This window comes from Rhinolophus ferrumequinum, chromosome 6, assembly GCF_004115265.2.
Source record: "Rhinolophus ferrumequinum isolate MPI-CBG mRhiFer1 chromosome 6, mRhiFer1_v1.p, whole genome shotgun sequence".
In the NCBI taxonomy this organism is placed as follows: Eukaryota; Metazoa; Chordata; class Mammalia; order Chiroptera; family Rhinolophidae; genus Rhinolophus; species Rhinolophus ferrumequinum.
Genome location: NC_046289.1, coordinates 27,392,888 through 27,462,594, shown reverse-complemented (window position 1 = coordinate 27,462,594; position 69,707 = coordinate 27,392,888). Strand labels below are relative to the sequence as shown.

The window sequence follows — 69,707 nt, the reverse complement described above, 5'->3', positions numbered from 1 at the left end:
TTGAGCCTGGTTTGACCACAGGTGTGTTCAGTAGTCCCAACCCTTAGACAAGGTGGGGGTGGCCTAGGGTCAGGGACAGCACATCCTCCTGGCTCTCACTAGATTGCTGTGTGACTGTGGGTCAGTCACTAATCTTCTCTGGTCCTTAATGTCTTGATTTGTAAAATGAGAGGATTAGGCTAGTTCAGCAATTTTCAAACCTTGTTGTGGTTTGTTTTTTTGACTGCACTTTACTGTAGGACATACAAGTACAACTTACACAGTGCTTTCGATGTCTTCTGATAGCCAAGATTCTCTTCTCTTCTCTCTGTTACAGTCCTGTCTTCTCTTCTCTTCTAGTTCATTAAAAATAAAGTGATTTCAAGGGCCACTAATGGGTTGAGAACCACAGTTTGGACTAAATGTTCTCCTGACATTCTGTGAGTCTGTGACCAAGGCTCCTGAGGTTAAATTCCCTAAGCCAGGCCTATGGGAGGGAGGGAGGCTGGTGACCTTGTCAGGACCCATAGCCAACAGGTCTGAAGGCAGATCTCCAGGTGGCTTTTAAACAAGTCCCCAAACACAAATTTTTAGGTGAAATCCACTGATTTTTAATTGCAATAATAACTTTGGTTTTAGACCAAATATGAGAAGTTTATGATTTTGGTTTTTAAATACTGTGCAAACATAAGAAAGAAAGAGGGGAAAAAGCCTGCAGGGCCAGAAGTTTTAGTTCTCTGTAAATGACCAGTCCTTTTGTTTGTTGCACCTTTGCTGGCCTGTCCCATCTCAAACCAATTCAGTGGGATCACATCGCCAGAACAGGTTGCACGCTTGTTTAATTCGCTGTCAGGTGCTTCCTCAGCCCCACGTGTCTTTTGCAAGTACCTCTCACTACATCTCTGGGTTACTCTGCAACTACACACTCAAGGGGTAGGGCTGCGGGTGGGCAAAAGGTGCCTTAGGCGGGAGAAAGTAGAAAATGCTCCCTGAGGAAATCTTCTCCACCATCCCATCACTGAGCACCCTCCGGACACCCACGGCCTGCCTCCAGTGGGTACAGAGGGCAGCTCCTCCCAGACCGCCCAGGTGCTAATAACATTCCGCGGCACCCTAAGCTTGAGCTAGAGGCTGGAGGAAAAGAGCAACCAGGAAGCTGCAAAGAACAGCTACCTCCGCCTCTGCCTCCCGCCTCCCGCTCCCTTACAATAGCTTTTCTAGAGTGAGGACACCATGCCAAAAATCTCCTAACTGGTCGTCTGCTCCAAGCTGGCCATGCACCCACATTGAACTTGAGTATTCATTAATCTCCCCAAGCCTGGGATGTGGTCTCAGAAAACTAAAGATGGACTGTAAGAGCACACTAGAACCTATTTTAAAAAAATGATTAGGGGAAATTTCAAACAGGCATAAAATTAAGAGAAGAGTTCGATAAACCTCCACGTACCTATTTCTGTGTTTCAACATTTATCAATATTCTATCAATGTTGTATAATTTTTTTAAATAAGGGATTGAAATGATTACTGACAGGAAAAGATGGTCTTGGTTTGTAGTAAAAGGCAGTTTATAAAGAATGATTAGCACAGCATGATCCCACTCGTGTTGGAATGCATCGTTAGACATCTGGAACTGCAGGTTAATCGCAAGAAAAATTTGTCCAAATGACTGCTGCTGAGCTCTTAGTATCGGTGGCATGTTCTGGCAGCTCATTTTTAAAAAAGAGTGTGTTCCGTTTAGAGGGACAGGGTCAGGTAGCTGCTGTCCTGGTCAGAGAGACAGCTGTCTATCACATGCTTCAAATGGTTTGGCAACCCGTTATTCACTCACTGGGTGCTATGTTTCTGGTGTTGAAAAACCATCACAAACAGAAAAGGCTGCCAGGCCTCCGTAATCCTGCAAATTGAATTCACAAATGATAAGCAGTTACTTCAAGTCATGGTATGAAAATTTATTTGACCGAGTATGCTGTTTGTGGTATATTCTTGGTAAGTGGGAGGCAACGTTCTAAATACTGCCAACAGGGTGATCATAATTTTGATCTTGACAAAAGAACGTATCCATAGCAAGGAGATCTGGAAAGATGTCAACGTGTTAGTGTTGTTCGGGGGTCTGTTTATGGTGGCATTTTGGATTCTTCTAGCTCATCTCTGTGTCTACTCTTCCCCTATGAGATGCATATAGAAAAATAAGCAATTTATTTAAAAGCAATTAAAACACTCAAAATAAATACATTTTTATTTTGTTAACACCAGTATCATTGCATTTGAAAACAGGAAGTGCCCCTGGACGCTACACTCAGAGAAGGTGGAGCTGGAAAAACCAGTCTGATGAAAACAGGCGCTGAGGGAGGACACTGAAAATGACTCTGTCTCCTCAGGTGCGAAAGAGTGGAGGTGGAGGGTACAGGTGTGGGTGTCGTACACAGGAAACAAAACACCTCACAGAACCTGGGGAGTCTTTTGTCAGGGTGTGTGTGTGTGTGTGTGTGCGTGACACTTTGAGCAAGTAGCCCTGATCTAGTGTAGCAGGCTTGAAATGAGTGGTTGACTCCTGATAAAATTAGGTTCCCTTCCCTAAGGATCCTTTAGGCAATTTGTACCTGAAAAACAAAACAAAGCCCAGAAGTGAAGTCCTGACACAGCAAAGCCAGAATTCTTAAGTAAGGAAAGCAGTGGTCGTGGATGAAAAGAGAACCTCTGGCTATGGGCAGTGTGAGGACACTGGACTCCTGCACCAGGAGCCTCTGTGATGCATCTTTAATGAGCAATCTGGCGAGGACTAAGATTTAAATAAAAACCTGTCCAACTTTTGAGTGGCAGTAGCCCATGCAGCAGAAGGAAAGGAATGGTTTTACGGAAAACCTAGGTGAATTGAACCGATGCTGACACTAATACTCACTAATAAGAGCAGCTGCCGTTGATTGGCCCTTATTATGCACCAGGTACTTTGCATATATTATCTCATTTAACGCTCCTTACGACTATGAACCATAAAACTTGAAGTTTCTAACAGAACCTAAAATAATATTTCTAGGGGACTGTGGCCAAGGTCACAGACCCCTCTCCTTTGAAACCTTATTACTTTCTTACCAGTGACACCCTCTGTGGGGACAGAGCCCCAAAAAGCAGTTTCCAGGCTCTCGGCCTCACATAGAAAGGTGCTGGCTCAGGTAGTAAATGGCCGTTGACTGTGATCAAATGGCCATCAGCTGTAACCAGTGAGCCATTGGCCACTAATATAACTGCCGTGGCTAGGCTAGCAAAAAAAGGGGGATCTAGCAAGAAGATGGTGGCTGAGTCTGCAAGCAGCACAGTGAGGGTTGAGAATTGTGTTGCTCCTGGTTCCTGTGTCTCCAACCCAGCCGCCAGTGAGAGTATAGTGGTGTGACTCCCCTACCTATGGCTCCGTGGGTGTTCCTTTTTGGCCTCACCACGTCCTGCGTTCTTATGTGGGGAGAGGGACCAGAGACCCCGCCTGACACCCCACACGACACATGGCGTAGTTGGCAGGATCCCCTGCACTACACCCTCCTTCCTCTTGCCTCATAAACAAAGATTGCTGAGAAACTCCACTGTCAACTGTCCTTACTTCATGACGACACTCAACCCACAGCTGCTTCCTCCTCCCTTCTTCCTTCCCCAATCATTCAGCAGAAGCCTCAAACCCTGTAAAAATTCCTCCCAACGTCCTTTGGCTGAGATGCCCATGGTTTGTCCTGGTCCAGTGGGCTTTATCTACTGGGTCCAACTCTATAATGAAGTAGGAACATCGTTATCTCCTTATTTATAGATAAAGACCTGAGGTCAAGTAACGCGTCCAAATCACGAAGCTATTGAATGGTAGAACCTGGTTCTGGAGCGAGGCTATCTAAACATAGCAGCCACCATTTACTGAACTGTCTACATACAATGCACATGTTTCAAGCTTCTACGTTTGGGACATGTAGCAGGGCCTAGAGTCAGGAGTGTACCATCCCTTTGTTGAGGTTAGTACACGACGAGAAGCAATACATTTGCTTGGCAGCTGTACCAATCATTGCCTCTGGAGTATGAAAGAATTTGGATAATAGACAGGTAGGTTTCCATAGAGACAGCTGGGGAAGAATTGGCCACTTGCAAATTGGAATTAGATGTGGACTAGTTAGAAAAGTGATCCCAAAGCTTAAGGGTGCCAAGAACCACCTGAAGCAGTTGTTAACCTCACCTACCCCCTTAGTCAAAGCAACTTTTCAGACACAGTGATTATAAACACATGTCAAAGTTTTGTTTCAAATGCTGCAAGGGAGGAGTCTTTCTAAAAAAAAAAAAAGAAAAAAAACTACTTGAAAGACTTCTTTCTTGTCAGACATTTTAAAAGGGAAAAATAAGAGTGTTTAAATGTTTGCTGTCCGATACGGCAGTCACAAAACACACATAGCTACTGAGCACTCGAAACATGTGCTGAAAGTCTAAAATACACACTGGATTTTTAAAACAACATGGTAAAAATGTAAAATCTTTCACTAATAATTTTTACATTGATTACACAATGAAATGATAATATTTTGGACATACTGATTTAAATAAAATATATTGCATTAATTTCACCTGTTTCATTTTACCTTTTAAAAAATGTGGCCACTAGAAAACTTAATGTCATGCAGGGCGTCCGGCGGGGTCTCTGCTCCCGCTCCCCACATAAAAACGCAGGACGTGGTGAGGCCAAACAGGAACACCCACGGAGCCATAGGTAGGGGAGTCACACCACTATACTCTCGCTGGCGGCTGGGTTGGAGAAACAGGAAACAGGAGCCACACAATTCTCAACCCTCACTGCGCCGCTTGCAGGCTCAGCCCCCATCTCCTTGCTAGCTCCCCCTTTTCTGCTAGCCAGCCACGGCAGTTATATTAGTGCCCAATGGCTCACTGGTTACAGCTGACTGCCAACTAGCCACAGCTGATGGCCATTTGATCACAGTCGACGGCCATTTACTACCTGAGCCAGCACCTTTCTATGTGAGGCCGAGAGCCTGGAAACTGCTTTTTGGGGCTCTGTCCCCACACTTAAAATAGTAAATGTGGCTTTCATTTGTGGCTTGCATTATATTTCTATTGAACAGTGCTGGTTTAGATAACCATTGTTAGACCAGAGATAAAAGAAAAAAGAAGAATGTCGGGTTAAAGATTATCAGAAATCTCCTAGGGCTGGTTAAAGGTCCTTGGGCTCCTCCCAAGACCATAGTAGGCTGGGTGAGATTCCCAGAAAAGGCTAAGTCTATCAGAATAGATTTTCTCAAGTGTTTTATCAGAAATACAAAGTTCTGGGAAGGAACAGCTGTTCCTACCAGACCACAGAGTTTCACATCAGCTTGGGTTTGGGACAATTTCTTTCTCAGCCCCCAGAAAATGTGATTCCATTGGTCTATAAGGGCCCACTGAAGTTGCATTGTGAACCAGACCCTCCAATGGGTCTGATTCTGGTGGTTCTGTAAGTTTCAGAGTTGTTGACTTAGAAGGTCAACAACTTGTTGACTTATAGGCTTGGTGATCCCACTAGGAAGGGAAGAGTTGCCAAGAGAGGGTACTGAAATGGGCCTTTGAGAAAAACCATCTGCTTCATAGACTGTCACCTGATAGGAAAGTAGGGGATAGGACTCAGTGTGAGGCCAGGTATCCATTCTCTCTGTGGGGTGGAGTAACTCCCACGACACTCACCTTTTCAAATCTACTGCCTTGTGTTCTGTAGCTCAGGCCTGTGTTCTTCCAATCTGATTGTTCACTTAGTCTTACAAAACAACTAAACTACGTAACTTTTTCCACAGTTTTAAGTTGACATCTAAAACTTTTCACTGATTTACATAGTTACGAATGATATAATTTCTAGTGTATTTTAAATACTGACATTTCAAAATAAAACTATTACATCACTCTTTTATATAAATCCATTGGGACCTGCATACCATTGCAATTTGATACCCATCATGTTCCATTTTAATGCACAGAAACCACCTCTACTAATAACACAGAAATGTATATAATTTTTTTTCTTGAACTCATTTCCATTCCACTCCCCCCTCAGAATTTTATCCCAATATGTTTTTATACTCGTAAGTGTAAAAAAGCACCGTTCATATTTCTATGCATCAAAATTAGGTATTTAATAGAAATTAAAAATGTTTTAATTGCCTGTGATCAAAATGACCTAAATATTTTACAAATTTTGATAGTTGTTCCATTTCAAAAGTAATTTTATTGGAAATACATCTGTTAATGAGGTGGATAGGGTTACTTTTTCCACATAACTGTGGATGAATAACTTTCATTGCAAAAAGACATTTACATACTTAAGTGCTGGGAAATGTTTATATGAACAAGTAGACGGGATTGGATGGAATTTTGTTAAAGCAATATCATTCAATTTGTAAAATTCCTACTGAATTAAACGTCAAAAATATTTTTATGAATTATCAAAACTTAATCAGATATTAGTTGTCAACTTGGTTATGTCCTCCTGTAACTGAGTTAAAGCAAAGGATTGGAAATGATTTGATTTTCAAAAGAATTTGTTATTTTGTCATTAGACACAGTGGCTTTCTCGATACCTAGCCAATGTTTCTGATTATCCCTTTTTTTGGTGCCTCACAGGCGTTCCTCTGCCATCGGACAAAAGAAAGTTAACCTCTCCCCATCCCAAACCTCTGCCTAGAGGGAAAGGGGCTATTAGAAAGAAGATGCCTGGACCAACGGGCATCTTATGAAAGAGTTCATATTGAAGCAAAGCATTGTTATGGACTAAATATTTGTATCCCCTGCCAAGTTCATATGTTGAGGTCCTAACTCCCAGTGAGATGGTATTTGGAGGTGGGGCCTTTGGGAGTTGCTTAGGTAATGGGATCGATGCCCTTGTAAAGGAGACTCCAGTGCGCTCCCTCACCCTCTTGTCATGTGAGGGCCCAGTGAGAAGGCTCAGTCTACCAACCAGGAAGCGGGCTCTCGTCAGACACCAAATCTGCCAGCGCCTTGATCTTGGACTTCCCAGACTCCAGAACTGTGAGAAATAAATTTTTATTTTTCGCAAGCCACCCACATTATGGCATCCAGTTAGAGCAGCCCAAACTGAGTATGACAAGGATCTAGAATGACCGATGGATCCCTTAAAATGGAATTTAATGCCCAAATATCCCTTGGAAAGACTCAGTGTGTCCCCCAGTGATTCACATGCCCCACACATGCACCCCTGGGCAAGCCAGGTGGCGCAGCTGCTGTAGCTTAGAACTTGTGTGAAGATAACCTCGACTGACTGGTGAGGAGGTGGAAGCTGCTTGCTCATCAGGCCGCTTTTCATGACAGGTCACACCTGGAGCTGCCTGGTGGTTCCTCTGGTTTCCCTCTCGTGAGAAAATGGCTCCTTGGCCTCATCCTCCCTCTTCAGTAACAAATTCTTTTCTTAAACTTCTCTGGGTATGTCCTGAAGTTTCTTCAGCACATATCAAGTATTTATGTCTTTGTCATGGTAGTAAAAGTTGGGAGCTCTTTTGAGACAAACGCCTAGAGTTCAAATGCTTACTTGTTGTGTAACTTTGGAAGTTACTTTCTAAGTCTCAGTCTCCTCTTATGCAAACTTGTTTTGTTAGGAGGTTTAAGTGCTGTAATGCACGTGAAGTTCTGAGAACAATGTCAGGAACAGTGCACACTCAATAAATGTAAGCTGTTATCATTATTTGCAGTTGCCCTATATATTCAGCTCCTTTTAAGTCTTCCTGGGACAGGCAATGCTCATAAAATGCTTCGAGACTCAGAAGATTAATCACTGCACAGAATCTCAAGCCCTCTTGTTACCGTCATGTGACTCGGCTCCTCATTGGCCCCATTTCCCGGGGGGCAGGCTGGATCAGAGCGGCAGTAGGCTGAGTTAGGGCTGCGGGGTCAGTGCCAGATCCTCCGAAACTGAGCGGAGACCCACGGAGCCTGAGCCCCTCAGCCTGAACTCAATTTCACTTTCCGCGCCTGCTTTCCAAGGCGCACGTCTCTACTCTTTCTACCCCTCCATTCCATACTGGGATTGACCTTAGCTGTGGAAAAGGAAATGGGCTTTGAGTTCAGACAGGCTGGGGTTTGAATTCCGCATTGTCACTCATAGTTATTGAACTTGGCAACTAGACCTCTTGGAACGTATTTACTCTTCCATAAAATAGGGTTAGCAATCCCCATCTTAGGGTTATTGAGAAGGTCAAATGAGATAAATTTATGAAACCCCTTGCACAGTATTTGACACACAGTAGGCCTCCAATTATTCCCAAATGTTGCAGGGTACAGCCGGTAATTATCGGTGTATCTTCCAATGTTAGACATAATGAAAATAGTCATGACTCAGGCAGAGAGGTATTTTCACACGTCTTTGCCAAAGCAGAGCCTAGCGTAGGAACACAGATAAGCTGGTTTGGCCTGCTCTGGTAGAAGGGTGGTGGGTGATTATACGTTGGATCAAGGGAAGACTGGGCCATTTTGAAGTTGAGTCGCTTGTTCAACATTTAGAGTGTCAACCTAGTTTACAATGGCCCTTTTAAACTTCATCCTCATCTATGAGGTGGGTTCTGCAACAGCTATGTTTGTATCTTGTGGCCTCATCTCTTCTGATTGGACCAGGATAGACACCTTGCCCAGCTGGGTTAATCAGATTTTCCACACCAGGGAATTTGGAATTTTGACTAAGAGTTTCCACTCTCATTCTGGGATCTGCTTTTTGATGGAGGATATTTAAAAATTTGGTGACATGGTGTGGCCATCTTCCTCCTTATAGATTGAGAATTAAGGAAAGCCAGACTACAGGGAGAGAGCAAATGAAATAAAACAAAAACAAAACAGACAGGAGAGAGGGAGAGAGAGAGAGAGAGACTATATTCCGGAATTCTTGACAGCTCCCACTTCTGTCTCCAGACTCCTTTCAAGCTTGGTTTTCACGAGACACTTCTGAATCCTTGATGTAAACCCATTTTTTGTTGCTTAAACTGGATAATGTAGGATGTTATTTTGCTCGCATTACAGAAGGCAACTTGAGCTAATTTAAGCAAAAAGAGGAAAATTAATGGAAGGTGCTAGAGGATCTCATGAGATCCAGGAGGTTTGAACACCCCGGTTTCAGGAGGAGCCAGCACCAGGGCAGCTCTGAGTACTTCAGTCAGAGACTGGGAAGCCAACTTCCTTCTGGAATGCTGCCATTGAAATGCCTCAGAGTTGGGTCTCTCAGTTCAAAACTCCAAATTCCTGAGATAGGGAGAATCTCTTGATTCATGATGAGCCAGCTAGTAAAGGCTACGAGGTAGTTTCAGGCAGCAGAAACATAGCTGCTGAGAGAGTTTAATCATGAGGACAGGATGTGCTGATCACCAAAAACAAGGAGTGGGCACTTAAATGGTGTTCTGAGACCCAATGCCAATGTGTGTGTGTGTGTGAGGGGTACGGGGGGCTGTTCTCCCCACAAGCAATTCTCAGATACCAGCAGCATGCCCAAGAATTCAACTCAATTCTGATACTATCTACCTGGAAATAGCATCAGATTCCACAGGTTAAGGGTTCTGTCCCACAAGACCGCCCTCTCCCCCATCCCCCACAAATTTCAGCCGCCAGACTCAAGCCCAGGCTCTTAACTGTGCTTCTGACCAACTGGCTATAAATCAGAGGTTCCCACAACCCCTGGATTAGTTTCAATTTAATTTGCTAGAACGGCTTACAAGATGCAGAGAAACATGTTACTTACTAGATCACTGGTTTATTGTAAAAGGTTGTATGTCAGGAATAGCCAGATATAGAGATGTATAGGACAAGGTTTGGGGAAAGAGCACAGGGCTTCCATGCCCTCTCCAGACATGCCGTTCTCCTGGCATCTCCATGTTGTGTTCATCAACCTGGAAGCTCTCTGAACCCAGTCCTTTTGGGGTTTTATGGAGGTTTCATTACATAGGCATGACTGATTAAATCATTGGCCTTTGGAGATTGATTCAACCTCCAGTCCCTCTCCTCTCCCAGGAGGTCAGAGGTGGACTGAGAGTTTTAACCCTCTAATCACAGGTTCTGCTGGCAACCAGCCCCTATCCTCAGGGCTTCCAAAAGTCTCTTCATTCACATAATAAAAGACATCTTTATCATTCTCAGCACTTAGAAAATTCCAAGAGTTTAAGGAGCTGTCAGTCTGGAACTGTGGAAGAAGATCACATATATATTAAGAAATATATATATATATATATATATATATATATATATATATATATATGTATGTATATACACACTTGGGGGCTGGCCTGGTGGCTCAGGTGGTTGGAGCGCCATGCTCTTAACAACGCCGAGGTCGCCAGTTCGATTCCCACAGAACTGCGCCCTCTACAGCTAAGATTGTGAACAACAGCTCTCCCTGGAGCTGGTCGGTGTGGGCTGCTGTGCCATGGGCTGCCATCAGTGGCTGGCAGCCATCGTGAGCAGCCGGCATGAGCTGCTGTGAGCGGCCAACCAAAGACTGGAGACAGACTGCCTCAGCCAGGGGGAGCGCAAGGCTCAGAATACCAGCATGGGCCAGGGAGCTGTGTCCTACACAACTAGACTGAGAAACAATTCCTTGAACCTGAGGGAGGGAGGGAGGGAAAGGCACAAGAAGGGGAAAAAAAAAGAAATATGTATTTGGTCATTCAAATGTATATTTCTTATAAATCACAGTATTGCAGCATTGATCATTGCAGCATTGATCAGCCAGCCCAGTGTTACAAGTACAACGTCCATGTGCCTGATGCTTCGAAAGAACCAAAACTCAAAATGTCAGACTTTGGAGTAAGGAAAGTTTTATTTATTGAGATGGCACCAAGCATGATGTGAGTCCTAGCAATTTCTCAAACTCTCAAAAAAGTAGAGTTCAGGTTTCTTTTACATCACAGAAAGGGAAAATGGGAGGGGCTGCCTTTGTAAAAACGCAAGCCCCAGGCAGAATTCTTCTAGTGATTAACACGTCTAAAGCAGGAGCTGTAGCCTGAAGGCCCTCGGAACAACACAGGCCCAAATAAGATGGAGTCAGAGAGACTGGAGCATTTCGCTGTTACACAAGTGATGTCCTATACAAGCTGGTTTGTGTCCAGGGGATGTTGCAAGGTTTTATGCAAGCAGGTAGCATGCTCAGATTTATGTTTTAGAGGGGGAAGACAGTGAGGGGGCTGGTGGCCAAATCAATTAGGACTCTTTATATGGCAAGAAACAGAATCCCAGCTCATTAACACGGTAGTTGAGGCCATCAGGATCCTCTCTGTCTCCATGTCTGGGCTCTTCTTTCCTTGTGTCCATTTTGAGCAACACTCAACTATTTATACCACATGCCCTGCTGTTCTGAAGAGGGCCCTTGGCTGGGAGCACAGGAATTAGGGTGGTAGAAACCAGAAGAGAGGTTTTAACAGTCAGCCTAATCCAGACAGCCTGGAAACCCCAGACTTAAAACTCAGAAGTTGCACCAGTTCTTATGTGCTAACACTGGAGACGCTGGGCCTTTCCTGGTCATTGGCTTTCCATCAGGCTCCAAGTTTCCGCAGCTCTGGATTCCTAGCAGTATCTCCTTGTGGATTCATCCAGATCTCTCAGCGCTCAGTAGGACAGCCTAATTGCACAGCAGGATATCTTACTCCAGTTCTCCTTAACCCAAGTCATGGTCATTGAATTAAATACTCAATATCCAAGCTCTTAAAACAGGAGACTATTTATTTGAGGTACAATGATCAGGAAGAAACACACGCAGGGCTTCCTATTTCCTTCCACAACTCTCTACACTAGAGTAAGCCATTTCTTCCAGACTAAACTGGACCTATTTGTGGGTACTCTGGTCTATCAAACAGATAGAATGTCAAGTGTTCTTCAGTGGGTTGGTCCTGTGTGCCTGACCCTAATTGTTGTATAGGGGAGGAACTAATTTCCAGGACTGGGGCTGATCTAGGAGGTCTCTCTTTCTGGGAGTATGTGTACTCTATCACAATGGCTCTGTTATGAATTGGTATTGGGAGTTCATACTTTTGAGGCTTCTCTCTTGATACTAAAGATGAAAAGAGCCCAGTAATTGGTCAGTCTCCTATTCCTGACAGCTTGGGGGGAAAGTAGGTGTAGAGGACAAGAAGCATTGGGGGTGACTCTTGGGTAGACATGGACCTTTGTCCAGTTCTTTCTCCCTCTTATAAGTCCCTTGAATGGTTTGGTCTTCAGAATGTTTCAGTCTGTAATATTTTACTTACAGAAAATTTGGGGGCATGAGAAAGATCCTTCCATGTTCTTTAAGTCACTGTCTTATTGATTCTCTTGGTTACAACAGCTTAACCTTCACTCTAATTTTTCTCCTTTCTGAATGGAGAGACAAACCTGTCTGTAGCACTTACTATAGCTGACATGTGTTGAGAGTACCAGGCACTGGATCAAATATATTACAAGCATTGCCTCACTTAGTCCTCATAACAACTTTACAAATTAAGTAGTTATTGACCTATTTTTCACATGAGGAAACTGAGGCTCAAAAGGTCCAGCAACATGCTGGAAGTCATAGATTCACTCCTTATTATCGTTGCAGTGTCTTTGATGTGCCAGGCCCTATTTTGGTCTCTGGAGCATACCACAGTAAGTATTGGACCAGAAATTTCAACACACATCTGATGTCAGCGCCTGCATGCTTATCTGACAGGGTCAGCTGCTTCCCTGTGTGATTGAGCCTGTGGATGTTACTTGTAACATAGCCTAGATGCTTCGATCCTTAATAGTAATGGCTTACGCTGAATCCATGTTCATAGTCGAGCTCAGTTCACATCTTTGTAACACAGAGACAGACAGAAATGTAGCTAAAGTTATTTACCCATGATGTGAAATTTTCTCTCCTGAATTAAAAAATGCTACAAGGTTTTTTATTTCCCCTTTGAGTAACTCCTATAACTTCGGAAAGAAAATCCTTTGGAAGCATAGAGTTAGAAAAGACACACTGGGTTCAAGTTTCTACTTCCAGCTGTGTGATTTAGAGCTTTGGTTTCAACATATTAAAAAAAAAAAAAAGGAGTATGAACTGACTGTAGAAAGTTGTATAAGGGCTGAATAGGCTAATAAATGCAAAGCCTGGCATACGGTAAGGGGAAGATGAATGGCAGCTTTTATTCAGGAGGATGTGGATTGTAAGGAGGCCACTGGAGTTTGCAATTAGGTTGATGATGAATGTTGAGAGCAGTTTCAATGGAAAGGTGGGATGGAAGTCTGACTGGAGATGAATGAGAGCTTGAGAAAGGGGCACCTCGGAGTGTAAAGGTTACTTGCTCCACTAAGAAATATGTTGGCTTAGGAAAGGTAGATGGGGCAGCTTGACAAGTGACATAGATTAAGAGGACTTTCTTTTTTTTAAGAGGAAAACTAAGTCTTTGGCAGTTAAAGATTTAAGAGGTAGTGAAGAGGGTGGGACTTGAAAGAGGGGGAGAAAGAGAGAAAGAAAGAATCGATGGAGCCAAGGTCTGGAATCTTGTGCATGAAGAACCTAAATCTTGGAAATGAATGGAACTTTCCTCTCCTCTCCTCTCCTCTCCTCTCCTCTCCTCTCCTCTGCTCTCCTCTCCTCTCCTCTTTTCTCCTCTCCTCTCCTCTCCTCTCTCTCTCTCTCTCTCATTCCCTCTTGGGATTGTCAGCTGCCATTTTGTGAGGACATCCTATAGAGGCCCACATGGAAAGGAACTGAAGTCTCCAGCCAACAGAAAACTGAGGTTTGTCACTAGTCATGTGAGTAAGCTTGGAAGGAGATACCCCCAGTTGAGACTTTAGATGAGACTGCAGCCCCAGCCAACAGTTTGTAGCTGTATGAGAGATTCCAAACCATCCAGTCAATCCACTCCTGAATATCCTAACTCACAGAAACTATGAGACAGTAAATGTTTGTGGTTTTAAGCTGCTAAATTTTGGGATAATTTGTCACACAGTAATATATAAGAACTGCTAACAATGAAGGAGAAATGGTCACTGGAGAAGAGGAGAAAAAGCATGGAACGGCTGCTGAGATAATGAGAAAGAAAGGAGTGAACCAAATAGTGCAAGTCTGGTTGCAAACTATAGTTGGGACTCACCTGATTAATGTGCCAGTTAAATATTCAGACTCCTGAGCCTGAGATTCCTGAATCAGGCTCCCTTGGGAAACATCACTGGGAATCTGCATTTGGAATAGAGCACAAATGATTCTTTTACAGAATCCTTGAGTTAAAGGATAACTTAGAATAGAGGTAAAAGTGGGACAGAAACAGCAGCTAAGGCTAGAATTTAAATTGGGAGTTATTTCATAGCACAAACTGACATCAAATCAGCACTACGTTATGGATCTATAAATAATTTCTAAGTTTCATCAACAAATTCTGAATTAGTGGGAATTGCTTTCTATCCACATCTAAGAAAATATTTTCAGCATCCTTTCTCTCTCTCAGTTCATTCCCTATGCAGAGATGCTCTCTGCCTATTCTAATTTCTACCTCACTCCAAACTTCTCTGGCCTTGGTGGTCAGGACTCTGCAATTCAGTAGTAGTGCTTCCTGTTTCTGGGATTTCTGGGGCCACCTTAATGCACAGAAAGGTATTACATGAAGTCATGCCGTAAGCTTTTGTGAATAGGGCCTTGGCAGGAAAATCAGAAAGTGGGATGCTCTGGGCAAAATAAATTCTTAGACTCTCTAAGCCTCAGTTTCTTCATTTAAAAAAATGTTATAACACCTACATGGAAGAGTTGGTGTGAGGACTGAGATTATGTGTCTGGAAATAGCAGCTGTCGATATTAAGAGGGATAATTAGGATGATATGCTTAGGTACCCTGAATTTAATTATCTTGATGTTAGAATGATTTGTGTCATGAATCTGCTTCCCTGTGACTGTCCCAGTAGGGCTCCAGCCATAACCTGAATGAGGCATGAGTACTTGGAGGAGGGAAGATGGAGCCAGATGACAGATGGGTTTTATGGAGAAAAAAGTGAGTTTCTAGACCTGAGTCAGCAACTCCAATACTGGCTAAGTATTAGCATTGCCTGCAGCCCTTACTGACAAATGAGGGTTCTACCCCAGACCAATTAATTTAGAATTTCTGCCAGTCGGAACCCAGGAGTGTTATAAACACTTCCCAAATGATTTTAGTGTACAGTTGGTGATGAGAAACACTGAACTAGGCTCTCAAGTGAAAGTACAATAGTGGTTTCATTGGTATTTTAATTATTGTGCACTAAATTAAACAATATAAAATCAGGATGTAGTAATAGAAAGAAGTCAAATAGGTATATAGGGGTGAATCTGAGCCAAAACGGAACAGTTGAAAAAACACACATTTCCAAGAGAGATTAAGGATACTTACTCCTTCGAAAGATCTTTAGAATTATTAGCTAGAATCAAGGAAGCAACACTTTTTCCTTAGTGCTGGGAGTTTGGGATAGGAATTTTTAAGCATCTGGTGAGATTTAGGACATTTACAGAGAAACAGAGTAGCTGCCGTTCAGAATGAATATTTTCCCCAGGCATGTAGTTGTGTCATGTTGAGTAGAAAAAGAGATACAAATCTGAATATGCACTTTTGATCATAAGTATATTAAAACAAAGAAAGCTGGAAAATGCCCATGAATAAGTTTTATGAATAGAAAAAATCACGATACCAAATTCTATATGTGAGAATGATTCATATTTTGAAAATAAAATCTTGAAAATTGTGCTTATAGAAAAACACTAAAGGGTAATTATAAAGAAAGCCAAATAGTTATCCCTCAGGGTTGGGAATAAGGATGGCCTTTTATTAATATATTCTCATATCTATGTTTTTAAAAATGATGATGTATTATTTTTGAATTGGAAAAGAAAACATATGTTAAACACTCAGGACAAAAACCATAAGAAGGAAAAGAGCAAGTTATAATCAGAGATAGATTTGGGGAGATGGGATCATGAGTGTTCTCTTTTTTCAATTATTTTTCCTGTTGAACTTTTTTGCTATATTTCTTTTTTATAACTGTAATAAAATAAACTCTATTTAGAAAGAAAGACCACATCCTGTCTCCTGGTTATTATCTGACAAAGGGAGTTGGGTGGAACATTCACAGAACATTTTAAAGTCTAGGAATCAGTTAGCTCAGGTAAAACTTGGCAAACATTTTCTGTAAAAGGCCAGATAGTAAATATTTGAGGTTTTGTGTGTCTCTACTGCAACTACTCAGCCCTGTCGCAGGACAGCAGATGTAGACAATAATTAAATAAAACGGAGTAGCTATGTTCCAAAAACAACTTTATTTATGGATAATGATCTTTGAATTTCATATACTTTTCATGTGTCATGAAATAGCCATTCTTATGATTTCCTCCAGCCCACACCATTTAAAAATGTAAAACCACCCTCAGGCTGTACAAAAATCAGGTGGCAGGCTGGATTAGGCCCACAGGTTGTAATTTGCTGACCTGAGTTAGATAAAAGCAGGAATGGGATGAATGACACATCCCACAGTTATGCTCAAAGTCCCCGACAGAGTTGGCCAATAAACTTTGTCTTTATATTAATCTGTGATTTCTTTGCACTTTTTCCTTTACTAAAAATTTGCCCCTCATTTGGATGTCTTAGGAAAAGGATGCCAAGCCATTTTGTTGAAACATTCTTATAGAAGATGACCTGAAAAAAAATGCTAATGCAAATCCAGGTCTACAAATATTGAGTCTTTTCTGTGTTAGGCATTTCTGGAAAACAAAAACATGAATAACATATATCTTATTATAAGTCAGTGATGAAGGAATTATAGGGGTATACACAGAATACTGTAGGATCACACAGGAGGGAGAGTAATTCTGCGCATGGAAGATGAGGTTGTATTTATTGGAGAAATTGTTAAGAAACAATCTGGTAGGGACTTACTATGTAGTTGTCATGGAAAAAACAAGCATTGCAGAAGACAAGTGGTTTAAATTACAGTAGATCAAGTCACTAGGGAATACTGATGAAAAATCACCTTTGTGGAAATGACAGACTTTGTAACAGTAATCAAGAGAAAAGGCTTTATAAAAAAATTAGTCCCAAAGAAAATCACAACAGCACGCGCTGAAGGCACCAACTTTTTACCCGGTGTACAGCACCATTGTTCCTGTTTTTCCCCCCCCCAGAAAACCTTTTCCAGATCTCTTACTGCGGCAAAAATGTTTAGTGAGTGAAATCACAAGCTGTTGTTTCGGTCAACAACACAAAATGTATAAAATAATGAATGGGAAGACTGATTTTTTGAAAATTATGTAGAAAGCAAACAAATTAAGTACTGGCTTGGTACAATTTGTGCATTATCAAATGCCAATGTTGATCAGGCTATCAGCTAAAGATGTTCTTTAACTTAAATATTTCCTTTTAAATTCCCCCACACAATAGATAACGTCACTATTTTGCTGTGTACCTGCTGAGGCTCTTTTTAAAATAAACATAAAAATTCATGAATGGACTAGCTCATGCTATATGAACTATCCAAGTTCTAATGCAGAGTTCCTAAATGCCCCGGTGGTCAGTGGAGGTCAGAGTAAGGACAGGGAGCTCCTCTCCTTGAACTACTTTTATCTCTGTGTAACTCTAGTTACAAACAGCAACCCTAGATTCTGGGCAGCTCTCAAAAATGGGATGATTTGCGTTCCACTTAAACGTATTAAAGAAACGTAAGCCTCTCACCATCTTCATGCCCAAATTTCTAAGCCTGACAACCTTACTGGGAAAGTGGAGTTAAGGATGCGGAGGGCTACATTTCACACCCATTGGCCAATAAACTTGAAACTTTGAAAGCACAACATTGTTTCTGAAGAATGTAGCCTATCTTGTGTTCCGTTACAGAAACCTGAACGGGGAGGGTTGACCAAATGTGTTTGGATTCGGAAGAGCTTGAAACCTCTTATAGCCAGCACAGTCCTGGTGTAGTGCAAATGGAGAAATCGGCATTCTGGACTCAATTCAAGATGGCCTTCTAACTGCAGTCCCAATTTCAGTATTTCATCACGTAAAAAACCTTCCATTTTAAGAAAAAGTGCAGTTCCTTAGTCTTCTTACTATAACTAGTGTGGTTTAACACGTCCATGGTACGGTTAAAAGATTCATTGCTCATCAAGGAGCGTCCTCCAACGTGCAACCTCAAATTGCAAGCAGCAGGAAGAGGGCAGGGATGGCCAGATACTTTTCGCAAAGCCTGAGTTTCTCTTACCCAGTACTCTTCAGGTCACCATGAAAAAAAAATCAGATAAAAGAGAGACGTGATTTATCTTAGAATATTTTCATACTAGAGATAACGAAGAACAGAACTTGACAGCCTGAGGAAAGCGAACATCTTCAATGGCTGCCCCTCCAGCGCCGGGAACCTGACGGCCGAAACTACGCCAGTTCTCGCCCCTTGGTCCCTCCCACCGCGGGCGAAGGTCGGTCAGGCGGTCACGGTAAAAAGGCCCCGGTCCCACCGAAACTTCCGTCCCTGGACCTAAGGGGGCGGTCCCATGGGCGGCCCCGGATGTGACGTAAAGGCGCGCCTTCCATTTTGTGGAACGCCAGAGCAGCTAAGTGCGTCAGTTGTGGAGATACGTAGACGAGTTGAGTCCTGGTCTGCGGGGAGGTAGACGGCTCCGTCGCAGACTACGGACCTCTCTCTTGGGTCTCAGCTGCCAAAGATCCTGTCCGGTAGGTGAGTGGCTCACTTTGAGGGAATGGCTTCTCGGATCGAGGCTTCTTCATGGCTACTCAGATCGCGAGTGGCCAGGGCTGCTCTCTTTGCGGAGGACGGCGTCCAATGAGCGCAGTTTATTCGAGGTGGGCGCTGGGGCACGTCTCCCTTTGGGTATTGTTTGAGGGGAAGTGAAGGTGGAAGGGCGGTCGTGGTTACGGTCGTTTTTACATGGAGGGGTTGTGCGCCCCTCCCTGCCTCTGATTCACTAGTCGAACCCCTCGAGTAGTGAGCCGAGAGCTTTGCTCGGGGTGTGGTTCGGGTTTTCTGCGGGCGGGTACGGTGACTCCGGAATAGTGGAGTCGGGGGAGGGGGAGAGAAGGGAGTTTGGCACGCGCGGCTCTTCCCCCCCCCCCGCCGGCTACCCCGCCGCCATTTTGTGGCAGCCTAGCGTCCTCCCGCCGCCATCTGCGCAGGCGCGGCCGTGGCATTGCGAGATTCCGTCTTCTACCCGCTGTGACGCTCCTGGGAGGCGGCGACGCGCGCTCGGCCCGTCGTCATTGGGCTGGCCTTGCGGAGGGCGGGGCCGGCTCCGCCCGCACTTCTCGGCCTTTCCTAACTGCGGCAGATGGGAGGGGGCCAGAAGAGCCGGGGAGAGTGTGAGGCTGCGCAGTTCCAGAGGCGGCAGTGGGCGTTGCGGTTGCTGTGTTCTGGGCCCAGGGAAGGATCGTGTTGGGAGCCGAGTTTTAATTTTGTCTGCAAGGGACCTGGCCTAATAAGAGGCACTCTTGGCAATCTTGTTTATAACATCACCCGGTAAACATTTTATTTTATGCTGTTTATGTTTTTGATCCCTCGATTAGGCATTCATTTGACATTCACTGGTGGTGTCTCAATTGAATTATTTTCTAACAGGAACTGCTAGCCGGGCGTTATGAGTGGTTGTCGAGTATTCATCGGGAGGCTAAATCCAGCGGCCAGGGAGAAAGACGTGGAAAGATTCTTCAAGGGGTATGGACGAATAAGAGATATCGATCTCAAAAGAGGCTTTGGTTTTGTGGTAAGTATTTAGTTAGAACTTCTTGAGCTATCTATTGTTCAGTTCGTAAAGATTTTGATAAGTAACGTTTTCGATCTTATTGAGAACAGGTAGTGTGTCTGGAAAATGTTATGTATCCTTAAGACAGTGAACAAAAGAATTTGCTGGCTAGAAGGAAACCAGTCCTGATCACTTTTCAATTAGACTCACTATCTATATGGCACTGTCATTAACATACTCGTCCCATTCTGTTACATGTTTTTGGTGCTCTTAATATGTTGTAGAATATACTTTGAAAACTGTGTAAAGCTTTATATTTTTTCATGCTAATATTTTAGGAATTTGAGGATCCCAGGGATGCTGACGATGCTGTATATGAACTTGATGGAAAAGAACTTTGTAGTGAAAGGTGAGAACCTTATTTTTATGTTTATGACTATTTAGCATTGTAATGTAGAGCATTCTAGATTTTGGGTATTTTTCTAGGTCTCATTGCTTAGGTGAATGATAAAGGTTTTTGTTTCCTTCTCTAGGGTTACTATTGAACATGCTCGGGCTCGATCCCGAGGGGGAAGAGGTAGAGGACGCTATTCTGACCGTTTCAGTAGTCGCAGACCTCGAAATGATAGACGGTATGTGATGGCTTCTTGGAGCAATCGTTACTGCAGGGGTATTTAGTGATTAAGAACCATTAGCAATAAGTGATTCTGATATTTACCATATAGTCAGTTCTGTTATTCCTATGTCAGTCTAGTATTTCTGATAAGTCTGTGTAATGAGTCATAAAGTCAGAAACTGTCGATGAACATTTGAATGACTTGTCATATCTGACTGCTTAAACTTGGTCAAAATTGAACAAAATAAACAATACGTTACTGCATTTCTTCCATTGTTGAATTCTCGTTTCCTTCCTCAGAAATGCTCCACCGGTTAGGACAGAAAATCGGCTTATAGTTGAGAATTTATCTTCAAGAGTCAGCTGGCAGGTTTGTTGTAATTCAGTTTTGAGATATTTTATTGTGGTTTTTTAAAAAACTAATGGGTAGCTAATTTTTTATTAATATTTTATTAAAAGTATTATTTTTAATTAAATTAATGGACTTAACTGTAATTTTAAATTTTTAATTAAATGTAACTGGGGGATATTTCAAACTTTAATATTAGTGATCAAATGTAAATGTTTTGAGGATATTTTACTTGTTTTTAAAATCAATTTTAACCAAATATTAAACCCTTTATTTGCCAGCCTATCTGTGTCGTTGGCCTTATGACGAGGAGTGCCTGTGGGTTATCCTAATCGTTGTCTTGGTCACTCTTGGTTGGGCCTGGTTGACTTTGCCAGTCAGCTCCTACAGTGATCAATTGGCCACCTCTAGATCTGTGTTTGCCGGTCTAGACGTAATCGGGGCACTTTCTTGAAGTGCCAGGTTGCAGCGATCCCAGAGCGCTGATAACGTGATCTGATCCTTAAGTTGAGAGCTGTCTTCCTGTAACGCTTCCGAATAAGAGGTCCTGGTCGAAAAGAGTTGAAAGATACGAAATTAGGTGGTCGTTGGAATCCTGATCGCAGTAAAGTGGTCCTTGGTAACTGCACAAGAGTAGAACATGTCTGCATCCGCCAGTAGTCTGCTAATAGGGAGGGCTGTGCGATTAAAGGCTTCCATCGATTGGGTAGTGTCCTTCAAGTGGGTGGCGAAGAGCCAGTCGGGCATATGTCATGAAGGTTTCTTCGACCGATTAACGGTTTGCTGCTTGACTAGCCTAGGGAAATAATAATAAAGGTAAAGTAAACTTTTTTAATGACATATGGGGCACAAAATAACTGGTGTCTTGTAAATGTTCTGTTTTTAAATATAAAATTTCTACTTTAGTCTTTAAAAGTTGTATTGTTTCTTTTTGTTTTGTTTGTTTTTTTTGTTTTTTGTTTTCCTTCTGTATTGAGCTCAGTATAGACTAATACTATTTAATGTTAAAATCTGAATTTTCTTGAAGCATTTTGCTTAAAAGCAATTTGCTATTTGCTTACTTCGTGCCCTGACATAATTTTTGAATTCTGATAGAATACAAGTGTGGTAAATGCCATGTTTGTACTTTATCTAACATCTTCTCTTCCAGTAGTCTTGTTTTTATACCATGTGGTTGTTTGTGTGTCACGTTTCCTTTTCTCTGCTTAACACAATTGTCTTGTGTTAAGGACCTCAAAGATTTCATGAGACAAGCTGGGGAAGTAACCTTTGCGGATGCACATCGACCTAAATTAAATGAAGGGTGAGTGTGTACTGAAGATCATAAGAGCCTTCTAAAACATCTTGGAAATTTTACTGTGAATGTGTCTGAGTACTTAAAATTTGCACATGTTCAAATGCAGTGGTGGTTCCTGGGGGATATTGACCAATGTCTGGAGAGTTTTAAACATCCTACAATGCCCAGGAAAGCTCCCCACAACAAAGAATTGTCTGGCTTAAAATGACAACAGTTCAGAGGTTGAGAAACTTTACTTGAATGCTGCATTATCCGTTGAGAGTTAAGACTTGGTTAGAGCAATAGCAAAATGAACATAGAAAATCTAGATTCCTGTAACTTCTGAGACTATAAGATGTATATGATTCTACAAATGTTTTTTTGTAGGGTGGTTGAGTTTGCCTCTTATGGTGACTTAAAGAATGCTATTGAAAAACTTTCTGGAAAAGAAATAAATGGGAGAAAAATCAAATTAATTGAAGGCAGCAAAAGGCACAGGTATCTCTCTTAATATTTTTAAGTCAAAGTTTTATTTTGCGGATAATGTAGGGCCTGCCACTTAAGTTGTATTTTTCCCCCCTTCCTAGTAGGTCACGAAGCAGGTCTCGTTCCCGGACCAGGAGTTCCTCTAGGTCACGAAGCAGGTCTCGTTCTCGGAGTCGGAAGTCTTACAGCAGGTCTAGGAGCAGGAGCAGGAGCCGGAGCCGGAGCAAGTCCCGTTCTGTTAGTAGGTCTCCTGCACCTGAGAAGAGCCAGAAACGTGGTTCTTCAAGTAGATCTAAGTCTCCAGCATCTGTGGATCGCCAGAGGTCCAGGTCCCGGTCCCGGTCCCGGTCCAGATCAGTTGACAGTGGCAATTAAACTGTAAATAACTTGCCCTGGGGGCCTTTTTTAAAAAAAAAAAAAAATTCCCATACCATACTTGCTAAAATTCTGGTAAGTATGTGCTTTTCTGTGGGGGTGGTATTTGGAGGGGGGTTGGGTTGGGCTGGATATCTTTGTAGATGTGGACCACCAAGGGGTTGTTGAAAACTAATTGTATTAAATGTCTTTTGATAAGCCTTCTGCTCACATTTTTGTGAATGTCTGAAGTATATAGTTTGTGTATATTGACAGAGCTCTTTTATAACTAAAGCAAAATTAATTTTTTTGTACTAGAAAAATTTTGAACATTTTAGTTCCTGGTTATTCAAATATGTTAATTCAGAATTAGTTTAATGCCTCAGTTAAACTAATTAATAGCTTTGGACACTTAAAAGAGCTCTAAATTTGCTTGTATATAAAGGCTTAATTTGAGTTTTCCTTGTTAGGGTCAAGGGAGTCCTCCCATTCACCCTTGAACAGCTGCCTGGCAAGGGCGGTAAAGCAGCTGTTTGTTATTGATAATAAAAGATTATAAAACTGCTTTTTTTTTTTGTCTTGTTTGTCTGAGGAAGTATGCTCTTTACTACTCCCTCCTCTTCTACCTTCAACATGTTAACATGTTCAAAATGCCTTGTAGAGAATCCTGAAATTGTTTGGTAGGGTTGTTTTTTAATTTAAATACTACTTTTGACATTGCCAGGCTGGTCAAATGATGGGCAAAGAAGGCAGTAAACTGTTTAAAACGATGACTAACAGTTGTTTGAGTTTCCCTAGTATGTGACGCCCCCGTGCTCTTTTCCTTTATCTCTGACTTAATCTGTTGACATCAGGTTACCTTTGTAACAGTTAATGTTGCATGCCTATCTTAAAGGTGGTAACATAATTTTGATGGTCAGAGATCATGTGGGGTTTTTTTGTTCGTTTTTAAACCAATGCACATAAATGCTTTAAAGGGCTTTCACATAGCTTTATCTTTTAGTCCTGAAGTGGATGTGACAATATATGTTAAGGAGAAAACAATAGTGAAAACTGCTTGAGGTTCTGTGTCCATCTTTAGGAGATTAATGGTGTCCTACAGGAATCTTGGAGACTTGTTAGCCTTTTAGTCCTTTACTTGAATACTAGGCTAGGTGAATATTTGGCAACTGAATAACATTTGTGGAATCTTCAAAACTGTTATAAACAGAAGGTGCCAAAAAAAAATACACATTTTAAAGGAAAAACTTAAAATTGTAATATGTACTGATAACAAAAGATGACTACAAGTCATATACATTTTTTGGCACCCCCGGTATATAATAACCACTACCGTTGGAAATTCAGAGCCAAAGAGAGCAGGTAAGTGGTGGACTGGTATTAGACCCCAGAAAGTCTAGTTCCAGAATCCTTAAACTCCACACTTCAGTTATATATTTACCTGCCCTGCCATACAGGGATTTTGAGGAAAGCACTAGGATGATTGTTTTTGGTTTCCCCAAAGTGTGAGGATAAGCTAGGGGGACTCTGGATTTGAAAGCTTTTTTGGTATACTACCATGAAGGCTACTGATCCTGTATTCAAGACACTAGAACTCAGGCCATAAAATTGTAAAGCTGATCCTTTTAACAGGCTGATTTTAGGGCAAGTTTATTTGGTATACTTGTTTAAGTTGGATGGAGAGGGCTGGTTTTAATTAAAATGGTGGAAGCTAGTTTTTTTTTTCAGTGTTTCTGAGGGTTGTACAGATCAGCCAAGTTGCTGTCAAATGTAGAGGCAATTCTTGGGCTTTTAAAATGTAACTCGATGGTAATGGTGTATGTATTTTGACATTTTACCAGTTGACTTGATTCCCCCCACACCCATCTTTACTCTTAAAAAAGAAATGAGTGGCGTACTATTTTGTTTTTAAAAAAATTTATTAGGGTAACTGGTTAGTAAAGTTATATAGGCAAGTGGCTTACTATTTTAATATTACAAATTATTATACACTGAGGCAATAAATAAAGACCCTTTGAACAAATGGTAAAGGTGACTGGGAGTTAGTGTGAACCAACAAGTTAGCTTAAATTCCAAGATCCAGGACCTGAGAATCCGTGGGTGTAAGCTTAAGCAGTTTTTTTTTGGGGGTGGTGCGCGGGGGGAATACTGAGGAACTGTGTTTCTCCAGGGCCTATCAGTTCCAAGTCCTTCAGTCTAGTGGAGGGCGCAGTTCAGCTCCAAGTCCAGTCGCCGTTTTCAATCTTTAGTTGCAGGGGGTGCAGCCCACCATCCCATGCGGGAATTGAACTGGCAATCTAGTTGTGGAGGGTGCAACTCACTGGCCCATGTGGGAATCGAACTGGCAATCCTGTTCAGAGCTCGCGCTCTAACCAACTGAGCCATCTGGCTGCCGTAAGCAGTTTTAAGACCAGCCTTTGCAGGGCATGTGGCAACTTTTTGTTTTCTGTGTGTTTATGTAGTCCTTTCATCTATAAGGAAAGTTTGAGGGTAATGTATCTTATTTGCAACATTTTTTAAAATTTAAGTGTAGCTGGTATACAAGATTACATTCGTTTTAGGTGTACAATACAGTGATTTGACATTTATGTATCTTACCACAGTGGTGATCACACTAAGTTTAGCAATCATTCTGTCACTATACAGACGACAGTATTATTGACTGTTCCCCTCCACCTTCAATGAGGGTAACATCAAGTCCAGCCTTCCCTTCCTCAAAAAGCTAAACTAATATAACTTTGTGTACTTAACCAAGTTTCCTAGCAGATATTAGATATTCCTAGCAGATGTCAGATATTAGAGAACAATTGGAACATATGTCAATATGGGTATAATGTGTAAACATAAATAGATCTTTTCACAAATCCGTGTGGTAAGTTTGCTCTGGTACTGGGAGTATGGTAGTCCTGGACATTTGCCAGACTGATGCCTTAATATTGTCTTGGGATCAGGTAGTTGTACCTCATCACATGATACGAAAAATCACAAGTAAAGAGGCATGGTCAATTGTTGGCAAGTCTTAATATTCTTTTAAATCATCAAATGCTTGTTTGCACATGACCAATAGCAAAAGAGGAAATTTGAACTTGAAAAATTCTAATTTGAGTATTTTTCTTTGAATTGAGAAACCACTCATTTTGGCAATTTTGAACATGTGGAATTTTGAGTTAGTACAGTGTGAAAACCACTGGTACCTAATGAACTGATGGGATAGATCATGAGATTAGTGAAACAATTCTGTTTAATTTTGGTTTTTGTTGCCTGGCTTTTCTTGTTCAAGTTTTCCTTCTCTATTGCTGGGATTGTATTCTCCAAAAATGTTTTGTTTCATTATGGCTGAGTTTGGGTTTGTCTTATCAATTGCTTTTGCATTTTATCATGTCTACTTTTGTATACTTAGTGTCGTGTTTGTGTTCTCACGAACTTGAATCCCAGTAGTGCTGTCAAAAGGGAAGGAACGGGATGTGAATTTTTAAGGTTAGGCTTTCTGGAGTCTACTAATCCTACTGCTATCTGACCATTTATTTCGTTTTTAGTCACAAAACTTGGAACAGGATTCAGATATTTGATTCTAGGCTAAAACGATTTTCTGACTAATGAAGAAACAGTGCCTTTTGTATACCAATCAGGTAGTTTTTTAGAGATGGAGGGGCAAAAGGCAGTTTTGGTTCCTGCTTTCAGGGTTGTCATTTAAAAGTCTGCCCTTTTATTTTTGAAACATATCCAATTCTCGGCTGGGGATATATGAGTAGGGTAGACCCTAAAGGCAAGACTTGATGATCCTGATAGTTTCTGCTGGAAATGTTTTAGAAAGACTCAGACACTACTGATGATCTTTCATCTTTCTGCTCTGTAGTTTACCACACTGGCCTTCTGAGTTGCCTTCTGAATCCAGGCCACTGGGGGGAAGACTAGGCTGTGCGAGGGAAGCCCTCTTTATGGGTACCATTTCCCAGAGGTGATGGAACAGTAGTCTCTGCAGTTGTGGCAGCTTTGTAGATGATTTTTGTTTTATCTGTCAGGGTGAAAGGGTCACAGGTGAGGAAGGAGAAAAAGAAGAATTAGTACAAAGCACGTTCAATATGGAAGATAAAAGTACCAGTTTACCCCTAGAGTGTGCTTTGGTTTTCCATCTCTACCATCTCTCCCATGACTTAACTCTAAGGAATGGTAATACTAGTAACAAAAGGTCTAGTAAATTAGCGGAGGATTTCCTCTTCATGACTTCATCTCCCAACTTCTTTATATGTGCAATAAAGTAGGTTTTTTTTTTTTTTTTAATTTTATTGGGGGAATATTGAGGAACTGTTTCTCCAGGGCCCATCAGCTCTAAGTTGTCCTTCAATCTAGTTGTGGAGGGCGCAGCTCAGCTGCAAGTCCAGCCCACCATCCCATGCGGGAGTTGAACCGGCAGCCTTGTTGAGAGCTTGTGTTCTAACCAACTGAGCCATCCGGCCGCCATTCCGGAAGCTCGGGGGCAGCTTGTCCTCAATATACCATGTTCTATCTACTGTATGTTAGATAAGACCCGGTCTTATAGTAAAATAAGACTGGGTCTTGTATTAATTTTTGCTCCAAAAGATGCATTAGAACTGATGGTCCTGCTAGATCTTATTTTTGGGGAAACACTACTTACTATATATGGTAATGCATTCCACCAGGGGAAGTCATATCTTTCTCCTAGGTGTGTAAATCAAACTTTGGGGTTTAGAAAAGGTCTTGAAAGAGCCCTCAATTAAGTTCATGTAAATAAGAGTTACTTGAAGGATTTGAGCGATTAAAAATATACTGATGTTTAAGATGTAAAATACTGACATATGTTACCAAATAAGGTTGAGTTCCCTGGTTTGCAAAAAAAAGATATTTGGAGTTAAAGTCCACTTTGAGGAAGGGACTCAGCTTTCTTGAGATTTGATTAAATTTTGAAGAGTGAAATGATCTGAACCTCTTAGAAAATAGGCGTTAATTGTCTAGGAAGTTAACTGTATTTTGCCATTTATAATGCACACTTTTTTTGCCCAAATTTGTGAGGGAAAAATATGGATGAGCTAATTGTACATGGATAGTACTAATTCCGTATCTATATAAATGTTTTTATGCTTATGAGTTAAGAGTAATAATACTAAAATTCCTTTGTAAAACAAACAAAAAACAAGTACCTAAATGTAAACATAAAAATTTGAATTAAAAAATTAAGACGTGTTTTATCCCTGAAAGTTCGGGTCAAAAACGTGGGTGCGCATTATACACAGGAGTGCATTATACACAGCAAAATATGGTACTAATCTAGTAGTAATCAGATTAAGGTATAAGGCATATCAAACTAGATTATTGTGATAGTTACTGTTCAATAAGCTTAAGTTTTCTTTGTAACCAGAACTGGAATCTTTTTTTGGAATTCAGTATTATTAGGCTGCATTGTTTTAATGTTCTCCGTCGTACAGGTGCCAGTGGTGCTGGGGCTCTGACCTGGTTCTAGGACCTGAGAACCTAGTTCTGAAATACAAACTTCCTGAACTCTAGTGAATAAGGGGCCTTTTGCACAACTCATATCTCACAACTATCTAACAACAAAGACCGTTCTGTCCTTTCTCATCCCGAGCCCTACACATGGTCTCCCCAGTTAAAGCAGCCAAAATCGCCTCAGTCCCATGAGGCAAACTCCATCCGAAACGGAATGCAGTTAATGAGGTAGCCTTGGCTCTTTGAGGTCCCTACTTGGTGCTACCTGGTTCCTAGTGACTTGGTACGAGTTACAGTCCCATGCAAAAGGCCCTTGCTAGAAAGTCGCTCCAATATGGGAGCCGAGAATAACTCTACTCACCCTTGGAAGGCTTGATTTTCTCATAGCACCGAAAGATGGCAATGAGGAGAAGCCCTTCTCCAAGCTGGCAGATCATGTAGAGGAGAGGAAAGAAGAAAAGTGGTCCGATGACTTCAGGGGGGAAGGTCACATTGAGGATGGTAGAGCAGAGTTGGACGTTCTGGCATCCGGTCTCCATGCTGACAGTGCGGCTGCACCTGTGGAGTTAACACAACCAGCCCTTATGCCCTTACAGGAGCGGCATGTGTGCAGCCTCACTTGCCTGTCTCCTCCCTCCCAGGTGCTCCCAGACCCACTCAATGGGCCAAGACAGGAAGGTGGCAGGGAGCCAGTGTGCGGAGTGCACATGGTTTCAAGAAAAGGCGTTCGCTCATTCCCTAAAATCACTCATCCAGCCCTGTAGAAAGATGGTGGCTAGTAGATTCATGTCAGGAAGTTTTTATTAGATCATTTTTTTAGCTTGGAAATCTACAGTTTGTCTACTTTTGTAGAACGACCAAATTAAAATTTGGAGAAATGTCCAGCTGGTGGGGGATGAAAGATAGCCAGTATCACCCATTGACTTGTTAGGTTGGCTTACGTATAGAACAATTACAACCTCAACATGCAGTAAAAGATTGAAATATCTGGGGACCTTGTCTGCTCCCAAGTTTCTGGCTTGGAAAACTTGAACTCCAAAACATGATTGGGGGGAAAAAAAAAACCAATTCAGCCCCATTTATCTGTCTTTGGAACACATTCTCTTGGTTTTGCTTTCCATTTTATGGATTAAAGAATGGGATGTTTACACTTAGTGAATATGTTGAATACACTTAGTTAAAAAATTGAGTTGCAATTAGTGTATTAAATAGTTGTTACTAAAACCCCTGAGAGCTGCCTCAGCACATTACGAGGAAGACTACTTTGATGGCACTTGATTCTGTTGGGATGCATGTCACAGTTTCTGTGAAAATTGACTTCGAGTGATCATTGGCAGCATTTTGACTACTATGTCACCACGTGTTGCATCCTATAGTAATTGCTTTTTATTAGCCTATTTAAAAAGGTTTTTAAATTGTATTTTTAAAGCACTTCAGTTTTCGGGTGGGGAGGGGGTTGGGCTAGGCTGCCGCTAATGTATAGACTCCTGCATAAGCATTTTGTATATTATGGCTGAAAAGAGAAAAAGTTCCTGAAATGTACTGCTCTGTATAGAGAGGTGCTTGATGGTCCCACATCAGGCTCGCAAGTCACCTGTTCCCCTAAAGTAGCAGCTGTTTGTGAATTGGATCAGACTATAAAGAGGCCACAGCTCTTTCAGTTCTGAGTGCTACTTAGTGCTACTCTGCCACTTGGTGGTGTCCTTGTCGAGGCACAAAAGGAAAAGAAGGAAAGGAAGAATATTATCAATACTTGTCATGACACGGAGCTACCCCAGTGCCATTAGCTACCAGGAGTTGGGCAGGAGATGGAATCTAGACTCTGGAGGGAGGACTTTGCCATGAGTTGTTTCTCTTTGGATGATTAGATGCCTTTGGTCTCGATTTATGTTCCTCACCCATTCACTTGTGTCCGTTTTCCAATACTCACAGTCCAAAGTTCCTTGTTCGGTTGATGCATTTGAACATATTGCTAGGAAAATGCCTTCCCCAGATCTCTGATCTCATCCTTTTCCTGAGAAACCTGGACAAGGAGGAGGCCCATGGGACAGTGAGACCTAAGGCAATACCTACTGTCCATTGAGGCGGAAGAGACAGAGAGAATGTAGCCCAGCAGGAAGCCGATGAAGGGCATCAGGGAGGAGGTGGCCCACAAGCGGAGTGTCATGACAAACATGATGCTCTTGCCCACATTGATGGCAGAGAGCGCTATGACGGCCACACTGAGCAACAGTGTGATGATCATCCCTCCCTGTGAATGAGGACAAGAAGAAAAGCAGTTAGAAGGGTGGTGGGAAGGGGAAGAGCAGAGGGGGCGGGGAACATCGCTGGGACTGAGCTGGAACAAGTTTTTTTAAAAGTTGGTATTTCAAGTGGAAGGGAGTACAAAAGACCTTTATTTCCCATCTTTTTGAACTTATCAGTAGCTAGGAAGCTTGGAGGACAGAAACCTGATTAACACTTGTTACTAAAGACCTCAGCCAAGCACAGCTTCACCTTGACATCTCAGGAGGTGCTGGGGCTCTGAAGAATGACTTCGTCTTCCTGCAAAGTGGAGCTTGTACATTAAACGTTCTCATTGCAAAGTCATTAACTCTGGAGCTTGTGCACACAATCCTACAATACTGCCATTGCTCCAAATATTTGGAACTTACACTACGTGTAATTTTTAGAATCTACTTGTCTCCAATACCTCCATTACAGGTAGGGACTTTATATATTTTACGATGAATTTCACTTCTGGAAGTTGCCAAGAGTCATTTGAAGTGAAGCTGGTAAACAAGTTGAATTATAAAGTCAGGTAATGTGGTTTTAGATGCCAAATGGTATACAACTGTAAAGGGAGGAGCCTACTTTCTTGAGGGACCTGCAAATTGGATGTGAAGGGAGTTCCCAAAAGGAGTTTTAGAAATATCTTGGGTGATAACGGCATCATCAGAAACAATGCAGGTCCTCCCTGTTGCAGGTTAAAGGCTGTGAAAGCAACATTTACTGGTTTTAATAATATAAATGTATGTTAATAAGACAACATTTAGTTTTATTTTAAAAATTTTATAGTTGCATCTTACCATTTAAAATTTTCAGTAGATTTGCAGTGAAATTAAAATGTTAAGATTTTTCAGCATGCGACATAAACATTTTTTGTCTGCATTTTAGAGAATAACACACTTCAAACAAAATTTATGCACAAATTTAAGGCTCTGTCTCACCTTTTGAGTAAAGATACACACACACACACACACACACACACACACACACACACTGAACTTTTTTTGAACTTACCATCTTATTTTGTAATGATTATATGTGTTGGTTCAGTTTCCAGTTCATTCACCTGTGTAGCATTTTATGTTCCTAATATCATTTTTAAAAATTGTGGTAAAATATAATAGTTACCATTTTAACCATGTTTTAGTGTATAATTCAGTGGCACTAATTACATTCACAGTATCCTGGTAACATTTACTTATTTTTGCTCGAATTTCAGCCGTCCAGTTTAGCATTTCTATGTTTTAAATCCATGTTCCAACTGGTGTAGTCATACAAGACATCACATGTACCACTAGCGGCCTCATGCCAGGGGAATTTGACAGATCTCATCAATAATCCACATGCTTCAAGTTTTATTGAAAGACTTAACTGATGAGCTGCTCAGTTTGCTCTTGCATTGTAGATTGATTTCTGCTTTTGGATTTCTGCCTTTTGAATTTGTCTTTTGCCTAATGACCAAATAGTTTTGACCTCATCAAAAGAGCATAATGGATAATGTAGGGGACATTGGGCTACAGGAATTGTCCATGAATCCAAATGCCCTCTTTCTTTGTGTGGGCATTCACTCTCATTCCCTCACTCTTGCTCTCCCACTCTTGGATGTAGAGTGGTTATAAGCACAGACAATGTGACTCTGGTGTGAAAACTGGCTCAGGCAGTCTCAAGATGTGTAAATTTTGGTGAGTCACTCAACCTCTTAGGTTGATAACACAGGACCTGGGCATATAGGAACCACTCACCAAATTGTAGCTCCTGTTACTATAAGTACAGGAGAGGAAATTAACATCCCAATGTATTCTGTCACTTTCAGTCCTGCCATTTGTGGAAATCTTATGTCCCCAACCGCCTGATGAGACAAGAGGTCATAGGTAGTTGCTTCTCCATGTTTTGTACCACCTGACTTCTCTGCCCTGTCATAGCTGATTGAAGCTGTGATGAGTGTTCATCACGTGTAACCAGTCCATCAGCTGGACCAAGGAGATGACCTGCTTCCAAATCTTCCTACAAAGTTGGCCTACACAGGTTGGGGAATGACCTATCTAGTCAGATCGTCTCATTGTGGGAGTTTGCAGAATTACAGAGAGCAGAGCAAGTGTTAAAAGATAGGCAGGGAGCACAGAAGCTACAAGTTGGCAGAAGCCATGTGATAAGGGATAATCCGGTCAGTTCATCAGTAGCAGCACGTATGGGAAAAGCAAACATTGGTTGAGCCAATGTAACGGGGGACACGTATTAAAGAGTGTGATGACTTACGGTAAAAGTGGCTCCTGGGCCACGGCACGCTCAGGTTCATCAAGCTGACCACATAGCCTTGAATAAGCCCTTGCATGTGTCAAGTGTTAACTTGAATTGCTCTTCCAAGGGGGCGTCCCCTGAAATCATCTCCAGGCATATCTAATATAACCTCCCACTAGGGGGCGCAAACCGGTCGAGCAGAGTTTGAGCAGATACCTTCTTCCAGAGCCAGTTTTCAGGAAACTGGATAATTTTGATTGGAAAGTCTCTAGGAAGGTCAAGTGTGCAAAGAGGTTGGGAGGAATTGTTGGCTCATTTTTCAGTTTATAACTTACTATATTTTATGGCACAGGCAGATGAAGGACGACTGTAGCCCTCAAAATCATGAATGCAAGGAAACCTCAGTTTTTGCATTGGGACCTCACATTTGTCTCTGCATTCCCACAAAAGTGGTTCCTGTTTGGGAGTATTTGAGAAGTAGAGCTATGGCCTCTGGTTGTTAAACCTTGGAGGTTTAACTGTGGTAAATTGTGTCCAGTGTACACTTGTGTTTTGTGGTTCTTTGTTACCAGACCCTGTCTTTCCAGCCCAGGTGTATCTTAGCCCTTTTAATGTTCTCTGGGGTCAGTTTGACTCCATTACTGCTGTGGAATTGAGCTATGGATATGCAGCACAACCGGACAGGAGGGTGATTGATAATCCTGGCTCTGCCAAGTAACTTTCCCGGGCCTCAGTTATTCTACCTATAAAATAGGAATAAGGCAGGAGACTGAACTTCATGTTGAAGGCCTTTCCAACTCTAAGACCTGAGATTCTTTTTGTGTCCTCAGAACACTTTAAAATTATTCTGAGATAAAAAAGAGGCATATATTCTTATATCAATTGCACTTGGGTTTCTAGTTTTTGGTTTTGTCATATATAAAATGGGGGAGGGCAGAGTTCCATTAAGTCATATCAGGGGGTCACTTTACATTTTTACATTCTGTGATTTTTTTTCTTTATTCCTATATCCCCACAAACTATTTGAATAAATGAAATGATGAACACAACATGTTTCTGTTGTGTTCCTTTTTCCCCCCTGCTAAGGTGTGGAAGACAGAACTTGCCCTTTTTTCTCGGTGTTGGCTGTGGGGTCACTGTGCTAGGTGCTGGGGGTTCAGTGTTAAGACACAGCCTTAGGATCTTGCTTCTTGAGGAACTCGAGGTTACTAGGACATAAAAACATACAGGTACAGTGGTACCTCGGTTTTTGAACGTAATCCCTTCCGGAAGACCGTTCGAGTTCTGAAACGTTCAAAAACAGCCGACAGCTAGGCCTCAGGGTCTTGCACTCAGCGGAAGCCACATGACATGTTCGACTTCCAAGGCGTGTTCAAAACCCGAAGCATTTACTTCGGGCGTTCATAAACTGAAATGTTCGTCAACAGAGACGTTCGAAAACCGAGGCACTACTGTATTTATAATGCAGTATGATAAATGCTGCAACAGGCCAGTGTTGGCTGCTATGCGCATAAATACCAGCATCCTAAGCCTACCCAGGCTTGTGGGTTGAGGAAAGCTTCCTGGAGGAGGTGCTGTTTGTGTTGAGATGTGAAAGGTGAATAGGCGTGAGCCCAGTGAGTGAGGTGGGACTTGGCGAGGGGAGAGTGTTCCAGGTGGAGGGAATGGCATGCGAAAAAAAGAGCTGAGACTGGACCAAAGTTGAGACCAAAGGCCCGAGGAACCACATTAAGGAGTTTATATCCTGGAGGAGAGTAAAGAACGAGTGAGGGGCTGTAAGCAGTGGAGTGACAGGACAACAGTTTGTACTTTCCACCTTCAGGGTAAAACTGGGTCAGGGAGCCAGCTTAGAAGGCTATTTCAGTTGTCTAGTGAGAGAGGATAGTGGCCGGAATGAAGACAGTGCATACAGGATGGGGAGGAATGGATGGATTCAAGCAGAAGCAGGTAGAGTTGACAATCACCGATGAGTGAGTGGGGAGGGAGAAAGGGCATTGAGAATCACTTCCGGTTTCTGGCTCAGGCAGTTGGGCCCATTGAATGCCATTCACTGAGATAATCAGGGGAGAAGAGGAGCAGATTTGGGGAGGAAATGATTTTAATGTAAGACAGTGTGTTTTAAATGCCTGAGGGATATTCATGTAGAAAGATTTCTCAGTTAATAAATGGATTCTGGAGTCAGGAGAGTTGAGGGCTGATGATGCAGTTCTGGAAATCATCTCAGCTTGTAGATGTTTGTTGAGATGGATGAGATCTCATGGTGAGGAGATCCTGGGCTTAGGGAAGCCTGACAAGAAAAGCAGAAGCTTGAGCTGAATGCAGAGAAGTAACGTTTACCAGAAGAACTCACAAGGGAGTCTGAAAAGAAGTGCCAGAGATGTTGTAGGAAAACGGGAGTGCTCAAGCCACTAAAGTTGAGGTGAAAGGCTTCTGAGGACGCCGTACCTTTTGGTATGGCAAGTCAACCATACTGAAAGCTGCCAAAAGGTCAAGGAAGGATTGAGAGGTGTTCATTGGATTTGGTGAAGAAAGTGGAGCAAGTGGCCATCAAGATGCTGAGTGGATGGAGCCCAAGGAGGATAGAAGAGCGGGATTCATTGTTGAGGGCCTGGTCACTTGTGAGAGCAGCCCCAGTGGCCGTGTGTGGAAGTGGAAAGTGTGGGGAAGGTTGTCTCCCAAAGCCTGGCTCGGAAGCAGGGAGGAAAGAGAGGTGTTGGCTGGGATGGGAGGTGAGGGGTTGCTTTGTTTTTAAAGATAGGAGAGCTGTGACCTGTATCATGCTGATTGTGAAGAATTAATACAGAGAAGTTCTAGAAATGAGAATGAGATGGGGAAGGTTGCAAAGGTAGGGGACATGATCAAAAGGAGCTCTCTGAGAAGCAAGGGTGGAGAGGATGGAAGATGCCATCGAGAACAGAGAGGGGGCTCAGCCATGGCAGGAGGAGGAATGATGTCCATGTCTTCCAACAGGTGGGAAGGGGAGCTGTGGCCACGCTCTCAGGACTGTACCAGGACAGGGCAAAAACTGCTCCTGACAATGGTAGTGTGAAAATAAAACGGCCCTGAAAACCCAGCTTCTTTGTCTTAGGGGCCAAGCTGCTGCCAAGCCTCAGTTTGCAAGTATAACAGCATGCTGTGTAGACTGGCCCAAAGGCGTGGATCCAGGGGCAGGATGGAGATAGGACGTCAGAATGTCAGGAGGCGGAGTCCTTCCTGAGCAGTCATGTACTGTGAGCCAGACTGGAGATTGGCGGGGACTGAGTGCTAAGGTCACAAAAGGTGGCAGCGGGACTGTGGTGCACTCCAAGAGTCCGTGATTCTTCCAAGGGCAAGACAGTGGCATGATACCCTGTCTGTGACCACAGCGCTCCCCTAACTGCTCTGGGGTCCTACTCACTCCGTGCTCCTCCCATCCCATTCCTGAAATGCTGGGAGTGGACACACCATCTCTTGCTGTCTGGCTTCTTGTCCAGTCAGCCACGTTTGCCCTTGGTCCTCCCCTGAACTCCTCTATTCAGACTTCTCCCCAGGCTTACCCCAATCCTATCCTTTCTTCATGGTCTGGTTCAAGACTGTCTCCTCCAGGAAGCCTTCCTTGACTACCTGGCCCTCACTAGCTTCACCCCCTTGCATTCTGCCAATGCTTGATTGTATAGTGTGGTTGGGTCTTGTTTCTCCTGTGTTCATTTCACTTTTCTGCAAATAAACTCTTTGTGGACAGTGAATCCTCAGAGAGTGTAGCACAAAACTTAGCATCTAGTTGGTGCATAATAAAAGTTTAATTTTATTATAAAATAATGTTTATATCTTATAATGGTGTTTTACTTTTTTTCTCCTGACTTTTCAAAAGTATTCTTAGGTACATTACAATCCCATGAAGTAGGTACCCCCAATAGTAGACTTTTTTTGTGTTAACAAGGAAAAAAAACCAACACAAAAAGGCTCAAATGACTTGCCTCAAGCCACACATTGAGATGAAAGCGGTCTTCTTGCTCCCTGCCCAGACCCCCAGGTTCTTACCTTGGTGACATAGCGTACGTATGTGGCCGTTTGGCATTGAGGAAGATCCCTATGGTGCAGGGAATGAGAATCAGGACCAGTGACAGCACAATGCCTCCGTAGGGTACCTTCTCCTTCAGGTCCCCATCGTAGATCCCCCTGCTGTAAATGTACAGGAGGAGGGGCATCATGCCCAGGGCAAAGAAGGTGGAGCAGGTGGTCATCACGATGCTGGGTGGGAGACATGGGAAGAGCGCAGAGAGAAAGCCCGTTAATAGGGACCATTTCGCTGAGCGCCGGCTGTGTGCCTGACCACTCACGTGCATTGCCCACTTGCTTTCCCAGTAGCCTCAGGAGGGTAAGCATACTGTCTGCCTTTGGTGGATGTGGAAGCTGGGGACTAGAAGAGTTGTGACTTGCTCAGGATCACGCAGGGAGTAATGGCTGAAGCAGGATTTGTACCCAGATCTGGCTAGCTGCTTCATCCCTGTGTGATTCCCTGTGGAAGGAACCATTCTGATCTCCTTTGTAAAAGAACTTTTTTTTGCTCTGAGCATTTGCCATATGCACCGCCCGTTTGGAAGAAAGCTACTGTGTGATCCCACCATTCTGACTATATCCCATTGGATCACAGAACAGCGCCCGGCCTTAGAGTATCTGCCTTAGAGCCTAGGCGATGGCTGCACATGGTGGCTGTGTCCACCGGAGGTGACAAGGATTAACTACATGAAGAGCACTTTCTCTCTTGGGGAGTTCGAAATGTGAGACACGTGACAGAACGCTTCGGTCTTTGAGAGTGGGCAGCATGGGAGGGATGGTCAGACAGAAGCCAAAAACATGCAAGTAAAAGCAGTAAACAGAGGCCACGATCAGAAAGACTATAAAGAAAATAGCAGCAAAGCAGTAGAAACAGGATAATTGAAGGACCATAATCTAAGGTGGTCCTTAGAGAAGGCCGCAAGTTACCCATTGTTGGTAAGTGACCGGACTACCTGGTCATCACTCCTGCTTTGTATCCTGATTACCATTCTCGTCCCCAACACCAATATTCTCATGTTTTTTACTTTCTGGCTTGTACTTACATTAGTTAAGATAAATTGAGAATGGATCAATACAAGCAACCTATAGAGCCATTCAAACGCACGAAGTAGCTATTTTATTATATGTCCATATTTCAAAAAAGCAGATTGTGAGATGATATTGGCAGCATGACAGCATTGATAGCAAAATTTAAAAACATGCAAATACAATAGTATGTCTTGTTTATGGATAGGTACATAAGTAGTGTAAAGAGTAGAAATGATACTATAACACTGCTAAATTCTGGGAGATGCTCCCTGTGGGGCGGGTAGAGGGGGATGAGATCGGGGTGGGGCCCGTGGAGACTGCAGTGTTAGCTATTGATCTTTTCTGAGGAGAAGGGCCACACACAACGGGTGTGCTTGTTTTGATGTCCTGGACAGAGGAGTCATGCTTACTTTGGCTTGGCGTGTCAGGAGTTCTGGAATTTGCTCTAGGACTTGGTGTGCTTTGTGCACAGGGGGTGTGGGAGCCAGGTTACTAGACCTTCAGGTACCTCCTCCACATGTGTAAATGCTGGACGCTGGTCAGGGACGCGCGCCCACCTCCTAACGTGCTGGTATCTGTGACTGTCACGATCCTCAGTGTACCCTGAAGGACAGGGATGGGAGGTGACTTGTCCAGATGCTAGTTCCGAGACTGAAACCTGCGTCATACGTAGTGACACAGTGGACCCGGATATCTCTCGGGGTCAGGGGGTCAGGGGAAAAGGAGCACATTTGGTTCTTTTATTTTTCCTCCCTGCTTACGTTCTCAGAGCACTGCACAGACCCTACTTCTGGATAGCCATACACTGTGTTTGGTGGATGGACTTTGAGACACTGTCAATAGAGGCACTGGAGACAGAACCTGAGGGAACTGTGAGGGGACCTGGCAGAGTCTCTGTGGTGAAGTGGAAACTTCTGGGAAGATGGCTTCCGTCTCATCCTGGTTAGGCCTCCTCTGGATGTCATGGTGGGGAGGCCTTTGGGAATCCTTGGGTTGTGTCCATGTCTGTTGTCCCCACAGCCATTGGCTCTGGTCTGTGCTGTGGGCTGGGTTGGGAGGAGCAGATGAACTGAAAGGTTGTCACAGGGGCCCAGTTCCCTCTGGCACTGTGTCCCTGATAAGCCAAGCTCGCTTCTTTGAGGACATTGTCTCTTGCCTGTGGGTCACCTGCATTTTTTGGAGCTTGTCTAAGTGGCATCCTTGAGGAAGGAGCTTGGCGGGCGTGAGAGGCCCACCTGGTGGTCACGCCTCCCAGAATGCTCCTGCCTGCCTGTGATGGCAGGCTGCCCCAGATTCACTCCAGCTGTGAGGCAGAGTCACTGGGAAGAGAGAGCCCAGGATTGGCTCTAGACACCATTTTCTCATCAATTCTGGGAAACCTCTAGCACGTCTCTGGATTTCAGCTTTCTCACATCTAGAGTGGAATTGGGGTTTGAAGATTCCTCCCTACTCTAAATGGAAAATAGGATAGTGTTGTGCTTAAAAAGAAGTCTCAAACTGGCGGCCTTTGTGTGACCTCTGGCCCTCTGATATGGATGGTTTGGCTCGCATAGTGTTTTTAAAAATTTTGCATGAGTTACCAATATTTAAAAATTTGGAGATTTCACATAAACAGGGAGTTTCTACCTTCTCTCGAAAAGTGGGAAGCTGTGGCGCTGGTGGCTTCCCGCTCCCAGAGAACACCCGTGGTGGAGACGCATGGCATCTGCCCTGTTTAGGGAGGCCCGTGCCTCTGAGGCTGGCAATCAGCCTTCAGCCGTTTTGTTCATTTATGTGTGCGCCTGGCCCTGAAGATATTTGAGTAAAAGCACAGGCTTTGGAGCCCTCCAGGCTCAGTTTCCTCACCTCCAAATGGTTCGTACAGGGCACCTCCTCACAGCAAGCTGTATGAGGAGCTCATGTAACGTGCTTGGCACAGTGCCTGGCTGTTTCCTATTGTAAGTATCATTGTCGCAATTATAATACACGTGACAAGCTGTCCTAGTGGAACTCAAATTGGAACAGGAAGTCTGGCAACACGTGATGGTCGACGACGAGATTCACGCTCTGCCAGTGCGGTCTGAGGCGTGGCTGAATGTTCATGGGTGGTTCGTCTGTGGGAAGGGGCTCTATGGTGGAAGGTGGACATTCAGCAGAACATTATCTCTTGTGGGGTTTCGATAGAAGCGACAGCCCCCAGGTGCCCAGACAAGGAGGCTGAGCAGGAGAACATGTCGGGGGGTCACATTCCCGAGTCATTGGAGGCCTGTTGGGGACGGGTCTTGAGCCTCGGAAATGCGGGTGTAACTGGAGAGGTCTCATTAGCACTCACCGGGTACAGAGGCTGAGACATCTGGTCACTCACACTTAAAAACTCCCACATTGCCCTTTACGTGGTCCCGCTCTGCTCTGCTGCTTCTGCAGACCCACAAAGCCCTCAGAGCACCCCTTCCCTGACACCTGACTTCCAGCATCCCTTCTGAACCAGAATTAAGATATAGCCTTGGTTTCTCAGGACACAGAGGCCATGATGAGCCTTGGCCTGAGGCCAGATCAAGACCGAGGGCTTGCTTTGCAGCAGGAGGGATTTCAATTAGACAGAGGGAAGAACTTCCTCACAGTGAGGTGGTTGGACGTGGACTATGTTCCCGTGAGAGACTGTACAAGCCAACATGCTCTTTGTCCCTCTCTTCCCATCAGCTACCTCAGTGAGGTCTGAATCCGGTGGGGGGCGAGTCCAGAGCAGTTCAAATGGCGGGTCCAGGTAAACCCCAACTATCGCTCTCGTTTTTTTCATTTAAAAATCGACCCTAGCCTCACTTGGCATCACCGGGAGGGGATTCCTTTCTCATTTCCTTAGTAAAGTTTGACAATGGGTAGGGTGCTGACAGACACACAGGTGGACTGTCTGAATCCACAGCCCTACTTGGAATAGAAAAGCATCTCCACTGAGGCCTGAGACCAGGTTTAGATAAAGGCAGGAGCTTCTGCTGGTGAGTTTCCTCAGTCAGCATAGGGAATGCTGCTGACTCCCCCACCCTATACACCCCAGTTTGTCTGAGGTTAGGCCCAGAATAACCTGGCTGGTGCTGAGAAACTCTTGGATCTACCTGGTTGTGTCTTTGCATGGAAGTGTTCCTGTGTCTTATGGGAGGGTGTGAGGGAAGCTAAGAGAAGACATTCCATCTGCCTGGATAGGAGCTTTGGAAGTTCTTGCTTGCTCTGCAGGAATTGGAGCCTCCTTGGTCTCCATGGAGATGTCTGGAACCTGGCCTCAAAGCAGACGACTTGCCTACCGTTGTAGGCAGGTAAAGTTCCCCATAGGCCCCTTTGGTTTAAATCAGTACTCCTTCAAGACAATCGTTATGCCCCACTTGAGATTCTGGGAGTAAGGAGGTCTCCAGGATGCCCCTGGACCAGCTTGACCTCTTTGGCTTGCTGCTTAACCCAAGACGTACCCCCGCTCCTGCCCCCAGCCCAGCATAAGCTTTTGACAAAAAATGCCTGCCACTCCCTGCCCTAGTACCCACCCAGCCCCCACTCACTCCTCCTGGCTTTAGCCCAGCTCTTCCCCTTGATTGTGACATCTCCAATATGGCCCTCATTCCCAGGCCTACCTGAGGTTCATGTCCCCCTTGAGGGCCAGACTGAAGACGTTGGACAGGTTCCCCCCAGGCGAACAGCCGCAGATCAGGATGGCCAGTGCCTCAATGTTGTTCAACCGGAAGATCTTACCGATTAGAAAGGCAGTGAGGGGCATGATGCCATACTGCGCGACCAGGGCAATGGCCAGCCCCTTGGGCTTCCAGAAGTGAGCCTTGATCTTGCTGTACTCCATGGTGCAGCCCAGCGAGAGCATCATGATGAGCAGCATGGACACCAGGATGACGCTCAGTGCCAGATCGGTGGGGCGCTTGCCAAAGTTGGGTGGCAGGGTGAAGTTGAGCGGGGCTGACCCATTGTGGGCTTCCATTCTCCTGTGTGGCAGCAGAAGGCCGAGAGACCTGCACAGCACGGCTGGCCTGCTGACTGCCTCCCCTGCTCGGTCCTTGTAGGGCACCTTCTTCAACCACCCTCCAGGGCAGAGTTTCAGGACAAAGGGAGCTGGAGCAGGGCTGATATGTCCTACTCTGGCAGGTGGTCAAGACCAGAATGCAAATAGAAGGATGATGCAACTGGCTGTGGCCCCAAACAGGAGAGAGCCCAGAGCTTTGTCTGCCTGGCCTGCCCTCTCTCTTCTGGGTGCCACTCTCACTCCTTCCCCACTTAGCTGCTTCTGGGACAAGAGAACTTATTTGTTTCCTTTGCCCCACACTGAGCCCTCCCACAGACGTTCTGTTCCTGAGGCCCCGTCCAGGGCCTGCGGCAGTCCAGGTCCAGCCCTTCTCATACTCTGCTCAGTCTTTGATGCCTCACGAGGGTGCCCTCGCCATGCCCAGCTGGTCACTTCCATCTTCCTCCAAACCCTTGGGAGCAAAAAGTGTTACTTTTCCTTCTGGAATATAGGTAGCATATCCCAAGGGGTGGTGATATAGGAGATTTTGTCTGTGTGATTAAGTGAGTGCTGGAATCGTGTCTCGTGAAACCAAAGAATGAAAGTGTGGACCAAGGAGAGGCAAGGCGTTGTAAAAGAGGATAGTTTATTAAAAAGCAAAGAAATGCAGCTCCTGAGCGGGAGGAGGCTCCCGAATGGGATGCCCCTGACTGAGGCAAAAGTTCTTACTTTTATACCTTCCCTGGCCTGGGGGAAAGGGGCTGGTGCCTTTTAATGGAATTCATCTATCAGATTTGTTCTGTTTGCCCATCCTGAAGGGATTAGCAAAATAACTCATTCCTATGTATCAGATTTGTTCCATTTGTCCCACAAAAGGAATTTTATGAGATAATTTATTAACCTCAAGGCACTGTTACATTTTGTCCTGGAGTGAAGGAGTTATTCCAGAACCTGGAGTTTCAGGATATGGCTGTCTTTTGTTTATTCCACCAGGGACCTTCCTCTCTGCCTAACAACATGCTAACTCACCTGTCTCAGTGGGACAATGTAGGTGCTTCTAGGAGGAGATGTGTCCATGACTCTTTTCCTGTGAGATAAGAGGTGCCTGTGTCCTTCTCTCCTGTGCTGGGGAAACCTTTGTCCTATCCCCAAACCAGGATGGTGTGGGTCTCGGGAGAGTACGCTCACCTCCAGATGGAAAAGCCTGTGGGGATGGCCAAGGGGCTCTCGGGAAGCTTGGGGTCCCCAAAGGACAGCTCTGAGGGCACTTTGGCTGGGGAGGTTTGTTTGTCTCCATTTGTCCATTCTTCCTTGACAGCTGCCTGGGGACCCCCCCAGAGTTTGGGAAACTTGCTGAGCAGGAAGCAGGGATGCAAAGGCTTTTCTTTCCAATTTCCTGCTATACTTTTTTCCCAGCTCTATTTTTGTTCTATGCCTGGGTGTTTGAGGCTGGGAGCTGGGCTCTGGGCAAACAGCATTAGAGAGAGACAGGCAAAGATAAGTATGCCTGGAGCAATTGTGCAGTGTGTGCATATCCTCTGAGCCTCCCTCCTCCCATTCCACCAGCAGGGTAGTACCTTCAGAGATGGGAGACAGGGAGCAGTCTTCCGAAACACACTTGCCTGTTGGCTGGGTTGGAACGCACCAGGCCTGGATGGGGGTCTCATAGTTTCATATTTGCTGAAACAGGAGATTAGGCTTTTTGTGTGGGCAGGACAGGGACCAGGGTGTGAAGCACTCTGGGGTGGGGGTGGGGATGGATTTTGGCGTGCTATGAGGAACCACCTAGAGATGAATACTCTACAGCAATGGCCCCGTGGGCCTCTGGAATCCTGCGAAATATGGGTTTGGTGACAGGAATCTCCACAAGGGGCCACACAAAGAATCCGGTGGATGAGCAGTAGTGACAGGAAGCAGCCTGTGTCTGGCTAATGGAAGGTTGGAAATCTGGAAGGCTACCCTGGCCCCCTCTGTGGGAGCCTCTTGCATGCAAACTAGCCCATTCGATAATGAGTAATACACAGCATCAAATTAAATCCACTATAAAGTTAAAGAGGAAAGGAGTAGCAAAAGCTTCCAACAACTGAAGAATACTCACCAGGAAAACATTGCCACAGAGCAGATGAAAACTGTCCAAACATTATGCCATTGAATTTAAAAAAGTGAATGCAACTGCTTCTATGAAAGAGGACCACAAAACAGAAATACAAGAACAAAAATAAAAAGTTTTAAAACAAATCACCATTTTGGAACCCGTAACGTAATAGCTGATTTAGGTAAGGATCACCAGTAGATGGTAAATCTTTGGGTAAAAAGTAATTGGGGAATGGGATATTCATGTGGTGATAAAGTATCACCATTCACCATATAGATTAATTAGTAATTATAGAGGTAAGATAGTACATTTATTGGCAAAACCTGGCAGTTATCCACCTCAACCAAGTAATCAAACTTGGAATTATTAATAGTGAGACAACCTGAAATCATGTGCTTCCTGAAGGAGTGCAATATGAAACGCACAATATAATTATAGTAAAACATGTTTACTTTGAATCTCATCAAGCCTTTTGGCCTAATTGGCAGTTTATGGGAAATACAAGAGTTAGTAAAACAAATGGAATATAGAGAACTAACCAGACAAATCTAGAATATGGGACATTTTACAAAATAACTGGCACATACTCTTAAACAAGTAAATGTCATAACAAAAGGTGGGGGTCGGTTCTACATTAAAAGAATAAGCAAACATAACCAAATGAAATGAATGTATGAATGGATATTGGATTGAAAAGATAATTAAAAACATTTAAAAAAATGTAGTTGGGGAAACTTGAATAGGAGTATATATATTCGATGATATTATGTAATTAATTAAATTGGTATTGTGGTTATATAGGATAATGTTCTCATTTTAGGAGATGCAAGCTGATGTCTTAATGGATGAAGTGTCATGATATCTGCAATTTATTTTAAAATGGTTTGGAAAACTGTGTTTGTGTATTGTGTATGTGTATAGAGAAAGCAAAAACAGATATGGCACAATGATAACAATTGGTGAAACCATGTGAAGAATATATGGATACTCATTGTATTATTCTTCCAATATGTTGGTCAGTTTGCAATTTTTCAAAATAAACAGTTGAAGAGAAAAAGAACACAGGAAGGCCAGCCCAGTGACTCAGGTGGTTGGAGTGCTGAGCTCCTAACACCGAGGTCTCCGGTTCAATTCCCACATGGGCCAGTGATCTGCGTCCTCTACAGCTAAGATTGTGAACAACGGCTCTCCCTGGAGCTGGGATGCCGTGAGGAGCCGGAGGTTGGCATGAGCTGCTGTGTGCTGCCGTGGGCTACCTTGTGCTGCCATGAGTGGCCAGTGGCCAGCGTGAGTGGCTGGCAGCTGGCGAGAGCTGCTGTGAGCTGCTGTGAGCAGCCAGCTGGCGTTCAGCAACCAACTGCCTCAGCCCAGGGTTGGGGGGTGGGGGTGGGGAGAGCGCAAGACTATAGCATGGACCAGGGAGACGTGTCCTACACAACTAGACTGAGAAACAACGGCTTGAACTGGGGTGGGGGGGACGGTGGAAGCGGAAGAAAGTGGAGGGGAAGAACACAGGAAAGAGATGGTGAGATAACAGGAGGAGATGAAGCATGGCTGGCAGAACTCAGGAAAAACAAAGTATCAGAGAGCTAATGGTGAAATGGAAAGAATACAAGTAATAGACAAGAAAACCATAGTAAGGGACATGTAAGAGAGAAGTGAGAAAGGCAAACAAAATAGAATGGCAATAAAGAGTTAAAAAAAGAGTAGTGATAAAATGATAGATATAGAATATAGGGAAAGAAGATTCAATATACACAATTAGAGTCTCTGTAGAAGAAGAGCAAAACAATAGAACAGATTAAATATGAATATGATTTTCTGAAATAAAGACTTTATACCATGTATCAGAAAAAAGTTGATCCAGAAGAGTCAACCTACAGATATATCTTACTAAATTTCTTAGATTTCAAAGATGATCAATCAAGCAAAACGATCAAGTCACTTATAGGGGAGAAAAAAATCAGGCTGGCCTCAGAATTCTCTACAACATTCAATGCCAGATGATGGTGAAGCAATCCTTAAAAGATGTTCCAGGGAAAAAAAAGTGTTATTCAAGGATTTTATATCTAGCTAAATTATGATTCAACTGTAAAGACTACAGATAGTCTTGAACATGAAAGAATTCAGAGAATGTTAATTCTATGAACGTTTCTTGAGGAAACTACCAGTGGATGAATGTCAGTCAACTAAGAGATAATTAAAAAAAACTTATGGAAAAAATATTGGCAGCAAGGTTTGTATACAATTACTGTGGACTAAAGCTAAAATAATTCTACACATTAGAGTGATTGAGAATGATGTAAAAATGATGTGTCCTGACAATATATAAACAATGAACAAATATTGGTAGAGGAAGGGGGAAAGTAGATGAGAGGTAAAGTTTACTAATTGCTACATCTGTAATAACAGGGGGTCAAAAAACATTCCTCGATCCTGACAAACCAAGTGATATAATAAGCACTTTTAAAATACAAAGATTAACTCTGAGAAAGATATTATTGACTAAAGTAGGGTAGAAAAGGAGAGAAAGGGAAGAAGAGGGAATGTGCTTACTTTTTTATTGTTCATAATAAGGAACTAATAGACATTTGTTAAATAATAGAAAACTGGAGGTGTTATTTAAATTTTTCGTTATAAAAGTAACAACTAGAGCAAAAATAAAAACCTTTTTAAATTTGAGAAGAATTATAGCAACAAAGACTACATAGTGAAAGCTTTATGAAAATGATAAAAACAGAAAGTATAATATTAATATAATAGAACTAAGGCTAACATATGTAACATATCAATAAATGTTGAAATAGGCTTAACTCACCTATTAAAAAAAGATTTTCAGACTCTTCCATAGGCAAAACCCACCTTTATACTGTTACCAAGCAAATGATCCATCTATGACAAAGTATTTTCTGAAAGGTTGAAAACAAAAGTAGGTATAAAGGCATATGAAGCAAATGCAAAGAAAAGAAAGCACAGGTCATAATTTTAATATCACATAAGGTGAATATGAAAAAAGGCACTTTAAAGTGCTCAAAGATGCAATTCACAATGAGAATGAAAACCTATGTACCAAGTAACAGCACAATATTCATAAAGCTAAAGTTATAGGAGCTAAAGGGAAAAAACAGACAAGCAAATAAATAGAAGGACACTTTAATTCATCTCTCTCAATCAGTTATAGATGATATGGAAAAAATAAATTGGAATATAGAAGACCAAAATATCATATTTAGAGAAACATACAGGTTTACAATTTCTTATTGAAACCTTCCCATAATTTTTTAAAGTTTGACAAGAGGGTATACAGTGTATTATCTGTACTGTGTAATTGGGGCCTGGGATAGTACCATAATCAAACACATCAATATTTCTGCAGTAAATCATATGAAGAGTAAATAAAGACTATAAATTGCCTCATACCAGTTTAGAATACGGTTTGTTGTCAACAGAGTTAAAAACAAATTTTTAGATTTCAGAACATTTTGAATTTTGGAATTGCAGAGTTGGGAAAGTGAATCTGTATTTGCATCCACATAGGGAAAACTTTTAACTTCCCACTATCTAAAAAAGGAATGAAGTACCTTGAAAGGGCCTGTCACTGGGGCTTTGGTGGGTGGAAGAGGTTTAAGCAGAGATGACCATTTTTCAGGGGACTAAAGTATCAAGTGGGGAGCTGGACAAGGAGACTATCATGTTATTTTCCAATCTGAGATTCTAGGGTTAGATTAGTTGCGGGAGGGGATATGTTAGTGAAGGGGGATCAGAAGGGGTTCACACGATCCTAAGCATTTTCTGTAAGTTATATATCTGTTGAGGTTAAAGCAAAATGGTACCTGTTCATTGTTCTAAAACGCAGTAGGGAAATGTGTATGCAAGCTGCTAAATCAGCAAAGATAGCAAGTGCTCTCTTTTATGGACTCTCAGAATATTGATCCCATTCCAAAATAAATATAAAATGTGCTGGATGTGGGGTTGTTGAAAGAACAGCTCACATCTCCTCGCTCTTCCTATAGCTGAAGACAGCGATACCAGTCCCAGGGTACAACTCTTCATAGGCTACAAACATATCTGCAAATGTCTGAATTTGAGGCTGCATAGTGGGCAGTCTCAGCAGGTTTTCAGGTGGTCACGGTGATATGATAATAGAGAACTTGGCCCATTTCTGAGAACTGACAAGTCAGGTGGATGCGGGTAGGAGGAGGGCATTAGGTCTTTCACAGACTTGATTATGATGAGCAAGAATGGGGGATGGGGAAGACAACTCCCTGCGTTTTACAACTTTTCCTGAAGAAGTTCTTCAGTGTCCTCCCAGAATCATTCAGCTTGGGCTTACTGCCACATTCTCTATGGTTCCTGCACCACTCATACTGAAAATGGTGAGGCTGGTGGAGAAGAGGTCAGCTTCATCCCCTGAGGCACTTCTCACCTGCTTGCAAATGTGAGCAAATATTCTGTGGGCAGAAGAGAGCAAAGTGCATGGGAGACTAAAAGCCCTGGGGACTCACAGGGTCAGGAGTCCTTTATAACATTGATTTATTTAAAGCTTAAACAAAATTACACAAGTCACAAGCGTATATTTTGGAGAAGGCAGAAAATAAAGATAAGCACAAAGAAGAAAACAAAAATCTCACCACCCAGAGATAAGCATGGTTAATGTTTTATATATTCAACTGGGTGCCTAGAGGACCCAGGATTCTGTGGAGGTGCTTCTAAGTCTCCATACATGCTAGTTAGAATTTACTCAAAGAAGTGTAAGAGATTTGGACCAGATAAACACTGCAATAAACAAACATGCAGGTGAGCTCAGATGAGCAACAGCCTCCTGGAGACCACCAATTAGGGATGTGTGCATCTCTCTCTGCTAGCCTTGAACCCAGCTCTTCCTGCCTCCTTAGGCACCTACTTGCACTCGTCATACATGTGCCTTGGTCGGCAGGCTGGAGGCTGCAGACCTGCAGGTCTACCATGGGAAATCATGCAGGAGCACACACTAAGGCAACACACAGTATGGTTCTAGATTATAGACTCAGGGCCTTTCTTTCCACACACTGACCTTCCCTCCTGGGGAAATCATGGGCTGTGCAACAAAAAGCGAATTTGTAACCCATCCTGGTGTCATTACATAATATAATGGATCATTTTAGCACCAGTCTTTTATTTTTATGATTGAGGTGTCTTGCAATAGTAGAAATACCTTTTAATTAGTGGCAGAATGATAATGCTGACTATTAACCTTCCCCATCCCTAAATCCACACTGCCTGCATCCTGTGCCCCTCCCCAGCCTGACTGGTAAGGTCTCAGATCTTTAGAGGAGGATTTCAGAAATGCAGAGATAAAGAAGCATGTGGATACTCAGCTTTTTATTTGAAACTCAAAGCAGAGAGAAGCATCTTGCTGGCTTTTAAGACCAAGGCCTAAACAAGTTTCACAAGATCTGGGAGGGGGAGGGAAGAGATTCAGAGAGGAAGCCAGAGAGAAACGAAGCCAATTGAAGCCAATCAGAAATGGCTTGTACCCTGTTGCCTCTACCCCACTCAGGGTCACGACCCTGGGTTGGGCTCAATCACCTTAATAAATTGGGGGGTTCTTAGGGCTGAGAGGACCTGTGCTCCTTCCCAGTTGGGGTCTGGGGGAATGAACTGAGATCCTAGAGTCCCCTGCTGTGGCTGGCAGCAATCACGTGGAGATGGCAGGATGGCACATCTGAGCAGAGAGGGCATAAGCTGGCATACTCCTCTTCTTTGAGACTCCTGTGGCCCTAAGGGCATGTGACTGGCTGGGTTTGAAAGGACTTCATGGTTGGGATGAAAGGAAGTAAGGTGCACAGACAGACCATGATTGTGGAAAGTGGGTTCTGGGCAGAGGGAACAGCAAGTGGAGAGCGCCTGGGTTGGGGCCTTGTTTGGCAGACTTGGTGGGCAGCAAGGAGACTCAGAGTGAAGCAACCGAGGGAAGGAGCCAGGAGTAAGTGATGAGGACAGAGAGGAAGCCACAGCTAGACCATGCTGGTGTTTGTCAGACATGGAAAGGGTCCTTCATTTTGTTCTCAGAATGGTAGAAAACCACTGAAGTTTTTAAAAAAGGAAGTGACACGATCTGACTCTGTCAGATCTGGCTGCTTTGTGGAAATGCCTTCAGCAGAGCAAGTATGGAAGCAGGAGACTATTGTAATAATCTGGACTACAGATGAAGGTTCTCAGGCTATCTCCGGGTTGTCCAATATGGAGGACACTAGCCACATGTTGGCTGTGCACTTGACATGTAGCTAGTCTGAATTGAGATATGCCACTAGAGTAAAAGATGGAGTCAATTTTGAAGACTTACTGCAAAGATAAGAAAATAAAATGTCACATGGATAACTTTTAAAAATATTGATTGCATGTTGAAATGATAATATTTTGACTGTGTTGGGTTAATAAAATGTGTGATTAAAATTAATCTGACCTGCTTCATTTTACTTTTAAAACCTGGCTTCTAGAAAATCTAAAATTGCGTATGTGGCTTGCATTTGCAACTTGCACTAGAATTCTATTGGACAGGACTGAACTAGAGTGGGAACCTTGGGGGCGGCGAGACCTGGTCGGATTCTGCATGGATTCTGAAAGTAGAGCTGACCAGAGCCTGTGCCTCAGTGGAAGGTCTGAGAGGCAAGAAGTGAGGGCTGAGGGACTGGTTTATTGGTGGTGCCATTTACAGTGATGAAGGACACTGAGAAAGGAACAGATTTGGGGAAGGGAAATTCAAAAATAAATTTTGGAAATGTTGAGTGAGAGGTCTCTTTGTCATCCAAAGAATTAAATATGGAGTTGGAATTTAGAGAAAAAGCCGGGACACACGTTTGGAAGCCATCGTGTATGGGCGGCATTTCTGATGCTGACTGTGTAGAAGACGGCCATGGATACGGAGCGAAGGTCTGACGTCAGAGCTCTGAGGCTTCCCAGCATTTAGGGTTGGGGAAAAGAAGAAAAGCCGAGCAAAGAAGACTGAGAAAGAATGACAAGTGAGGCAGCAGAACCCACGAGCGGCTGGTATCAAAACTCCTTGAAAATCTCACCAACTGGAAGTTCAGATTTAAATGTGGACTGCTTGCTGGAAGCTGGCTCCCCAGAGAAGGAGGTGGCAAAAGGCTGACCTACATCCCTTGGCTCCTTATCCCAAGCTTACCCTTCAGCTGAGTCACTGTACATTCTCAGGGGACAGAGAATGAGGGGCGGGGAGGGAGCTGGGCCAGGAGAATTACACCAAAGCCGTGAGAATAGAGATGCCCCAATACCTCCCTTTACCTTTCTCTTCTGAGAATCCAAGCTGTGGCCAAACTGAGTCAGTTCAGTTTGACCAACAGGTCTCCTTGAATTGAGTCTTAGCCCCAGTATACAGTTCTGCTCAACACACACACACACACACACACACACACACACACACACACACACACACACCATTTAGCAGCCCTTCACATCCACAGTATTAAAATCCAAAGTCTTTAGGAAGACATACAAGGTCTTTCGTGACCTGACGCCATTTTGGGATCCTTCCCATCCTGTAGGAGCTCAGCTCTCTTTGGAGGGAAGTATTTTCTGCCTCCCTGAATGTTTGTCACAGTTGTGTGTACTCAATGGAGGCACTCAGTAAATATCTGGCAACGTCACAGGACACTTTCCACACACTCTTCAGTTCTCTATTTGCCTGCATGGCTTCCCTCCCAGACAGAAATCTCCTGGAGGACAGAAACAGGTTTGGATGGAGCAGCCAGGCAACTTTGGGGCACTGTGGGGACAGAGCCCCAACGAGCAGTTTCCAGGCTCTCGGCCTCACATAGAAAGGAGCTGGCTCAGGTAGTAAATGGCCATCGACTGCGATCAAATGGCCATCAGCTGTGGCTAGTTGGCCGTCAGCTGTAACCAGTGAGCCATTGGGCACTAATATAACTGCCGTGGCTAGGCTAGCAGGAAAAGGGGGGAGCTAGCAAGGAGATGGTGGCTGAGCCTGCAAGCGGTGCAGTGAGGGTTGAGAATTGTGTTGCTCCTGGTTCCTGTTTTTCCAACCCAGCCGCCAGCGAGAGTATAGTGGTGTGACTCCCCTACCTATGGCTCCGTGGGTGTTCCTTTTTGGCCTCACCATGTCCTGCGTTTTTGTGTGAGGAGCGGGACCAGAGATCCCTCCTGACACCCCGCACGACAGGCACTCAAGGACAACAGACAGTTTTCAGGATTTGAACTCCCACAAGCCACCGCCCTGACTGCTGTAGGCACAGGACCCAGGTTTACAAAACTGTTTCATTGTGAGTGAAGGGTGCCTTAAGACAAAGGTAAAATAGGTTCTTATTGTGGGGGGGAAGTTACCCAGCGTTGAGGGTGGCAGGCCAGCCTCCAGCCCTGCTGGTTCCTGCCTATTTAAATCTAATCTGACCCTTTAGCTTTCTATGAGTTCTGTGAGAACTCCTCTCTTCTTTCAACAACCTCCCTTTTTGTTTAAGACCATCACAGTAGATTTCTGTGGTTTTCAGCCATGCATTCTGACCAAAACAAGATGCAAAACATTATTGGATTGGATTCCTCTTCGTGGGGAAGGGATACAGCCTTAAAAGTCACTGTCAAGGTTCTCTTTCCTGATCTGGACAATGCATACTTATGTATATGTTTTATTCTTTATAACATATACAGAGGTGCCAAAAAAATGATCTAGTTTTACATTCCCTGCAGCTCCTAGAGCGTTGTTAGATAAATGATTGCAATATATAAATGTATCATATCATCACATCGTACACCTTAAACGTACACAGTGTTACATGTCAATTTTATCTCAATAAAAGAGAATAAATGATTGCTCTGTGTGTGGTAGATCATATTTTGTTTGCCTGAGTCATTTCAATGGAGAAAATCTTAGCTGCCCTTACCAATTCTGCCACCAGATGGCAGTAAGTCACTTCTTATGGTATTGCCCTACATCTAGCGACTACTGGGGGTTGGGGTGGGGACTAAATAGCAGAGTGTGTAGAGGCTGAGATCCGTTATGTCTGAAATACTAGGCTAAGTACTCAGACATGATAATTTCATTGAATCCTCATATTTATGAGGTAGGTATTAATATCCTCCCCATTTTGCAAAAGAGATAATTGAGGTTTAGGGAGGTTAAGTAATCTGGCTAAGATCATACACACAACTGTGAGCTGCAGAGTTTGGGATCAACTCTGACGGAGCCTGAGAGCTCTGCCACTGTGTTTTATAGCTTTTCCAAAAACATGCACACTCGTAAGATGATACAATAAGACTGCTGAAAGAAGTTATGTGTGCCGTTTAGGATTATGGACAAATTACAGGGATTACACTTTGTATTTTCTATATTTTAAATGAATTAATATAGTAAAACCATCAACTTCCAGAAAAAAATTTGGGATTTTGATTAAGATTGCATTGAATTTATAAAACACCATGGTAGATTTACCATTTACACAATATTCAGAATTCCTGTCTAGGATTCTGGCAAATCTTTCCATCTATATTCAAATTATGTCTGTCCTACCCTTAAATTAAGTATAATAATTTAAAATGCACAGATCTCATACCAATTCTGTTAAATTTAATCCTAAGTATTTCATAGTTTTGGTTGCTATTAAAATGGACTTTCCCTCGAGTTTCCTTTTCTACCTGGATATTTCTGTTCTATGTCAAGGTAACTGATTCTTGGGTGTTAATTTTCTATTCATCCACTGCATCAAACCATCTTATTTTTTTTAATTGAGGTAAAATTCCTATAGGATAAAAATTAACCACTTTAAAGAGGACAATTCAGTGACATGTAGCACATTTATAGTGTTGTGCAACCACCACCTCTGTCTAGTTCCAAAACATTTAATCACTCTGAAATAAAACCCCATGTCCATTAAGCTGTTATTCCCCACAGACCATCTTATTTTTTTTTAATTGATTTTCAGAAACCTTTGCTGTGAAACTCCTGGATATCATCTGGCCAGGTGGCGTTGGTGCAGGGTGGAGATGGTTGTGACGGGACGTGAGAGGCAGCTTATGGATCTCCTTGTCTCCTCAAGTGTGAGAAGCCCCACAGGTGTGGGCTTTTTCTATTACAGAGACTCACTCAGGTTCCAACAGTTAGCCCTCCTCACTTCCAAGATAAAGCAGAGGCTTTGCTGACCTGCTGCCTGGGCTCCTAGCTTCTTCTCTCGTTAGGAGCAACTCCTCAAATTCCCTGGAGTTTGCCTGGAAAGCTCTGGATGTGTTTTGGCATGAGCCAGGTAGGGAAACAAAATGGGGACTAAGGTTTCTTCAAACTTTAGGCACATCTCTACCCCCATTCTCAGCTTGCCTAAAAAAAAGGAGTTTGAGAGATTCACACTGAAATGACTCTCAGACCTCCTTTGGTCAGTCACAAGCCTGGGTCTTGCTGCCAAGGATAATCGCTGCTTCCGCATGGCTGGAGCCCAGCTACGAGCTGCCAGCGCTGGCCAAGAAGCCCTGGGGGCTTGGGGAAGGTGGAGGGGTGAAGGTGAGGGCGCACATGCCCCAGTCGTGGTTTATGATTGTCAATAATCAGGGGTATTGGCATAATATTTGCAAATTATTTGTATAAATTGAAATTAATTTTTTTCAGGTTTTAAAACTTTATTTGTGTATTAAGAACATCATGCGTGCCAATAATTAAAATCACTTGAACAACAACAAAAAAATGGCACTCTGATTTCCTCCTACATTCTCTTTTTTTGGATTGAAGAGTTTAATATCACACTAGAAGGAAGTATTGGTAAATATTTATATAGTCTTGGAGTGGGAGGATATTCTAAATGTAACACCAAAGACAGACACTATAAAGGAGACGACTGGTACATTTAATTCAAAGTCTAAAAACTTTTTGTGTGTTAAAAACGAAACTGACATACGTAGAAAAATGGCACATATAAAAGACAGTGATCAATATACCCTTACTATATAAGGAGCTTTTTACAAATCAGTAGGAAAAAGACAAACACCCCAGTGGGAATATTGGAAAAACACATGAATAAGACAAGCAGATGACCGAGAAACGTTAAGAAATGTCCAGCCCTAGCAGTAACCCAAGGAAGGATTATTAAAATGACACAGCACAGAAATTACATTTTTTTCAACTACCAAATGAGCACAAGTTTCAGAGTGGCACTCACTCATGGAGGGGACGGATGATGTGGGCACTAGGCTGGCCCACAAGCTGCCGGGGGAGGGAGCACTGTCCAGGCCTTTCCGGAGGGCAATTTGGTGTCGTAGATTAAAATCCTTAACAAGCATTGCACATCCTTGTACCAGCAGTTTCACTTTTAGTAATTTATCCTAAAGACAGAACAATGGATGTGCACAGAGATATCCCTGCCCAGGATGTTGACAGTAGCGTTTTTAAAAAACAGGGGTATGAAAAGGAAACAGCCTAAATAGATATATGACTATTTAAAATGATGAGAGATGTATTTTCATTGATTTGGAAAGATGTTCATGCTATGTGGTTAGGGGAGAAAAGCAGGTTAAATGGAAATGGTAGGCATAATATAATCCCTTTTATGTAAATAAAAATAGTGTGTGCATTACATGCTTAGGAAACATTCACAGTGATTACATCAGGCAGGGAAGGAGGAATAAGGATTATAAGTGACTTTGTTTTTTTTTTTTTTTTTTTTTACTTTCTTAGATTAAAAAAGAATTACATGGGTACTACAGGATTGTGAGAAATTCAAACCAGACAGAAGTATACAGGTACCTTCCCTCTCATCATTCCCCAGAGAGGACTGCTGTGGACAGGTTGGTATATATTTTTTCAGACATTTGAATGCACATATAAACACATGTATGTATATTTTAATACAAATGCGATCACACTGTATACACTGTGCTGTAATTTGCTTTTTTCAATATATCACGGACATCATTCCCTGTCAATACATATAGATCAACCTTATGCTTAAAAACATGCATGCCTTTCAACGGCTGCATGTTATTTCCATGTACAGATAAACCTAGATCTTTTTTCTGATTGCTCTATAATGAGTATGCATGAGTTGTGTAATGGAAATGTGATACAATGTTTTCTTGAAAAAAACAGAAAGAAAAAAAAGGAAGAGAAAGAAAGGAAGGAAGGGAGGGATTGTGGAAGGCAGACAACTTTGTTCACTTTCCCTTTCATGGAGATTTGGGGTCCCTTCTACTTGGGAGATAGCTTTGCTTCTAGAGAGCTGTTGTGGCTTGATGAGGTACAGAAGAAAGACCCACTTACTCCATGGTTAAAGAAAAGTGGTCCGGGGACTTTGGGATTTCTGGTGTTTCCACATTCTTTTAAAAAATTTATATTTAATGACAGAAGTAATACATGAAAACCTCCCTAATATTTTACTCTCATTGTAAGTCTGTTTTGTAGTTCATTTTCCACATATATCACTGGGTCAAGGGTCTCTCTCCGTGTGTGTGTGTGTGTGTGTGTGTGTGTGTGTGTATTGATCTGGGTGCCATAATCTGTGCTAGGCACTGAAGACATTAAGATAATATCTTCAATGAACCCCCATTAGGGAGGATTAGCAAACCAACCCCCTAGCCCCCCACTTCTCCCCCATGTGGCTTCTCCTCTGTCTTTCTTCACACGCAGTCATGGCTGGGGCTGTGGGACTGGATTAGTTCCACCTAACAGAGAAGACGTGTGGGGTGAAGTGGGCTCGCCAATGGAGAGTCAGCTCCCGGTGGATCACAGCGGGACCAGGAGACTTGTGACTCCTAGTGATTGGGTGGGAGCCCTGTACTTGCTGAGCACCTGCCTTGAGCTTTGGTGTCAGCTACAGGCTGAATGTTTGTGTCCCACCCCCGCCCCCAATTTGTATGTTGAAAGCCTGCCCCCCAATGTGATGGTATTTGGAGGTGGGCACCTTTGGGAGGTGAGTAGGCTTAGATGAGGACACAAGGATGGGGCCCTCATGAATGAAATTAGTTCCCTTTATAAGAGTCACGAGAGAGGCTTCTTCCACTCTCTGCTCTCCACCACGTGAGGATGCAACAAGAAGATAGCAGTCTCCAAGCTGTCTCACCAGAACTCGACCGACTGTGAACTCAGACTTCTAGCTTCCAGAACTGTGAGAAATAGATTTCTGTTGTTTAGAAGCCATTCAGTCTATGGTATTTCTGTTACAGTAGCTGGAACGGACTAAGGTAGTGTCTAATGCTGGTGTTCCAGGGGTACCACGGACTTGCATTTAGGCAGCAGTGGGTGAGAGCCCCTTCTGGGTGGGGCAGGAGACAATCCTAGAAGACATTCTAGATTATGCCTTGACTGGTCAGTTCAGTTTTCCTTTTCATCATCCTCTCTGAGCCACTGCCGAGTCCAGGCTGATGGCCCCTCCAGGATGCTGGTCTCACAGTTCCTACCTTACTTCTCCCCTCCCCTTACTTGCTCTCTTTTTCAATTGAGTATTTTCTTTGTTGATAATTTAAATTAAAATTTCTGAGAGATTTAATGTGTTAATTAAATTATGTATTCAATAATTTTCCAAAGATCTTACTGTATTATGGCAATAAATATCAATAGAAAATAGAGTGGAACAAGGGTTGAAGTGGAAGTAACAGGGAATTACCATGTAGGCAAAATGATCCCCACAGGTGAGGATTGAAACGCAGGACCCAGGTCATGAGATCTTAGTTTTACACCTTACCTCATCTTCATATGTTATGGATAGAGCTCTAGCTATGCGTAAGTCAACAGAGGAACTCTGGGAGCATCGTTCATCATAATTTTAACTGGAATAGATTATTACCTCATATCATAGAAGTGTAATCGTCGGAGATCTTGGCAGATATTCTGTCTTCACATGTCCCCAATTTATCTTTCTTTTTACACTTTTTAAAATGAAAAATTTAAAACATCCACAAAAGGAGAAAAACTAGTTTATTGAACTTGTGTACCCATCACTCGGCTTAGTTTCATCTATATCTAATCTACTCTCCCACTCCCCTTATTTTCAAGCAAATCCAAGTCATTATATCATTTTTGTTTGTAAGTATTTCATTATGTATCTCTAAAAGTTAAAGACTTAAAAATATAACCTCAATATCATTTTCATACCCAAAGACATTAATAATCCCTTATTATCATCAATGAGCAGTACACACATTTCCCTGATTGTCTTAGAATTTTTATAAGTTTGTTTGAAATAGGATTTAAAAGGCTCATATATTATAATTGGTTGATATGGCTCTTATGACTCTATTAATTTGTAGTTTCCCTCCTCATCTCTATTTTTTTTCTCATAATTTGGTTGTTTTTGGTGTTGAAGAAACTAATTCTTTGCCCTGTAAATTTCCCCCTTTTTGCTGATTTCATAACTGTGGTGTTGTTTAACATGTTCTTTGGTCCCCTTTGTTTTTAAAGTTAGATTTGAAGTCAGGTCCATTTTAGGGATTTTTGCTTTATTTTTGTTCTTTGTTTTTCAGGATTATCTCATAGATGGTGGTACATATTTCTTTGCTCATTTTGATCCCTCTGCCCAGCACAGAGACTTAATAATGTGAATAAGATCCCAGAAGTACAAAGGGTCAGAGCCAGGAATCAAACTCAGACTCAGTCTGTCTTACCTTGGAGCTTATACTTTTAACCACTCTGCCATGTTGGTTTTAGGAATTGATTCATTAATTTAGCAAAGACCCCACACAACCCTCTTCTTTGTAGTTCCAGTACTGTCTCCTCTCCTCAGTGTTCCTCTCACCAAGCGATCACGCATCCCCTTTTATCCTTGCTGTCAGTGGAAGACATCTACTTTTCCTCCCTGTTCAGGGGCCAGGCCATTTTCCCCTTGTCCACCTTCCCCCATTAAACTGCAAGGAGACCCTGTGATGAATGGGAAGGGAGAAGGGAAGGGGAGGGGGGATAAGAGGAAAAGGGGGAGGAGGAGGAGAGGCAGAGTGGGATGGAGTGGGGGCCAGAGTGGCAGAGCCACAAACCTTAATTTAATCACAGGGCCCATGCTCAATTTAACAGACACAAGGGCTCAGAATGGGGTCCCTATGTGATGGTGGGGCAATAAGCCCACTGCAGTTGCTGGGAAAGCATTAATTGTGGATGGCGATGTGTAAACAGTGGGGATGAATGGAGTGTGCAGGTGTGAGAGGCTGGGGCCAGCCGGGGCTGTTTTCGCAGGAGCTGTAGTTTGGCTCCCTCCCTGCAGAACCAGATTAGTGGCAGCAGTTGGGGAACCATTGAGGGTTTTGGAGTTTGGCACAGAGCAAGTGGCTGAGAGCAGAGCGGAGGTGAGGGAGGGGCTGGAAGGGCAGAGGCCTGGGAGAAGAATTGTGGGGGGGGGGTGCGCGCGCTGCCTGAGTCTGGCCTAGTCCTCTGGACAAGCCATGGGCTCTCTGGAAAGCAAGCCTGGACTTCTAATAGCAGCTAAGTGTTCAGGGCCTGTGTAGCACAGGGACTGGCCCTGCGGCTGAGAAAGCCAGCCTAGGGCAAAGAAAGCCAGCTGTAGGGAAGCTGGAGAGAGCGCCCCGAGATCGTGACCTAGAAGGCAAGGGATCTCCTGCAGGCCTTCTCCTCTCTTCAGGAGATGCTCTTGGGGAAGGCCAGGCAGTGGGCCAGGCAGTGCTGAGGCCTCTCCTGAGCCAGCACAGAGACACCCCGCTTGACATGGGTGGGAGTGGTGGTGGGGGTTCTGAGGAATTGAAGAGCTGCTGAGAGACAAGTCCAGCAAAGCCTGGATATTTGAACATCTTTCATCCAGGGACTCCAGAGCTTCTTCTCCAAACGGTCTCTACCTGGCAAGTGTAAAAAGGGAGGCCCAGACTGTGTAGGATTGGGGTAGGCTCTCTGCCTAGCCACAGCTGGTTCCTGGAATCTGCCTGACCCACTTACAGCAAGCGCCGCTAGATTTGGGCACATAATATTCCATAATAATGATAATGCTGCTTATTATTACTGTTACTTAATATGAGCTCTTACTATGTGCCAGGCCCTCTGTTAAACACTGTACTTCTATAAACCACTAGGTCTGCTTCATGAGCCCCTTTTATGTTTATTTCATGCTTCAGTTCTGGTTAGCTTTGGGGTGTGAAGGCCCAGGGCTCTGGTTTGAATGACTGGCTAGGTGGTGGCAGCAGAATCTGTGTTCCTGGCAGGGAACGCAGACAGACAGAGGGCAGGTTCATAGTGGGAGATGGTGAGTTGGATTTAGGATGGTTTTCTTTCTGATGATTACTGTGGACTCAAGGCTGGTAACAGTGAGGAACCAAGAGCCAGAAAAGAGTCCCACAGGAATTTCCTGAAAGAGGGTGAGCATGCTGGGTCCCCATGTCTACTTTATCCAAGGGCCTGGGCCAGGTTGAGTTCCTAGGAGGGAGTGCTCCTGCCAGGGAATGCCAAGTTCATTCTGAACACCTGCTGGGTGCCAGGCCCAGAACTGGGGAGCAGGCAGGGTGAATTGGTTATGCAAACTGGTGACAGACTAAGAAGAGGGGAAAAAACCCAAGTTGGCTCTCAAATATCTCATGCACAAGCCAAGGAAAAACAATAGACAGATGCAGCTCAACACACAAATTGAGCTCAAGATTGCAAATCCTGTGTTTTCCACAGGTAGCCTGTTCAGTCTCTTCCCCCTGCTTGTTTTTATTTCCTTTTTTTAGAGAGGGAGAGAGAGATGAATTATTTTTTAACTCTGCAGAGTCCAGGGCCCTGAAGGTTAAAAACTGAAGTGACTTTCCAACCAAAGGAAGGTCAACGGTAACCCAAGCCTAAAAAACTGGGGGGTGAGAAGCTGGACATTGAATGCTATCTGTATTTTGGGGTCATTTTCCTATTTTTGTTTTTAAAGAATGGTTTCCAGCACAGTGGTTCTGGAGCCAGAGCCTGGGGTCAGATACCAGCTTTCCCACCTGTAGAATGGGTGTGATAACACTAACTGCAGGGCACTATTGCGAGGGTCACAGGCATTCATGCATGTACCTGTTTAGGAGTATGTCTGGCTCACTGTAAGCATCACGAAATGTGATTGTGACAACTAGGGGTTTCCTAACCTTTCCGACTTCCTCCCAAGAAGAACTCTTCTTGGGGAGCCATCTGGCTGTTCTGCTCCACTGGCCCTTGTACAGGATGGCACATCAATTTCTCGAGCTCTCAAGATGAAATCCTAAAGGGAGGTGAGGGTCTGCCAATTGATTGCTCCCACTCTTTCCTCTAAGATGCTTTAGCTCTGTGGATCAGACTTGAACAGCGGTTCCTTCATATTGGGATTGCTTGAATCAGGTAAAAAAAACATTGATGAAGAATACAGAGTAGTTAACTATTTTGGCAAGTTGGGATAGTAAAGAAAGAAAAGTCATCATCATTTCATATAGGGACATTTTAGCATCAAAAATGTTAAAGGAAGCATGGGACATCAATGAGTTTTGACCACCAAACATCCATTCACCTGCTTTAGGTAGCAGCCCCCAATTTTTTGGTGCATTAATCTCTCCCTCACAATCAGCCCCTGACTCAGAGCTGAAGCACAGACCAAGTATAAGCCAATTAGGGCTTCTCATTTCTCTGTCCTTAGCAGGTGAACCCGTGGTTCAACCAGGTTCAGTGAGACACGAAGAGCCTTACTGGGATTCTGGGAAAGAAACAGTTGCTCCTTGCTGCTGAGCTCCAACCTGAGAGAACACAGTGGTGGAGGAGGTGCCGCCATATTGCTGTCTTTGGAGTCTGAAGCCTGCACAGAAGTAGGCAGTCAACATACGAGGATGTTATTAGAGCTTCAAGTCCGGGCATGCCTGAAGCTTCTGGCTTTTTTCTTTAACACAACCTTTTTATTTTAGAATAGTTTTAGATTTACAGAAAAATTGTGAAAATAGTACAGAGAGTTCCCATAGACCTCATACCAAGTTTTTCCTACTATTAAATCTGACATTAGTATGGCCCATTTATTTCAATTAGCAAACTGATATTGGTACATTATTATTAACTAAAGTCCACATTTTATTCAGGTTTTCTTAGTTTCCCCCAACCCCCTTTTCTGTTCCAGGAGCCCATCCAGGATATTATATTACATGTAAGGTTTTCTTGGCTATGACAATTTCACAGAGTGGTTTTTTGTGACCTTGACACATTTGGAATACTGGTCAGGTATTTTGTAAAACACCCCTTAATTAGGATTTGTCTAATGTTTTTCTCACGATTAGACTGGGGTTATATGTTTTTGGAGAAGACCACAGAAGCAAACTGCTATTCTTATCACATCCTATCAAGGGTACATATTGTCAACACGAATTATCACTGTTGATGTTGACCTTGATCACCTGGCTGAGATTGGGTTTGTCATGTTTCTCCACTGTGAAGTTATTTTTTTATCCCCATTTCCACACTGTACTTTTTGGAAGGAAGTCACTATGTGCGGCCCATGCTTAAGGAGTGGGGTTTTATGTTCCTTCCCCTTGAGGATGAGGTATCTACATAATTATTTGGAATTCTTCTGCATGGGAGATTTGCCTCTTCCCCCCCATTTATTTATTCAATCATTTATTTATATAAGTATGGACTCCTATGTATTTCTTTTATACTTTGAGATATAATCCAATATACTATATTTTGTTGCTCAAATTGTTCTGGCTTTGAGCATTGGGAAATCTTTCAGTTGGCTGCGATGATTATGGTCACCTGGACTTTTCAGTGACATAATCTACCAATTCCTTTTTAATCCAAGTCAAGTTTAGGTCAAAGATTCTGTCATTGTAACCAAAAGATTCTTAATAAATCTTAAGAGAAAGTCTTTAGGTTGCATTACTTGTTGAAAATTTCACAATATTTTTCTTATGTCAATACAGCTGAATTGGGCTCTTACTATGTGCCAGGCCCTCTGCTAAACACTCTACTTCTATAAACCACTAGGTCTGCTTCCCGAGCTGCTTTGTATGTTTGTTTCCAATTTTACACTGGAAAGCACAGATCTTCCGTTGGGCTGTGGCAACCATTTCGCTAAGCACGGTAATAACAGCAGGAGGCTCGGGAGATTGGGCTGTGTGTGTAACCTCTGCGTTAGAGAAGCGGCACAGAGATGAGAGGGGATTAAGTAACATCACATCACTGTGATGTGATCCACAGGCCCAGGCTGTGCCTCTCATGTGCTGAACTGGCTGCTGGGGAGTGTGAATGAAGCTCCCAAACTAGGGCTGCCAGATAAAATACAGGACACCCATTTAACTTTGAATTCAGATACATAATGAAGAATTTTCATTGGCCCAAATCTTGCATGGAGTAGGTACACTTATACTAAAATAATTATTGTTTATCCGAAATTCAAAGTTAACTGGGTGTCAGGCGGGGTCTCTGGTCCCGCTCCCTACATGAGAACACAGGACACAGTGAGGCCAAAATAGAACACCAACAGAGCCATAGCTAGGGGAGTCATACCACTATATTCTCGCTGGCGGCTGGGTTGGAGACACAGGGAGCAAACGTCTGCCAGTACCCCCACAAGGGGTCTTCCTGGTGGCCGGGCTAGACACAGGAAGTGATTCACACGATCCGCAATCTGCCGTCCGCTTCTCTGCCAACCAACCCAGCCTCCAGGGAGACTATAGTGGTATGACTCCCCTATCCATGGCTCTGTTGGGGTTCCTTTTTGGCCTCGCCATATCTTGTGTTCTTGTGCGGGGAGTGGGAGCAGAGACCCTGCGTGACACTAGGTATCCAGATTCATTTGCGAAATTTGGCAACCCTACCCCAAATGTTCTCACATTTTAGGTTTCTCAGGGCATATTCTCCAGGGAAAGTGACTCTGCAACTTCACCAAAAAAGGAACCTGAGCCAGGTGGTGTCCTGGGAAGGGCAGGACTTTGTGGTCAGATTCTCATGAGTTCAAATCTCGGCTCCACCGGTTTGGGAAGTTGCTTAACCATTCTGAGCTCAGTTTCCACACTTCATCTTGCAATAGGGATAATTCATGGGTGCCATTACGACATTGTACAGGGTTTCAGTGTGGATTAAATGAGCTGTGAGCCTGACACCTAGTGGGCACTCAGTGGTGGCTGCCATTGATGTTACTGTTAAGTGGACAAATGAACAGAACGTCCTGAAAGGGCGAGAGAGGAGATTCAAGATCATGGCAAGGCGACCTCCTCACTCCCATCTTGCCCCTTTCTCTGAGCCAGCTGGAATGCCAAGTCCCCGCAGCAGAGGCTGGGGGCCAGTTTTCCACGAGGCCTGGAGATTCTTCAGGTGAGGCTGGGCCTGCAGTTTAGGCAGGACCCTGTGTTGGTAAGAGTTCGGAAGGGGCTAGCCCTAGGAGACAGAAGAGAAAACTAGTTTCTGGGGAGACTGACCTTACCCTTCACTAGCAAGGCAGGAAGTAGGTACACAATAAGGATAGGTAAATGTATTGAGCACTTAGTACGTGCCAGGCAATGTTTCATGTACTTTTTACGTGTTGCTTCATTTAATCCTCACAACTCCCCATTTTATTGGTGGAGAAACTTAGGCACAGAAGGATTAGGAAACTTGCCCGAGGTCACACAGTAAATGGGGTGGCCAGGCATCTGTGTCCTAGTCACACGCTCTGCTCTGCCGGCAGGGTTTGAGAGCTCTGAGGACCACTTCTCATATTCTTCTTCCAGTCCCCACCAGCCTGGGGGGCCTGAAATTCATCTGGGGATTTCACCTCAGTTAACAAGGAGGGACTTCTAGGTGCCAGGCGTCAGTTAAGCACATTGAGTATCATATTTCATTTAGTTCTCACAACAGCCCTCTGAGGTTGGAATGATTGCATCTTCATTATGTAGCTGAGGACTCTGAGGTTTATACAACTTGCCCAAGGCCATAATTTACAGAGGCCACGATTCACATTGAGAGTTTTCAATTTGCAGGTGCCTGGAGGTGTCAGGGAGGGGAGGAGGAGGCCAGTGATGACCTTTCCCCTCCATACTAGCCCTAGGAAGAGGTGGAAGTGCCTGCCTTATGCCTTTGATTTATAGTGGGGCAGGGGGTTAGTCCCAGCTGTCAACTTGGGAAGCCACTTGAGAATTCTATTAAAAAAAAAAAAAAATCGCCTTGAATTTATAATAGTGGGAAAAAAACAAAACAAAACATCAAACTCCAAGCAAACAGTAAACCACTTAAATGTCCAACAATGGGGGAACCAGTTAAATCAATTATGGTACAAGCTGTAATCTTGCAGCTGTTTAAAAATATTTTCAAGGACTACTAACATAGGAAAATGCTCCAGATAAAGTAAAAGCAGGAGATAAAACTGTTTACGCAACATGATCCTGGTTAAACAATGATAATTTTATATATGACTTACTACACATAAAAAAGGGCTAGAAGAAAATGCTCTGGAATGTCGATAGTGGTTATCTCCAGGCTGTGAAATTTTAGTTTAAAATTTCTGAATTATATTATTATTATGTGTGTGCCACATATTTTACAAACCACTTCGTTGACTCACAGACCACCACTGGAGTTCAAAGGCACAAGGTGGCATCGAACAACAGCATTTTGAAGGTGGGGAAACTGAGGCTGGCCGTGAAGCCAGGTACTTGGGTCCAGTGGGGCGATGTTTCCCCTGGCGGAGTTGGGGGAAGCCCATGCCTCGAACACACAAGCTGGGGTGGGGGTGGGAGGGTGAGGCGTGAAGACATGGGGCAGCAGTGGGGGGGTGGGCACAGCTAGAGCACAGAGGAGGGGAGCCGGGAGGGTGCAGGTGGGTGGGGGCTGGGTGGAAGTGAAGATTGGGGACCTTTCAAAAATGGAAACCATATGAGCCGTTCAAAGGGGAGAACATTCTCCAAGCGGCTCCTTTGTTGGAGCGTGTGAGGCGGTGGCAGCTGCGCCCTTGCCCCCAGCCCAGGCCCGATGGGGCGGACACGGATAACTGCATTAGATGCACTCGGCTCTTTTCAATAAAACGCTCTTGTTGGTGGCACAATAGGGGAAATGGAGCAGCCACCCCAGGCCGGGCTGGGGCGCCCGCCCCCAGCGCAGAGTGCACTCATTTTTCAGGGCTCAACTAATTGACGTTTGGCTGCCAAGTGGTTCAAAAGAAAAGGCCGAACTCCTCAAGTCCACTTCCACCGGAAATGAGACCACCCCTCCCTGCCAAGGTCGCTCTCTGGGGGCGCAGCCAGGACCACAGTGCAGGTGGCCTCAGGCAAAGAGGGGGACACGCGCCTGCAGAATCCTTTCCTCTGTTGCTTTGGCTCAGAATATTAGGTGTCCTGAAGATGTCCCCCAGAGGGCTTGGGCGCCCAGCCTTCTAGTTTCTGTGGGAGAAATTCACCTCAGGAAGAAGGCAGGTGAGAGCTGCAAGTGTGAAAGATAATGTCAGGCCTGGAACACTTCAGCAGTGATTACCAAATGCCACTTTCTTTCAGTGATTGTAATAAAGATAGTCCTGAACATTCTTCATAAGTTACCAAAAAAAAAAAAGGAAAGAATGGGTATGTCTCGCCCCCTTACAAGGCTTTATCTAGGAGTGAGGTATTTACATCCCTGTTTTACAGGTGTAGAAACCAAAACTTAGAGACATTATTGGCTTGCTAAGATTGCAGAGCTGGAGTTTGAACCCAGCTCTGTCTGACTTTAAGGCAGGCTCTCTCAGCCTGTGCATTGTTGACATTTTGGCTTTGGTAACTTTGTTGTGGGGCTGTCCTGTGCATTGCAGGATGGATGGCAGCATCCCTGGCCATCACCTTCTAGATACCAGTAGCACTGCTCCCTGCCCCCCCTCCCCTCGAGAAATACTGTTTTAAAGCAACCGGGGCATACTGCGTGTGCTGGGAGGCTGGTTTTTGCTGGGCTCAGTATTTCATCTTTTGGGGAAACCAATTTGACCAGCAATGTAGGACTCTTTCCATAAAGGTCAGCCCTGTGGTTTGTAGAAGGTGTGGCAGAAGAAGAGTTGGCTGAATCAGACAAGGCCAAATTGCCTGGACACCAGAACCCAAAGCTACATCGAGTGCTGAGGGCACTTTGAATTGGGTATCTGTCTGTCTGTCTGGAGTGGCCCCCCCCCTTCAACTGCTCTCCCCATTTCTCTCTGCCATGACTGTCCCAGAGGGAGAGCCAACTTACCTCCTCCATTCACTCTGTCAAGAGTCGCCTTGGCCACTCGCTGGAAGAGCTAAAACATCAGGAAACGTGGCCAGTGAAGGCAGCATGAAGGAAGGCAATATCACCCATGCAAAATGGAGCCCGAGGCTGTTGTGAAACAAGACCTTGTGGCAGGCAACCAGCCCCACAATGATGGGAAGGGCTTTAACCTGATTTTCATAAGTAAGTGCGCACAACATTTTAACTGCAGCTTATGTGTGACCCTTCCACCATCTCCTTGTCCTGCTGTGGCCTGACGCTGCTTTAGCTCACTGAATGGTTCCATGCCCCAGTCCCCAAAGCTTCTCGGGTCACTCAAAAGCCAACCATAGGCTCTAGGTCCACAGTGAACTGAGGCGTTTTTCAGTTCAACTGCTTTTTTTCTCACTTAGAGTTGATTGATAACTGGGCTCCATCATATTTGTTTTTCTAATTCCGACCTGCTTACCGCCCAAATGGCTGTACTGACTTTTTACTGGAAATGCTATTAACAAAAGGCCCCTCTGGGAAGAGGATCAGGTCCATAGGGAAATCAGAGATGTCAGGGCTTACCAGGCTTTAGCCCAGTATCCTCAGTATCCTGCAGGCTACAGTTCATGGGGCGGGGGTGGGGGGGGGGTGGGAGCTCAGAGACTTGGGGATAGGGCTTATGTTTTTTTGACTGAGCCCTGTTAAGAGACCACAGAGGGTAAGGGCTTCAGGATTTTAAAGAGTAGTACAGGCATCTGGAAAGAAAGGACATGGTAAATTGGGATAGTACAGAGCAATCAATATTTCAGATAATGAAGGGTTAGGACTTCTTATAACAGAAGTTTGTATCTCTCCCTTCCTCTAATATGCCCAGAAGCATTTGGGGCAAGTGTAAAAAACATGTATGAGCGTAACACACACACACACACACACACACACACACACACACACACCTCCTTAGTTTGCTTTAGTTTGGCATACGATACACATCTTTTCTGTTTCCCCTCTTAGCCAATGCTACAACTTTGGTGGCCACAACTTCCTTCTACAAGGACCATGTTAAAAAAGGAAGACACAAAAATAAGTATGTGCAAACATGTGTTTCCACCATATGTAACTGCTTTCTTTCTTTGCATGCCCCCTCCCCTGGGTGGTTCACACTCGTCCTCCTTTTGCTGAGATAATTTGCACTCTGCAACTTCATTAGCTGCAACCCCCTCCTGCCCTGGGACAAAAAATAGGGCCACACTGTTCAAAAGAACACATGGAGACCCCATTAATGCTGGTCCTAATTGTGCCAATTCAAACCCCTCAATAACTCTAATTAAAACCTGTCTTGTGTGGGGCGCTGAATGGCAACACAGCTGTCATTCCAAACAATCACATAACAGAGCTATGGGGAAAAAAAAGTCTCTATATGCAATTTTTGGTGGTGGTTGTCATGGAAAGGGTCAATGGAGAGGATTAAGAGAGGGGTGCAGTCAGAGTGGGGAACCTTGAAAAAGTCTTCTATGTCAGGTCACAGTTTGAAATCTGAAGACCTTTAGCTTTTCCCCTCTAGCTTCCCCCTCCTTTTCCTCCCCCCAGGCAGGAACACCTGCAAAATGACTGGAAGGGGCCATGACCAGCAGACACATGGATACCACAAGTTGACTGAAACATCTGAAAGAAAACGGGAAAAAAATCCAACCAAGAAAACTGCACACCAAAAACGGAGAAAGAGTTTTTTTCTCTGCTTCCACGCTTGTCTTTTAGGATCCAGCTACACTTTGCTGGGCACCATAAATAACTCTGCAATTACATTAATTGGTTGCATATTTGTTGACACTGGAGGAGAAGCCCTTGAGGTTGGGGGAGGTGGATTTCAGCTGCAGTTTAACACTCTTCCCCTCTGCTATCCCTCTAAGTCTTATTTCCAACCACCCTGTTTAGTTTTTCTGGATGGAGGGAAGTGGTGGGCTGATAGGCCCATTTCTGAAGAAGCTTTGACAGCCCCTGTCAGACTCATGTCTCACCTGTTGGCTGTCCCTGGATGTGTTTGTTGATCCGCTGGGTTTAGAAGTTAATCCCTCTGTGAGAGAACTTGAGAGATGTGTTCCTGGCAACACTTGATGGAGTTTAATTTTCTTTGGAGGCTGGGGGTGTGGTGGGCTTATTGTCAGGCCTAATGTTTGGATCAAATGAGAACTGGCTAGACCGTGTCTGAACCCCCAAAACTCATCTTGGATTTTCTAATGGCTTGGCCCACCTTATTGAGATTCCATCCCTTGAGAAGGAACAGGATCTTAGTTACCTCTTCTGCTCAGTCAGTGGACAAGAACTGGAGAGTTCAGCTTGAAAACCAGCTCTCTGTTAGCCAGCAGGACTTCACAGAGCAGGGTGGAGAGCCAGTGGGGCAGGTGGCAGAGACTGAGCCCCTCCTGGTCACTCAAAGTTGGCTGGGGACCAGAGGCGCAGGACTCATTTTCCCTCTGCCAGAGCTAGGATGGGAGGAATTCCTGGGCTGAGAGTGCACGTGACACACTGAGGACGGGTGTCTTGGAAGTGGCCCTGCTGAGTGGTCAGAGCCATCCTTGGGAGGAGGGGCCATGTCTGTCTTGCTCATTGCTGTATCCTTACAGCGCCCAGCATGAGCCTGGCACCAAGGAGGCTCCCAGCTGATGTCTGATAGATGGTTGAAGACCTGAAGTTCTGATTTCCAGGTGCTCTGAGCTCTTAAGAAGGAATTACATCAGTCTGAAGTCATGTGGTTCACTTCACACGGGGGAAAGGGCGTAGAGCTTTTGGAGCCAGCAGACCATAATTTTAATATACCTATT

At 43.8% G+C, this 69,707-nt stretch overlaps 2 protein-coding genes across 8 annotated transcripts; one reads left to right on the top strand and one right to left on the bottom strand.

The window, feature by feature from the left end:
- Window positions 1-18,492: 18,492 nt before the first annotated feature.
- On the top strand, window positions 18,493-23,311 carry SRSF5 (serine and arginine rich splicing factor 5). 7 transcript variants are annotated; one of them, XM_033108782.1, is made up of 9 exons: window positions 18,497-18,647; window positions 19,103-19,442; window positions 19,542-19,686; window positions 20,004-20,074; window positions 20,199-20,297; window positions 20,582-20,651; window positions 21,860-21,933; window positions 22,294-22,404; window positions 22,494-23,311. In XM_033108782.1, the coding sequence occupies exons 3-9, from the start codon at window positions 19,561-19,563 to the stop codon at window positions 22,765-22,767; spliced, it is 825 nt and encodes a 274-aa protein (XP_032964673.1). In that variant the 5' UTR covers window positions 18,497-18,647; window positions 19,103-19,442; window positions 19,542-19,560; the 3' UTR covers window positions 22,768-23,311. The 7 variants fall into 7 exon arrangements, with proteins under 7 accessions (XP_032964671.1, XP_032964676.1, XP_032964673.1 ...); XM_033108786.1 differs by having other exon boundaries at window positions 18,501-18,772; window positions 22,497-23,311; XM_033108779.1 differs by having other exon boundaries at window positions 18,504-18,772.
- Window positions 23,312-26,429: 3,118 nt separating this feature from the next.
- SLC10A1 (solute carrier family 10 member 1) lies at window positions 26,430-42,026 on the bottom strand. The gene is given in 7 exon segments (XM_033108900.1): window positions 26,430-26,761; window positions 28,571-28,767; window positions 30,283-30,304; window positions 30,307-30,460; window positions 36,736-36,758; window positions 36,761-36,945; window positions 41,379-42,026. Coding segments are annotated over 7 exon segments (1,041 nt in total). The 5' UTR covers window positions 41,735-42,026; the 3' UTR covers window positions 26,430-26,657.
- Window positions 42,027-69,707: the final 27,681 nt, after the last annotated feature.

What these genes read in the sequence shown, in the direction of transcription:
- SRSF5 (XM_033108780.1), top strand. Translation starts at nt 19,561, where the DNA reads ATGAGTGGTTGTCGAGTATTCATCGGGAGGCTAAATCCAGCGGCCAGG. An exon ending in AGACCTCGAAATGATAGACG is followed by an intron (nt 20,298 to 20,581) that starts GTATGTGATGGC and finishes TTCCTTCCTCAG; the next exon opens with AAATGCTCCACCGGTTAGGA. An exon ending in GAAGGCAGCAAAAGGCACAG is followed by an intron (nt 22,405 to 22,493) that starts GTATCTCTCTTA and finishes CCCCCTTCCTAG; the next exon opens with TAGGTCACGAAGCAGGTCTC.